We start from the raw sequence: 72089 nt of genomic DNA, 5'->3' as shown, positions 1-72089 counted from the left end.
ATAAACGAAATACAGTTAAATCGTAGTATTTTTCCTTAATGTAAAAAAATATCTTTAATTTGAGAAAAAAAAAACGCAAATCCATGTCACAAGTTTTGTTCCAATATATAATCAAATAATCAATTTAATCAAAATATTCTTTACTCTTAGGTTAAGAAGTTTCTTGTCCACCCTTAACTTCCCACGACTTTTCCCGATGATTTGAACAACGAAAAAAAAAGTTTGTACGAAAAGTGCTGTTTGGTTTGTTGTTGTTCCCCTCATAGGTTGTTATGCGTTGAAAAAAAGGGTGCTTATATCATATTTTTAGGAGACAGATAGACAAACATAATGAATATAATAAACAAAATAGCTAACACGATTATTGACTGCTTAATGGAAGATTTGCAAATTTGAGAAAACCGCGAAAATTGTATTTAACCTGTCTACCATGGGAAGGGCGAAGGTTGCATTTTATGTAAATAATCAACTGTTTGTGTAGAATGTCCCGAGCAAATTCGGTAGAAATGATATGAGCTATTACTTCCGATTTAGGGTCCAAAATTGACGTTCAGCCATCGATAGAACATAACCTAGTTACAGTTTCTGACAATTGGGAATTTCTTGCAATCATGCGGGAAAAAGTCGGGAAAAATGCGGGAACTCGAAAATGTAAAATGAGTGGCCACCCTGGACTATCCGGATTAATATATCGGGATATCCGACCTCGGTCCCAGCGCTAGTGCTGACCGATCAGTTGCGTGCAACACCACCATGCCTAAGTTCCGCCAACCTAGGTATGGAAAGCCACCGATTTACTGGTGGACGGACGCGATAGCGAACCTCCGCAGTCCGTGTCTTCGTGCAAGAAGGAGGATGCAACGCGCGAACCAGGGAATTCAGACTAAATTGTCGTGCAGTATTTGGGTCTGCAAGATCGGCACTATAGAGTGTCATTAAAAGGACCAAGAAGGCGAGTGCCAATACGAGTCCGTGGGGTAACGTCTATAGGATCATGATGACTAAGGCCAAAGGCGTGCTGGCGCCTGCAAAGCAACCACGATCAGTAATACTGGAGCGTGTCATTGAGGAACTTTTTCCACGCCCCGAGCCGAGTCCTTGGCCTCCGGCTGTCCAGTTTCACGTCCGACGTTCCCGTTTCTCAGACACAGATCAGGGATGGTCAGCCAACCTAACGGACATCTAATCCATGAGCTACGACAGTCATGTGGACGAGGCGGGGGTACGAATGAGGAACTCATTGTGATCGCCAACTTCTTAAAGGTGAGCAAGGCACTGAATTCTGAACCTGGCCATCGAAACGGCCATTCAGTTGTCCCCGGGCTGTTTCGGGTAGTCATGCAGAAGTGCCTGGATCACTGCCTCTTCCAGAAGAGGTAGACGAAACAGAAACTGGTACTATTCCCGCTAGGGGACTTATCTGTCTGCTGGACACTACCGGCAAGGTGCTTAATAGTATAAGCTTCGAAGTTCATTATGAGTTGCCTGTTTGAAAATAAAAAAACTCTCTAACAAACCTGGATTCGCGGTAGAACTCACCCCAAGAGGACGACACGTGAACCTACAAGACAGCGACCTCTGAAGAATCAAATGGAGTAGATTACGATGAATTATATCGCTCGATCGGTTTTGGAAAGCAACCCCGAAATGGGCATTCACATCTATAAAATAAATGACCCTTCGGAAGACGACTACCGTATAAAAAATATTTCAAATCTCTCTCCAACGGTGGGCTAGTTCGACCTTTTGCAGACTGGATGGAGACTGCTAATCAGATGTTTTCAACCACCGATTCTTGAGTAATTTAAACAGGGTACCAACAGGGGTTTAAACAACGTACAAATGTAAAGTCACGTACAATTAGGAAGCAGAAAGCCAAGTTTCCTCATGTTCCGGATGATGTGCCAGAATCCTATGCTTCACGAAGAATCAGTATAAGGAATGAAAAATCGAATCGAAGAACTGACAATTAAAAATAAGTATGACCTAACGAGAAAAAGAAAAATTAAGCCCAATGGTCAGATTTTCAATCAAAGCGAACAAAAAAAGTAGTGGTGAGAAAAAATAGAAAAAATTTCGGACATTTTAGAAATTAAAATTTTTTCTACATAAAGCCTCAAAAACAAAAATGAAAACTAGCTGTTGCGGCAGAACGCAGTTTGTCGCAGCTCCCCAGCCGGCGATCCAACTCGATTATTATTTACACGGTCACAAGCAATAGACAATAAAGTAACTCTAGTCAGTTCACTCGCAGCCACCGCCGCTGGCGGCTGGTCGTGCTACCACCAGCAGCTATTGTTTTATTCGATTTCACCGTTCCGTCTTTGTGTTCGTTTGCTGTTGTTGGTTTTGACAACAGGTCCTATCGTGAGCGATCACTAGCTTTATTCGTTTTTTGTTCCATTCCTAGATTTGAGAATTCCCAAAATTTTGAAACGGCTCTTATCTTCTACCCCTGATTTGTTCAGATATCTTTCATTAGAGTACATCTATTGATTGTGTCACAAACATAACCTGGCAAGAGGTTCAGAACATTGCAATATATGGGGGAGGCCAAAAAGAGAAAATCAGGAATAAGTGATCAAAATATTTTATGGAAACTTTGCCATATTTAAACTCTCCCACAAATAGAAACGCAATCTATGACAATACCTGGGAGACACATGTTGTTCCTGATATTACCATAGTACAACAATATACTGCATTCCATACGATTTCAAGCAAAATCCATACATTTTTCTATGCCAAACTGTGTTCAATTGGTTGTTGTGACGTCACGATTTCAGCACGCGAAAAATGTTCCTGCTAAAGCAGGCATTAGACGAAGCTAATATTTGCTATTTTTGATACGAATTTTGTTAGCACAAAATAAAATTCGTACCAGAAATAGCAAATATTTGCTTCGTCTAATACCTGCTTAGCACTTGCAACCACGCTCATCTGCCGCTCCCTCGTATATGCCTTATTGAGTCAAAAGTGCGTGCCGATCACCGCTGGAGTACCGCAAGGCTCCATTCTGGGCCCGGTGTTGTGGAATTTCTACGACGGAGTGTTAAAGCTAAAGTCCCCTGTAGAGGTTATGATCGTGCACTTTACGGACTACATAATGCTGGCGTTCTACGGCGAGTCGGTCGGGGAAGTCAAGCTAACTTAATACGCAAGGTCGAAGACCGGATGCACTCCAGAAAACTGGAGTTAGCGCACGATAAGACGGGGGTCACGGTTGTGAATAACTGCAAATCCGTGAAACAGGGCTTTGACCACCAGCCGGAGATTACACTTTGTCTGTAAGAGGGTCTCAACGGCTATTGCAGCACTATCTCGAATGATGTCGAATAGCTCAGCGGTTTACGGCAGCATGCGGAAACTTCTTGCTTGCGTGGTTCAAAGCGCTAGGTTCTAATAGTTATCTGGGCGAACATCTGCCAGACACAGATTTCAACATACCATAGCTGCTTCAGGCAGTATCTATACAAATTCGGGCACGCGGGGTCCATCACAGTCATAGAAGGAAGAGACCACTGTACATGTTTTCTTCATATGCCCTTGTTTTGTACGTGTGAGGAGCGACACGATGGACAACTTAGTTTGAACGATGAATCTCACAAAACTGAGATAATGATACTGCTACTTACAACAAGAGTAGAAATGGCGGGTGGCCTGACGTAGTTGGTAACGTCTCCGCCAACCTAGCCCATCGCCTGGGTTCGAATCCCAACGCCGACATAGGTGTCGATAGTTGTGGGGGGGCGAGATCCATTCTCAACCAACCCAAATGGTCTAGATTTAACCCTAGTCGACACCGGGAAATTTTCTGAGGCGAAAAATCTCTGGGATCACGCCTTACATCGCATGAGGAAGTAAAGCCGTCGGCGCCGGTCCGTTAATCAACGGGTCGCAAGTTAAGGTCCTGGGTGGAGTCACCTCCCCGGGCGTCGGTGATTAGCACAATTATTGTGGCGGAACTAGACCGACGGAAAATAAGCGAGAATTAAAACAAAACAAAAGTAGGAAATACATATTGCGAAGCGAAGCAATATTATTCATTTTTTATATATTTTAGCACAAAAAATGTATTTTCGACTTGCGAAACTGAGAGAATGATATAACTTTGAAAAAAAAGGCGGGGCCCCATTCATTATGAATACGAAATAAAAATTCGCGAAGCTAGGTGATTATTTTCATCAACTTACAAATGTGATTGAAATGAAATGCAGATGCACTGTGATGTGATGTTAATCACAACCCGATAATACTGCGCATAATATTTCCCCTGTCAATCAATATATTGTTAGTCAAAACCAGTTCACAGATAGCAAGATTATAAACATATGAAAATAATATTATAGCATCTGTTACCGCTGCAAGATGCGAACAAGAGGTAGTTAGTTAAACAAGGTTTTTTAATTGATTTCATGTTCATTTTTTAACAAGTATGCAATTGTAAAGATATACCAAATGTTATTCCAAAAAATTGGGGAAAACTTTACCTGTAAACACCGAAACGCTCAGGGTATGTAAATGCAGCAATACTTGCATTTAGAAACAGCCTGTGGCATGTACTTTTTTATCCTATACTATTCTGTTCTTAGCTGTGAAACTAAACTATAAATGATTGATTGCGTAACTAAGGTATCTGACGGTTTCGTCAGACCGCATACATTTACGGCCAGGTTTATTTTTATTCACTTTACTGCTCTTAATTAACTCAGGACCTTTAACCATCATGTATGCCAATGTGCATTTTACTCATCTACAGAAATGATATGATCAGCACTAATTCGCGTTAGGAACTTGTTATGTGACGTTATTATGAACTGCAGACACTCTTTTTAAAAGAGGAACGGAGAAATAATTGGAGAAATTTCTGTGTCGGTGATTCCGAAAATTTTTTGCGCGAGTAAGTGTTTTTAAAGTGGCGAAAAAAATAAATGAACTATTGAAATATATATACAAAACAATCAAAATTAGCTTTATTTCTCTACATATCGGTAGCAAAGTGACCTTTTACGTTGCAAAAATAAGTACTGGTATGTGCTCTAGAAAACGACTATGGGTATTGGTGAAATTTCTATCGTCTACTCCAGGAAATAAATTCGAGAATTCTATAAGGTACTATAAGATTAATCGGGGCGAACTTTCATCACCCCTGAAACCCATACATTCTATAAGAAATGTGCTTTTTTCGATATGTTCATGATAAATGATGAACTTCTGAACTGAAAAATACCAATCACAGCTAGTTTGGAAACGAAAATAACGATATTTCAGGGTGAAATATATTAATTTTGGTTCACAAGCTGCAGTTTGCTAAATTTGCTCTCATTTGATCATCGTTAAAACGATTTCAATTTGGTTTGTTGCTGAAGCTCAAGATCTAGCTCTATAATTAAAATGTTAGTGGTTTCCTGCGAATTCAACAGTATTACTTTTATGGTACGGAATAATCATTGTTGAAAATTATATTGTTTGAGCTTCTATCAAACTTTACTCACTTCTCCAAATTTAACGTAATTTAACCATTAATTAAGATTACTTTACGTAAATTCATAACTTTTTTTTGCTATCTGAAACATGTTTGATCAAATTTGATTGAGTTTTGACTGAGTTAGAAGAAATTTTCGAAAATATGTAAAATTGCACCGGGCATGCAAGGGTTAACTTTGACAGGTATGTAAATTTTTCAAAAGTTGCATTTTAGGACTCGTAAACATTGCTTAGTATCAGTGTTCGGGTAACCAAATCTTTAGCAAATCTTTATTCATAAATTGCTTTAAGCTGCAATTAATTTAATATTAAAACTAAAACGGATGCTATTCTATTTAGTTACTCACAATCTTGGTGTTCGATCACAATCGATAATGCCGATCTCCGACCTATGAGCTTATCTCCAATGTTCTCCGCACGTGTAACAACCGACAAATCAGTTTCAACTATATTGCATAATATTCCAAAGCTTAATTATTTTATATAAGTCCACATGAGAGTATTGCGAGAGAATTACCTTTATATTTAATATATAATATCAACTACGATCAAAGTTTGTCTTCTAAAGTTTTTCAATCGGGTGAACGCTTTTAATTGCCTAACCTGATGACTCCTCTCCAATCTGAAGACACTTCAGTGAGAGTAACAATAGGTGACGTCCGTCTATCTTCCCGCTTCGTTCTGCCATCTCACGTTACTATCAGTTGCTATCAGTAACGGTCGTTGGAGGGGACTTTGATTCCTCGTTGTAACAGTCAGTATCTTTTGATTAGTATTATTTATCACGAATTTTCAGGTGATCAATTTCACCCCATTCCACGATACTAGAAGGGAATTCAATAGATGTTAAAAAATTTAGATAAACAACTGAACTTCAAAGGAAATGTGGTGAGTTTGTAAAATTTATGTTTAGATTTACGCGATTGTTAAAATTATGTTAAGGTTTCCGTGATTGTGAAATTTGATACAAAAAAATCTCAAGGGTTGTATACAAAGCCACGACCGCAAGGTTGACGTGTAACTACATAAGATTGTTTGTTGCACATCTTGTATTGAATATGTTTAAAAATTTTTGCAAAAGAGAAACTGAAGTGCTACTGAATTTTAGTTTATACTTACAACACTGAACAGAAATGAAACAAACACAATACTGCCGTTCCACGCATAATTGCCCCATGTTACTTTTTGGTCGTTTTCACTTTTCATCGCCAAACGTTGTATTTTTTACGTATATTTCCAAAAACCTAAATTAATCCACCTAGCGGTCAGACTCAGCCTTTCTCATTCAAACTAATTATTAGTAAAATTGAATTTACGTAAATGCCTAAATTCATATATTCACTCTTTGGGTTCTAAAATATTGATGTTGTAATTGAAGTATAAAATATGAAATTTGACGTAATGTTAGTGCTTAGGAAATAGCGAAATAAAAGAAATGACTGTTAATTTCGAACAGTTTAATCACGAGCGATACCAGGAACGTTCAAATTGTACGATACCACATTTAAATCATATATATTGATCAAAGCAGGTATAGTTTTAAATAGTCTTTAAATTTCTTTTCTTTTCAAAACTTTTGAACCACATGTCAAATTGTTATGAAGTTTGATATTTGTAAATTTGAGAGATGACTCGTTCGTATGACACTAGTTATGTTCAAATAAGTCGTGTAATGCTTGAGATAATAAACTTTCGTTGTTTTAACAATTTAATAAATAACGGTTACATAACGGGCTAAAGTTCGATTATAATCAAATGAAACGGGAACGTATAGGGTAACCAAACTTTGAAACTACGTGTTCAATTTTAATTCATCAGTTAACCTTAAACTAGCCCATTCATCTGATCAATATTGTTCAAATCGGTTGTGTAGTTTTTAAGATAATGAAGTTTCGTGATTTTCACATTTCGATACAATACAGACGAAGTTGCAGTCCGATTACAGCAAAATTCAATAGGGCGTTATGAGGCAGCTAGACCTTTCATTTGACACTAATTTTGTGGAAATCGGTTCAACCATCTCTGAGAAAATTGAGTGAGTTTAGGTAGTCTTCGGAATATGTTTCTTTTCATAGCTGAATTTCACTTTTTTAAACATAACAGGCAAAGTAATAATCCGTTTGCAAAAAAAATCAATAGCGTCTTATGGGGCAACTAGACCTTCCATATGACACTAATTTTATGCAAATTGGTCCAGCCATCTCTGAGAAACATGAGTGAGATTAAATAGTCTCCAGAACACGTTTCTTCCCATAACTTCTGAACCACAAGTTCAATCTTCATAAAATTGGAAAGTTAAGGGTTTTCTGCGTAGCCCGTTCATTTGAAATTAACTATGTTCAAATCGGTTGCCTAGTTTCTGAGATATTGATGTTTCGTGATTTTTACATTTTGATACATAACCTCTAAACTAGAAATCCGATTACAATAAAATTTAATAAAGTCTTACGGGGCAAATAGACCTTTCATTAGCAATTAATTTAATTGAAATCGGTTCAGCCATCTCTGAGAAAATCGAGTGAGATTGGGAGAGCGTTACACGAACACACATACACACACACCCATACAGAAAATGCTCAGCTCGTCGAACTAAGTCGATTGATATATGAGATTCGACCCTTTGGGGCACTTTTATACCTTTGGTTTTTTAGTGAATGCTATACCTTTCTAGGAGAAAACTGAATGCTATACCTTTCTAGGCTAAAACATTAACAAAAAAATTTGTTTCAAAAATGTTTCAAAAAATATCAAGTCTGTTTGTTACATTGCTGAGCTTCCACGCATAACTGTACCACCAGAGTAATGTCCACAATTAGTTAACTATATATCATTATTACGAAGCATGGGGTTCATAAACACAAACTTTTTAAAATGACGGGAGGTGTTCTTTCAAAAAGGGAGGGCCATTATTTTGAAATACAATAGTTATCTTTCGAACAAACTACACATTTTATTAAGTTTCAATCAAAACAACGGAAAAAATGTTAAACAAAAACACGGTCTACGGATGCTATTTCGTATCGACCTTTGTTGAACTGGATGTTCCTGATATTATCAATATACGGTCGAGGGTAAGTATGGTTCACATCAACTGACTGTTAATTTTGTTTGAAAAAAATCAGACGTCTTTATATCAAGCATTTCGACTTCCTTCGTGGCGGGTTCGCCACAGAAGGCAGAATCACGAAAGGCAGAATCATGAAAGGCAGAACTCTATGACCGTACACACAAGGCAGAATATTTCAAAAGGCAGAATTTCGAAGGGCACGAAAGGCAGAATCACTGGTGGCAAAACTCTCACGATAGCCAAGTGCGTGATGGCAAATCGGTGCGAATCCTGGTCACGGTATCAAAGCTGCTACTCTAAATTTATTATTTCATATTATTTGGTAACCAGACATAATAACTGGTCACAAGCAAATCAAGCCTTATTATTAGATTCGAAACGCGCAAACTGGTTTGGCTCTGGTTCTAAAGACTCTCACAGCATCGCGGATAGTAATTTTCCGATGTTAGGTATAACTTACACTAGTCTCAACGGCTTGTTGATTATAATTAACATGAAACAACTCATGCGGCGAAGACGCATAATCGAGGGCAAGGAACCGAGGCGGCACCAAGCCGCCGTGGTTTCCGCGGTCCGAGCCGGCCGCCGACCCGCCGTCGGAAGCGGCGGCCTCTCGCATACAAACAACTGATCTACTGGTTTTCTAGAATTATTCAAACAGGTTTTCTTTCCCCTAGTTAAGTCCGAACGAGCGGTAGCGATTCTGATTTTCTGTCTTTCGTAGGAGACCCCTTCGTGGCTTTGGCAAATGCAGATGTTAAATCGTCGAAGGTAACCACTGACCACACGTTCATGCCGCATCGACTTTTCCACCGCAGCATGGAAGCTGTCGGGAGCCATGAACGTGTGCTCTAGCTCAAAAAACTTCATGACGATTTTATTATAGACATAAGAGTCCCCCTGAAAATTTTTTCTGTAAACGACCGTAAATTAAATCCTAAAATGAAGTATTTGATAATGTTCATTGGATATGTTTACCTTTAATGCAATGTCAATCACCGAATTGTTTTTTGATATGCCATTTTGCCTCATATGGCAAATAATTTTTAAATCTTTAATAGCATTTTCCCCAGTCGTCCATTTTGGAACATGGGACAGTTATGCGTGGAACGGCAGTATACAACATGAACAAGTTTCAACAATCAAAGTGCATGCAGATTAAAATAACATTTTACTTTTAATTGTTTGTTGTCCTGATAAGGACTGTTGTTGTTCAATTTCATATAGGATTTAATGTTGATCACATCTGTGTGCTACCCCAACAGAGGAGATTAAGGCATTTTTCTGATAACACAGTTTGAAGCAGTTTTCACACTGAAAATTTGACAGCCCATATACTTTGAAACCCAGCATTCCAAAACGCTTGTGTGTTGTCAAATTACGGCAACTTTCTAATGAAAAGTGCCGGCTAATGTACCTACTACTGAGGCTGCTCGCACAAAGGTACTGCACAAAGGTAGCACCAGCTGGCCCAAATATCGCTGCTGATACCACTACTGCTGCTGATGCTATCCGCTATTTAGAACTAATATGAGCAGTTTCGGCTGAAATAGGTTCTTATATAGAGCAAATAGTACATTCCGAATTACGAAGTCTATAATTCTGTCGATCGTGCTTGGGAAAGCAATCAGTTCAATCAAAATTTGCGTTTCAACGATAATTGACCATTTTCAATAATATAGTTTCTTGTCATATTAGGCTTTACAGTTATTAAGGTTTGATTATTCGATATTTTAATTTTTATAAAGATAAAACGAGCAGTTTGCGCGTTGTGCTTATTACTAAAGAAAAAGATGATTCAGTGAGTTCTGAGACATGTAGATGAAGTCAAATTTATAGCTGTTCCAAATTTGAAGATGTAAATTAATTTAAGAGTAAATATTAACTCAGGTATTTAATTCATCCTGAAAAGGACGATTTGCTGTTTAATTCAATATAGGATAAGATGTCGATCATTTCTTGATGCCGATTAACACTCAAAACTAGACGGCCCAAGTATTTTGAATGCCAGCTCTCCAGAACGTTAGTGTGTTGTCAAAATGAGGCAACTTTTCATTGGATGCATTTACTAGTTCTCGCTATCACACAGAGACAGCATTTCACTAAAGCAAGTACCCCACTGCATCAGCTGGCCCAGCTACTATCGATGCTGAGACCCGCTGCAACTTCTGCGCTATCCGTCGCCATGCCACAGCTGTGGCCGCTATTCGCTGATATTGGCATCCGCTGCACTTTTTCTGCTGCTAAGGAAGTACTGCTGTTGTCACTGTCTAGAACTAATATGAGCAGCTTTACTAAAACAGGCTCTTATATAGGCGCATTTCAAATTACTAGGTCTATAATTCTGTCGACCGTGCTTGAGAAACAATCATATAACGACCAATTAGAGGTCGAGTTTTTCGTTTTGTCAAGGCTTGACAATTTTCAATAGTACAATAGTTTGAATAATGTAATTACAATTTTCTGCATTTGGGATGAATCTTAGAAGATTTTGCAATCTTTTGCTGCAAGAACAAAGGAAATCCATCAAAAACTAACCGATTTATTAGCATTTGAAATTGGACACATTTTTCACTTTTTCCGGTTTTAGATTTTCATTTTACATCCCTATGTAGCCGAACTTTCTGAGACACGTAGTTCTACGTCAAAATATAAATTGTTTCACTTTATTTACTACAATTATAATCCACAATGAAAAGACAGTTTTTGAAAATGGCAGAATTAGATAAATTTGTACTATCTCAACATCTACCCTACTCTAAGTTCGAATTCAGTGGGTGATTTCGCACACAAATCATGGTAAAATATTTGTGTTCAGACAATTCCTGTATACCAGGAAGCTAACGATTTCGATTAGACTAATGGCGAACTTGACCTAACAAAAGCAAGAAGAGAAAACATTAGCAGGTTTCATTTTGCGCGCTTACGGTCCATCGGAGCGCAAAATGACCTATCGTCGTTGCTGCAATTATTTTTGCATCCAGTAATCAGCAACGGTGCAACTATCGTTCATTTCCAATTGTTTCACTGGTGGCGAATATAACTAGCAAACCTAGATAGTAGGTCATACTTTCTCTGTTAGCGTGATTTCATGCAAAAAGATTTATTATGGAAGGTGAACGAAAAATAACTTACAAGTATTGCTCAAACGTTCGAATGTGATGAATCACAACATTCAACTTCGAAATCTGGATAATTTTCTACAAACATTACAGAGTAATATTTTATTAAGCTAAAATAGAGAGTTATTATCAGACTGAAGTACTTGTAACCATAAGGGCATCCAATTAAATATTTTATTCAATAAACCTTCCGTAACATAAGCAGTATTAAAACTATCATCATTTAATTAACCTCGGCCCTCTTAATGCATGTGAGAGGGAATACGCAGAGTTAACTACTATTTCACATCCAAACCAGCACCGGTGAATTCTGAGTCTGAAAAAGGGTGGAAAACCGACCTTTCAGCTAATGCCCTTGATTTTTACGTGGCAAGTAGGTATCTTTTACAAAAGTACAAGAAGCTGAGTTGGCTTTCCCTTTTGCGTACCATCCTAAGCACGCCACTGGTTGCCGTGCCTCGGAGTAGAGATTGATAATAAAATTTGATACGTGCCCTTTATCCGGACAGTTTTATCTGATTCGCATCCTTAATGGGTGGCAGAGAAAATGAAACAATTTAATCTGAGCGTCCACCTTCGGCTGATTCGAGCTGAATAGTTAAACATGGCACTGAGCGGATGTAATTTGCTGATAAATTATCTTTATACTGCTTCGAAGAATGTTTGTATTATATTTATTGAAGATGTCTTGAGAGTAAACTTATTTCATTCGGTTTGCACTCCACATTAGCGCCAGCATTGTCTCTTCAATGAATTATACCAGAAATCTACTAACTTCGGTTAAAGGAAACAGTTCTACGCTACGACTACGATGACTGTAAAAAACGCATTTATTCCCTTAGTAACTCTGCTAAAACTCTTTTTATTACTAAATCCCCACTCATTGACAATGTAATTAATTCATACTATTCCAGCCAGATGGTGGCGCTTACAAGGCATCGAACGGTACAAATCTTCCCGCCGTCTGGCTGGCAATTCTTCCGACTGCCAACTCATTTGGACCGGGTATCCATTCAAAGTGTCATCAATTATCGTCGCCATGGATAGCCGCAGCCAGCCGGGGTGCTTTATGCACACACACATACAAGTACATGACAGCAAATTTAAGCTGCAAATCTCCCCTCTAAGCTTTCGGAAATTGGACGAAATAATGCCAACACGGGAAAACCCGTCGGGCTCCGTTTCGGCTTTGCGACACACGTGCAGAGAGACGGGCGCGCAGAAAAAAAAGCGCTGGGAAATAACGAGCGGAAATTGCAACTGAGTATTTCGCAAAAAAAGCCGGATTAAAATCGATTAAATAGTCATTCCTGCATTAAGACAGATTACTTTGCAAATTATTTCGTATTTTATGTCCTCTGTGGCGGGAGAGCGTTAATTTTAGTTGGCTCGTTCGCTGTCTGTTCCGTTTTGCGTTCCCTTCGGATTTTGCCGGTTGTACCACATGGTCTCTCAGGTTAGTTTGTCTTGTGTGTGGAATAAAACCATGTTTTACTTTGAATTAACGATTTTTTTTTTGCTGAGGTAAGTTTAGCAGTTGACTGTCCACCATTTTTTTATAGGTATTATTTCGTGAAATGAATGAAAGAGTTCCTTCCTGCGCACAGTGGGACGACTCCATACAAATGCTGGCCAAGCAAAAAATGTCTTCAAATCATGGAAAATGCATGGTTTTTATATAATTTTGGGACGCTGAGTCCGAATTTGGTGTTATTTTTGCATGAAAATGTGTATTTTTGACGCCAGGGGAATTTTCATGTTTTTTATATATATATTATATGCGGAAAATTTTACGTCGGTTTCAATTTTTTGGAGAACAAAATGCATTATACTTGAAAGACTTTCATATGCCACAAAAAACATAAAAATATTAATTAGTTATTAAGAAAATAAAAAAAATATCAATTGAAAAATATGCTTCGTGATGAAAATTACATTCGACTTGTTTTTTTCAAAGTGACTACATTAAATTTCGCCTTTTTATCGCATTCTTCTTTTTATTCATTTCCACCTTAATCTTCATTTTTGTGTTCATTTTCAATATAGTTTTAATATCTTCAAGGAGAATTTTCAAAATGCAGTTTCTAACGTCAAAATAATAATTCACTATTTGTTCTGTAGAAATTAGCAGGCGATTTATTATGTCATGGTTTGTGTTTACACGATTGTTTTTGTATGTGACTGGTATGATACAAACTTAAATTATGATTTTGGTACTCAGTGCTGATGATACGAAATATAAACAATGATTAGTTTTCATTACTGCGTTAAATATCGAAATATTGATGGGTTAAACTTGTTAATATGAAAACAGTGTGATTAATCATACTGAAACATGTTTGAAAACGCTGTTATCATCAAACTAATACGAGCCATTCGTTATTGTGTTGACTGTTTGCAGTGTGCAATTCAAATTTACATTTTTAAAATCCGATATGTGCCGAACACTTGTTGTTTCTCTTCGAAAGAAGGGTACTCTGCGCAGGATCGGACTAGATGCTCTTGAAAGCATTTTTTCCAAGCTATCGTTTAAGACTAGTGCCAAACCCTGCCGTCTAAACTTAAAACGCTGTTTTATGCTAAAAATACGTAATTTTTTGATTCCGCCTAATTTTTTTGAGTATTTCAATGAGATTATACATTATCCAATGATGAGGATTTACTCTCCACTGTTTTACAGACAACTTTTCCTTAGACGTCATCAAGATACAAGTTACCCTTGAGGCTCCAGAAAATTTGCAACATTGCATTTTTTTCAAGAAAAGCGCTAAAAAACGCTGACTCAGTAAACTTTGAAAAATCATAGAAAATCAAAATTTTGTCGTAATGCTCTAAAAATTTGAATTCTGACACTTCAATAGTATACAACTATAGGAAAAATACAATTGAAATGAAATTCGCATTTTCATTTTTGGGTCGATGGCTAGCGATTCCACACTGTGCTGCGCCTGCCTCCACAGCGTGAAATCCAAAAATCACAATGACAGTGAAAGAAGAATTTTTTGAAATTCTTAACCTTTTGGTAAATTAATTTTACCTGTAAGCGTTGTTTTTTTTTGTAATGCTATTTTAGTACCACATTTCATGATATTAATTTGGAGTTAAAATTATTTTTCTAGGCTTACTTTTTCCCAATTCTTTCTTCAAAAGCGTTTTTTTCCTCTTGGGAAGAATTGGTCCAATTTTTTTATCAGTTAAAACCCTCATCATGACCGTCGAAGGGATTCAAACTTTCCGCTAGAAACTCATCATGTTACACTTCATTATGCGAAACCCCGACTACGTACTCGGTAAATAGCAATTCACGTTACGCTCGACCGCCCGACTACCGTTTCGAATTAACGAGCAAGCTTGAGCTGGGTCCGCCTCTAAGCGCACAGGCCGGGGTTAAGTAAGAAGCATGCCAAGTAGTAAAAGAACATCTACGAAAACTTTCGTCATAAAACGGAATTGATTGCATCGATCTACGCTAGACGTTTGCTATTCTGTAACGCGGTGAGGGCGTTCCAACTGTTAAATTAACGGTACCGAGGTTTATGTGTTGCATTTCCAGTAATGGATTAATACATTTAGAAACCCATCATTGATGGGTTCTATGAGTAATGGATCCATTTATTCGTTCACCATTTGTTGGGCCTGAACACGGAAACGTGCCCACGATTAATTGAAGCTATCAATTAGGTATAATTTGTCCCCACAATAACAACAATGAAAATTATTATCATCAATCAAATAGCACAACCATTCCGAAAATTTTGATTTTCATGCCCTATTTCGCAAGGACAATTTGTTTGCAATTGTTAGGTTTCATTGTCGTCGGCCAAAACTCGTAAATGCAGGAAAATTGCACAATAAACAAAATTTACCCATCAAACCGGCTTCGGAACGGGGGGCCGAATGTCACAGAGTTTACATTTTAGTATCCATTGTCTTTATCTTCGCCCATTTTGTCATCAATTGCAGATGTAGATGAGCAGATGGGCGATAAATATAAACGCCAATAAAACAGTGCAATGAAAATAAAGGGGGTGAAAGAAATGTATTTTTAAATCGGTTCGTTTGCTTGTTACGTATTGCTGGGCACCCGGAAGCGAAATAAGGGTGGTGCGCCATTATCGTTTTCACACTAACATACTGCCTTGAATAGTAAGTTCGCGCGCTGGCTGAAGAAAACTGCCATGCACGAGGTGTGGACCTTCGGAGTTTTGCTGTTGCTGCGGGACATTAGACCAAAGCTTTGATCGGCCATTTGAGAATTTTGACACCATCTGATTTGGCTCGATTGAGTTTTTTTTTTGGTATAGTATTGTGACGTGTGGAAAACTATTCTATTCGAGTTTCGGTCGAAAGCGGTAACTTTTTACGATGTATTCGTATTAAAAACAGAAATAAAAATTTAATAACATTAATAAAAGTTTAATGATCTATGTGACGGCTGTTACTCTGGCCACCAGCACGGGTTCAACTCAATTTATTCACATAAAGTGACAATAAAATAGTGATACTAAAATATTTTAGTGTGAATTTACTTTCAGGATATGTACTCTCAATGCACACCATTACCATTGCTTTTTATTATATAGCACCATTTAACTTTCTTTTGTGCCGACTTTAACCTTTGAATGTAGAAAATATGTCGGCCAATAACACTTTTGAATTATTAAATCGGTAATTATTGAGCGAATCTAAAAAGTTTTTTTATGATTGTGATGTGCAATCAACGCATAAAATTTTGGAACAATAAAATTTTAGGATTTGAGAGATTTTTAAATCAAAGAACAAAATTAATCTCTTAGGAGTAAAATATTTCAGAACTTCACACTTTTCAGATTTAAGAATTTCTGAAATTGAGATCTTTGTCATTCCAGGCAAATCAAGAATTTGATAAGAAAATTTCAGGGTGGGCTTTCAAAGTTACTAGATTTAATGTTTTAGTACTTCAGTATCTCAGGGTTTTAGGTCTTTTACATCTATAATTGAAGGATTTCGTTCCAACTCGGCTAGGGCGCAGGCAGCACCCTCTTGAAAAGCAATGAAACTTTAAGATTGTAGGCCTTTCTACTCTTAACAACTTTGATTTTTTTTCTGAATTTATCTGTACAACCATTTGAAGAGGGCTGAAGTTTCCTCTTTAAACCGATGTATCTGAATAGAAAAAAAAAGAAAATGTGTAAAGAAATGACTTTTAGAAAAGTGTCTGTACTTCTATAAAAAGTATATTGAAATAATTCAGTTCGAGATCACATACTCGAGAAAAATCAGAGGCAATACCATCTTCAATGTGCAACAATTCAGTAACTCTCACACTGGAAATATTTTTCGTTATTCTCTGCACGCACGTTTCGTAAAAATGGAATTCGTAGATTGTACAGCACTTTTGTTGATTGTATAGAATATTCGCATTGCAAGTTATCGAATAGAATTGCAACATTACGCATAATTTGTACAATTCACGAATGTACTCTCGTACGAACGTGGATAACAACGATAAAAAAAAACGCCAAGAATAAATTTTAAACAAAAAAACCTAAATTAATCCACCTAGCCGTCAGACCCAGCCTTTCTCATTCAATTTTTTATTTGAAAAAATAGATTTCATGAACGCTTCAATCCAATAAATGTATATTCACTCTTTAGGTTCTCAAATATTGATGTTGTAATCTTTACATATAAAAATGCAGTCAAGTCTGTCTGTCTGTCTGATCCATATAGGCCCGAAAACTACCGAACCGATCGACGTGAAAATTTGTCTGTAGGGGTTTTTGGTGCCGATAAAGGTTCCTATAATAGTTTGAGACCCCTCCCTCTTCTGGGACGGAGGGGTCCCATACAAATGAAACATAAATTTCTGCATAACTCAAGAACAAACCAAGCAAATGAAACCGAATATGGCATGTGGATGTTTTAAGAGGTAACTAATATGTCCATAATAGTTGGATGAAACACAAATTTGTGCACATCTCGAGAACTAATCAACCAAATGGAACAAAATTTGGCAGGTAAATGTTTTTAGTGGTAAAAAATATGTACATAATGGTTTGAAACCCGACTCCCTCTTCTATAAGGGAGGGATCCCATGAAAATGAAACACAAATTTCGCACAGCTCAAGAACCAATCAAGAAAATACAACCAAATTTGGTAGTGAATGTTTTTAGAGGTAAGTTAAGAGAGGTTTAGAATTCAAGTCTAGACCCAGTGATGTGAACAAAATATGTCCATGATGGTTTGACGCCCCTCCCTTTTCTGGAAGTACATGTTTCTTCACAAATTTCAGCACATCTCGCGAAATAATCAACTAAATGGAACCATATTGGCAAGTGAATGTTTTCAGTGGTAACAAAAATGTTCCATAATCGACCTCAGCCAACATTTTGGATTGTAAGATGGCAACTTCCGGTTTCTGTAAAACAGCCGGAAATGGCCGATTTCCACCCAATATAATAATATCCGGATCTAGAATAAAACACAGGAGCTAAAATCGACCACAGATAGCATTTTAAATTCTAAGATGGCGACTTACGGTTTCTGGAAAACAGCCGAAAATGGCCAATTTCCACCCAATATAATTATATCCGGATCTAGAATAATACACAGGAGCTAAAATCGACCACAGATAGCATTTTAAATTCTAAGATGGTGACTTCCGGTTTCTGAAAACAGCAGAATATGACCAAATACCACCCAATATGAGTTTTTCTTTAACCAGTATGCCGTTCAAAATCCAGAAATTGTCTCCAAATGCCATTATGAAATCCAAAATGGCGACTTCCGGTGTCGGAAAAACAGCGGCAAATGACCAAATACCACCCAATATGGGTATTCTGGAACCGTAATGATGCACTGGAGCCACAAATCGACTTCAGGCAACATTTTGGATTGTAAGATGGCAACTTCCGGTTTCTGGAAATCAGCCTGAAATGGACGATTTCCATTAAATATGAGTATCTCCGGAATAAGAAAGATGCACAGAAGCTAAAAATTGATCACAGACACAATCTTGAATTTTAAGATGGTGACTTCCGGTGTCTGGCAAACAGCCGGAAATGACCAAATACCATTCAATATGAATGTTTTCGGAACCAGAATTACGCCTAGAAATTGATTTCACAGTCAATTTTCAAGTCCAAAATGACGACTTTCGGCTTCTGAAAAACAGTCCAAAGTGACCAAATATCACCCAATATGAGTTTTTCTCTAACCAGTATCCTGAATACCATTTTGAAATCCAAGATGGCGACTACCGGTTTGTGAAAAACAGCCTTAAATAAACAAATACTATCCAATATGAGTATCTCTGGAACCAGAATGATGCAAGGAGCTAACAATTGACCTCAGGCACCATTTTGAATCGCTAAATGGCAACTTATAGGCAACAGTCGGAAACGACCAAATAATACTCAATATGGATATTTCCGTAAACGTGATGTAGCATAGAAACCAAACATTGACCCTGGACACTATTTTGAATTTGAAGACGACCACTTTTAGTTTCTGGAAAACAACCAAAAATACCTCCCAATATGGGTATTTCCGGTGTCAGATTGATGTCAGAAAATCTGCTGAAAATGACCGAATACCACCCAATATGAATATATTCAGAATTGAGGCGATGTACAGAAGCCAAAAGACGAGGATGTTGTTATTTCGATAAAACCAATCATTTCAAACGATTTGTTATTTGTCTTTGATCATATCCTATGGCTGATTCGTCGTGCATTTGCAGACTTCAAACAAACCGCAAGGAATCAATGAACTTGGAACGTTCAAAAAGTACGACACCACATTTAAATTATGTTGAGGCCACATATATCGATCAAAGCAGGTATACTGCCGCTCATGGCAAGTCCGTCCCAATTGCATTTTTGTCAATTTTGAGTTTATTTATGGAATCAATTCCTTTTTATATCTAATTTCGATAAAACAAATATTTTTGAATACTTCGTTCTGAGGAACCATGAAAAAAATAGCAAGTCGGTTTGTCCCATAGCAAAAGTGATCGCAAGTCGGTCCCATTGCAAAAACCTCCGCAATTTAACCCCACAGCCAATAATGATTATGAAAAATGTGATATTTACCACAACTTATGGTCTTCAGGTTTAGAATTGGATGTACCAAGTGATATTAGATAGGAGGTTTGATTGAATTTTACGCGTTCTACATCGTGTGGCGCTAGCTGATAGTACAAGCTTTTTTTCAAGACAAATTTTCCACCAGTAGCTTCTTTCAGCTGTTGTTTGTTGACAGTGAACGCTTCAGGTGTGTCACTGTATTGTTAGTTCTTTAGTGAATACTACTTTTCGTATTTTATCCGTATTTTATGTAAAGACGTGGGCAAGAATTAGAATTGTTCAATTATTGTCGTGAATTTTGTTTTGAAGAATTTGTCAGTCATATCAAATACTTAGGTACGCTACTTAGCTGTTTTTTAACGGAGCAAACCTAAGCTATAGGTATTCTTCCATATTTGCTTCCATTGCTACGTGGAGGCTGTCCGCCGTCACGATCGTGTGACCTCTCACAGGAAAATTTATAACAAGTTCCTACACCTAAACTGATTTCAATTTTATCAGTGGTATCAAATGTGAAAACAAACTCTTGTTTTATTTGGAGCGGCGCAGTTGGTACATCGAGTTATGTTTCTCACAAAAAACTTGTTTAATGAAGCACGAGAGACGGTCATTTATGAATTGACCTGCGATGGATTCATTCCAAACGCAAGCTATAGCACCGCCATCGATTTGCAGTAGTTTGTTTTTCATCACCGGTCGTAGCTAGCTATGGGACTGACTTGCTATCATTCTGGCTACGTATCGTAAAAGTAATCGCATGTGAGTCCTAGCTTATGATTTTCAACAAATTTTAATCAAATTTCGGTGTGTATGCAAGTTTTATGATGCAAAAGTGTTAGATTGTCATTGCAGCATTAAATTCTGTTGATGGTCTAGATTGAAAAAGCATTAGAGTGCAAAATTTCACCTAAAGCGTTACGATTTTTAATTGCTGTTTTCTCACCATCACCAAAACGCAAATGGGACGGACTTGCTATGAGCGGCAGTATAGTTTTAAATAGTCTTTGAATTTCTCTTCTTTCCATAACTTTTGAGCCACATATCAAATTGTTATGAAGTTTGTTATTTGTAAGTTTGAGAGTTGACTCGTTCGCATGACACTAGTTATGTTCAAATAAGTCATGTAATCTTTGAGATTATAGACTTTCGTTGTTTTATTAACAATTTAATACATAACGGTTGCTTAAGTTCGATAATAATCAAATGAAATGGGAACATGTAGGGCAGCCAAACTTTGAAACCACGTGTTCAATCATAATTCATCAGTTAACCCTTAACTAGCCCGTTCATCTGATAATAATAATCAAATCGGTTGTGTAGTTTCTGAGATAATGAAGTTTCTTGATTTTCACAAGTCGGCACATTACAAATGAAGTTACAGTTCGATTACAGTGAAATTCAATAGGGTCTTCTGAGGCAGCTAGACCATTCATTTGACACTAATTTCGTGGAAATCGGGTCGGCCATCTCTGAGAAAAGTGAGTGAGTCCAAGTAGTCTTCGGAATATGTTCCTTTGCATAGCTGGATTTCACATTTTTAAACATAACAGGTAAAGTAATAGTCCGATTGCAAAACAAATCAATGGGGTCTTATGGGGCAATTAGACCTTCCATTTGACACTGATTTTATGAAAATCGGTACAGCCATCTCTGAGAAACATGAGTGAGATTAAACAGTCTTCAGAACACGTTTCTTTTCATAACTTTTGAACCACACGTTCAATCTTTATGAAATTCAAAACTTAAGGGTTTTCTATGTAGCCCGTTCTTTTGAAACCAATTTTGTTCAAATCGGTTGTGTAGTTTCTGAGATATTGATGTTTTATGATTTTCACATTTTTAAACAACCTCTAAACTAAAAATCCGATTACAATAAAATTCAATAGGGTCTTATGGGGCAACAAGAACTTTCATTTGCAATTAATTTCATGAAAATCGGTCCAGCCAACTCTGAGAAAAGTGAGTGAGAATAAAAATCTGCACATACACACACACACATATATATACACACACACACATACAGAAAATGCTCAGCTCGTCGAGCTGAGTGGAGTGATATATGCCATTCGGCCCTTTGGAGAATTTTTATACTTTCGGTTTTGGGAGTGATTGCTATACCTTTCTAGGAGAAAGGCAAAAATTCGGAATGTAGAATGTATTTGACCTTCTGTTCATTATACACAGACTTCGCTGCCTACTGTTAAGTGTACAGGACAATGGCGAGGCTAGCCCTATTGACAATAACAGTCTCTCCCGAGCCGAGACTCGAACCTACGACGACTGGTTTGTTAGGTCAGCATCGTACTTCGAGACCAACTGGGAGGGTCAAAAAATTTTAAACATAATCTATAAAAATTCGATGGATACAAAAGCTAAGTGGAATATTCAACTTATAGATTTCGGCTGATTCGCAAGCTTTAAATACCCCTTTTCTGAGAAATAGCGACTTAAGAGAGGGAAAAAACAATACACTTCACTTATAAGTTCCAATGAATTACACGATTGTACAAAAATCTACAGAAATTATCTCCCTTTGTTACCATATTTAGAGAATTACTACAATTATGAGCTCGAAGTGAACCGGAATAACACAACTATTAAATTTTTTTTATGTTCGAGTGATACATTTAATAATACCGGGCACTATTGAGATAGCGCGCAATATCGTTATTCTAACTGGCTACTAAACAACTGTTTTATTTTCATACCATACGGATGATTTACAAACGCGAATTTTAAAAAACAAAAAAAAAGCCAAAGAGGTTGTTTTTAAGACACCACCGCAAGGTTAACGTCGAATTACGACAGCCTGTCTTATTTCAAAGTATTTTCTGCAATAGATTTGGGAATACAATTCACTATACCCTAAGGTCTTTTTTGCCAGTTTTTTTACGCGGGTTGCTTTTCTTATTTTTTCGAACTGATTTCTATTTTTAACAACGGCTTTTACCCGTCAACATACAAGTTCATTAAGGCAGACAATTTGTGCAGCAGAGGAAGCGAAAAATAAGCGAACTGGAAATATGATACAGATTTGGAAAAATATACCGCATCCAAACTTGCTTTTCTTAATTACTCAAAAACGGTTCCATATATCAACCTTATTTTAATTACGTTTTCCCTTTTAGGCCAAAAGTAATCTTATATCCATTTTCAAAAAAATCACAATTTTTGGTGTAAATACTAGAAATTTAAAATTATTAATTTTGGTCTCTAGATTGACCACTATCATATTTAAACGAGGTTCGAACATTTTAAAACCATTTTTTTATATTTGCAAATCAAAAAGTCTTTTGTTACGAGGTCCCATTAGACGCGGGTATCATAGCAGCAGTAGCGACAACAGATAACAGCTGAAGCAGCAGCAGCGGGGGCTGAAGCGGGGGTATCAGCAGCTATATTGATAGCAGCGTCAGCAGTAAGTGCAGCAGCAATCCTTCTTTTTGTAAAAAGCTGCCTTTGTGCGGTACTGGCAACGGCAGTGCAGCTGCACTAATTTCTCTTGCAAAGGCTATCTTTTGATAGCACATTGATGTGATTAGCACAATATCCGATATAAAATTAAACAATAAATGTTATTTTGAGGACAACTTAAATACTTCATTGAAATCTCAATACTTTTTTGTTCGTTAACTACACTTCAAACAAAATGTTAGAACGCAATGACAAAGGCGGTTTTAAATTCGACTTCATCTCCTTGTCCCAGCACTAACTGTATTTTCTTTTCATACGCAACACCCAACAGCAGCGTAATAAAATGATGCGTGACTGAGTACGGCATCTTCTGTTATCAGCCCCATACGAAACCGAAATGCATAATCAAGCCTTTCAAATTGTTAAGCTTTAAATATGCAAACACTGTACTATTGTTGAAATGCAGATTTTTATTGATCTGATTGGTCGTTTAATGCTTGCTTTCCCTATTATGGTTTGCAGAAAATTATACCTAGTTAACTGGGAATGCACTCTTTGGACTATATAAAAACCCTGCTTCTGCTTGAAACAAACTTTTACTCAGTGGATGGCCACTAAGACAGTCTTAATTAAGTAGCAGCACTAACGACAGCGGCAGCGAATGGTAGAAGCGGTATATCCGATCAGTGTTGCAAGATGTTGATTTACTGCGAACTGGATCTACCAGCAGCAGGCAGGGCTGCAGCTGGCGTCGATTATGATATCTCGCTGCCTGCCATAACGGACGGACCAACAGCGTAAACAGCACCTTCCACAGTGCTAGATTTTGGATATACCTTTTGTGTGTGAATTACAGTCATGTCCCCAGTTTTGTGAACACTTAAACCAACCGTCCTTTTAAGGACAACCAAATATTTTTAATCGTAGTAGTAAAAATGTGCTTTTCATATCTGAGTACTACAGTAATCGTTAGTTTACTAACGAAACAAGGAGTGCTATCAACTGCTAAGAACTGCAAGCATCATTGTAATAAACTACAACATCCATGATTAGTTCGCAGTAACTTTACAAAACGAATAACGGTCAAACTGACACAAAATTGGTATATCATCGTTTGCGTTAAAAACTTGCACAACTCATAATTCATAGTTTCAAGAAAAACGGGTTTGAAAATATTTAACTTACCATTCTCATTGATCTTATTTGGGTCTATTAAGTAACAGGTGAACCATGAATCATGCAACAAGGGTGCCAACTTAAAATTTAGATTTTTTTACTGCTTTCGAAGAAAGGTGGATGAACTCAAACTGATTTATCTCTCATGAAAATACATTCATTCCGAATGAAAAAAAAATATTTGAGAAAGCTCTGTTACCGTAACGTTATACGGTGTTCACGTCGACTTTTCGAATGCATCTCTTGAATCTACCAAACAACTGTTTGCAGTTCGAAGATCTCCAGCTGTTTTTCCACCGAAGGAATTTAAAATCCCAAAGAAATAATCGATTGGACGACACTAGGGTAGATTTGTTGCGTTGCGTTTTTGAGGTACAAATGGTGTCAAATAATGTTTTTCGGAAACGTTTGAATTTTTTTTTTTTTTTTTGACGTAATGTGATGATATTTAACCTGACTAAAACATTGTACCTTTTATCGGTATGGTGTTCTGGGAGAAATGGAATTGAATTTCATTCAAACATACGTTCTGGTATACATCTTGATTGATAGCCAAAACACTAGGCTTGAACCATGATTTAGACTAGAAGGAATAACGTTTTTTCTGTTCACTACGGTGGCCGGTCTTCCACTACCTTCCCCGCGCATTATTGTTGAGGTTTGCAGGATATTATAAACAGTCGAAACCGAAAGATTGTCGCTTTAAAAATGCTCTACCGTGAACTTTTTGTTAATTTTGACAACATAGCTCATAGCGGACTCTACACTGCGCTTGCAGAACGCTCCTTGTTTCAACGCCGTTTTAAACAAAACTGGACATGCATAAATAAAACAAAAAATACTGCCCTAAAGAGAAGAGAGAGAGCTTACATGTACATACTCTCATTTCTCTCTAAGCGTGTTTGTTGTGGAGTAAGAGAGCCTCTAAAAATTTTTGGTTGTCACCTGTTACTGTGGATGTAATTGAGTTTTACCACTAAACGCAATGGTTTAGCGAGTGCCAGGAAAAAAATAAATACTGTGCGCACAATCAAATGGTTTTGGGGTGCTGAGAAACTAATTTCTCTTCATTGCAGATTGCCATTCGCGTGACGTGCTGCTGTTACTTCGGTAGTATTTTCATTCATTCTCAGAAATGTATCAGCCACTAAATTGTCCATAACAGCTTGCAGATAGACAACAAAATGTGACAATGGCGAGTGGCAGAAAAATCTTAACTACTTCACAATCGAATGACTTCGCAGTAGTTATTTAACACAATTTCTTTTCATCTTTCTTTCAACATAAACACATTTCGATCGTATTCCCAAACCAATTGCAAAATATACATTGATTTGCGACAAACTTTCGTAATTCTACGTTAACTTGCGGTCGTATGCCATAAACAACCTCTTCAACTATTTATTTATAAAAAAAACCGTTCAACATTTCCAACAATTTTTTTACATTAGGTTTTATATTTTAGGATTTTCAATTTTAGGCTTTTGGAATGTCGTGATTTTTTAAATTCTGAGGTTATAGAACTTTTGTATTTACATATTCTACGATTTTATAATTTTAGAAAGTTTATGATTTGGGATTTCAAGAGCTTAAAATTTTATAATTTTAAAACTTCAGGACCAGGGTAATTGTAAGATATTTATACCAGGAACTTCGTCACTTGACTTTAATAATAATCGCTTTTTATGATTTTTGTATGCTATGGTTCCAAGGTTTTAAAGTTTTAAGATTCTAGAGTCTAGGGATCCGAAAATGTTAGAGTTTGAGGATATTATAATCTTGAGATTCCATCACTGTTTCAATTTCTGCTTATTCTTGTTTCCGAGAAATTACAGTTATGAATCTACTCATTTTATCAGAATAACAAATAGGCGAATCAGGATGGAAATACATATATTGATCTATTTTGAAAAATAAATAATAAATAAATGTTTGACTACCATAAAAAACACACCTAAAGTCAAATAAAATCAAGATACAACAATTTTTCGCAAACTATAATGCTTTCCTAAGGCTCATTTCTCAAGGAAAGACCTTGAATTATGCCATCAAACTGGATAAAATCGATGCATCATGTGATTGATTGATACTCTTACCTATCTAAAGTTATTTTGATAACATTCTTTTGCTCATTTGATGTTCCAGTAAAAACAAGAGAAAATTTATTAATGTATAAGAAAGTATCGAAATACAGGTTTCCATTGCGTTACGTTTGCTTTCAATAAGTATTACGGTTAAAAACTATTCTCACTATCAAAGAACACATTTCAAAGCGCTCGCGATGAGCATAAAATTAAAAAAAAATCCTATTAGACAAAGATCCTAGAAAATGAACGTACGTAACTTACCCATTGATTTAGAGCACTGATGAAAAAACAGAATGAAAAAATCCTTTTTTTGTAGGAGCTTATGACCACTGCTACCATTAGTTAGATATATTGTGGTAAGCCTTGGAAAGCAATCGAATCTTTCAAATATATTTTGGGTGCTTAAGTGATGTTGTGTGAATAATAATATTTAAATGTTGAATTCGTGCTCCTTATGCAGGTTAGGTAAGAAACCATGCGTGTTGTTACCTGGTTCCAGACTCCAAAAAAAAACAAACACACCTTTCAATCTAGCAAGAAGACTTGCCTAGCCGACCGCTTTGAATAATATCCATAAAACATCGGCTACTAAATTCACCAACCGAGGGAGACAGGCAGCCTTTTAACGCATCTATACACACTCGTAAATATTCGGTATAATAAAATCCATAAACCGATCAGCAAAATGCGAAACACAGATGGGTCCCCCGGCAGAAATGCATGAACAAGAAACGGAACGAAACAGAAATACTATAAAACATGTGTAACACAACACGATCGACGGGAGGATTTAAATTTAATACCATTTCGACACATTTACAGCTTCACGACAAAAACAAGCTCTAGGATAAAAGTGAAGCTCCCCGATAGGGGCAGCATGCACGTGCTGGCTGTAAGGCGATTAGAAAACAATGTCACGGGAAGATTTTCGTTCGATTTTGGTTGCGTTAACGCCTACAGGAAGAAATCACTTCGAAAGAGAAGGCGATCAATGTGTTTTTGATTCCAATTTGTTTTTATTTGACAATAGTTCTATTGACGAACAAAGAAATATGTTGATCAGATAAAACGAGGAAAAAAAATTAAGCTCAAAATAATAATTAAAATGATCGATCCTTAATTGGATTCCTAACCATAAAGGAAATCAATATTCTAACGTTTCGTTATATTTAGATTTCGTCCAAGAACAACTTAACCACAGTCACACTAATTATAGCCGACACTGCGATTACTGGTACCCACTCTAGCAGCAAGAAACTCTCCTGCATAATGCAGTCAGGAGTTGTGGGAAATCGCATGTCCGAAATAGCTCTGCTAATTAGCGCGCATAATCAGGTAATAACCACTTCAGTGGAAAACGTGGGAGCATTAAATTGCTGTCAAATTCTATTATATATAATTTTACTTTTGCGGTTGCACAAGTTGAAATAGCGCAATGACTATTTTAATAAAAATTGTCAAATCCAAATACGTTTCCCACTGCTATTAAAATGGCCCCGTGTACCGGCAGCTACCCAAATAGCAATTAACAATCGGATGAAGTCAATTTGGATGCTGTGTTAATTGCATTATCATCGCTATCCAATACCACAAGCACTAAACCTATAAATCCTACTCGACTTACAAAATTAGTTCGCAGTTTAGGGGTTCCGCTGTCCGTATGAAAGGGTGATACCGACACCCATTTCAACAACATAAATGGTTATTAGCTCGAAATTGGAAGCTTTTTGTTTCCCGTTCCCGGAGGAAAATTGACGAGCCTCGGTGTTAGTTTTTGTGACACATTTACTGCCTGACGAAAAAAACCCTTTTTTGCTTTCCCCCAACTATATCCTAACAACGAACAAACAATTTTACGACTAGTGTCACAATTCCTCCCCGCCCGAGAGGGTAATCAATGCTCTAAATTAATCGTACAAAAGTAATTGCGAGCCAGGCAATTGCACACCGCAAACCACCCCATGAAACAAGTCAGTTTACAGCAAATAGAATTGTAATCAGGTGTTTGTCGAAATCAAAACTCGGTAACCGGGGGTTGCGCGCACTCGATTGTCTAGTTTGGTTTGCGTTCGAACTAAATCAATTCACACTCGCACTGCCTGGTAGGCATGTTCCGATTTACGTTACCAACAAACACAACTGTGGGTTCCGTTTTGTCAATTCCAGCATTTTAGATTAAATATGTTATGGTTTTTTGTTTCGAAGTGATTGACAGATGGGTGGCCACAACGAGAGTGACACATATTTACAGGGTGTCACCGTAAAAGTGATGCAGTGATTGTATATTACAGTTGAATTAATTCAAATCAAGTCTTTCGTCTTTGCATTTGATTACGCTTCCAAAATAATTTGACCATTTTATATATATATTTAATTGATTTCTATCATTTTTGATTTCGCATCCTTAGGAATATTTGCCATTTTATACTTTGTTTGAGGCGAGGGTACATTTCTAAAAATTAACTTTGTTGTTTCAATAGATGTAAAGTAAATAAGTTTTGCAATATTGTAGTATATAATTTTTTTTGCCGAAGACATCAGGTGGCAGTGACTTCAGATCATGATTTTTAAATTTAAACCGTTGCATTTGAACAAATTTCATCTGGAAGTCCAAAATTTGGTCTTTAATAATTGTGCAGATTCTTTGTCCTGAAACCTGCGGTGGTTGTACACTTTGATTGTTGATTCTTAAATAAGTTCCCCAGGTTTTCCTATATTTTATTCACGTTATATCACTTGGGCATGCTCAGCAAAGTTTTAGATAATAGTGAAATGAGCAATGTTTGCAAATTATGTTGATACATATTAAATATTTTGTTTATGAAATAATTTACATAACAACTTCGTATGTGTGTTTTGTGTTTCCAGGGGACAAGAAAATTTAAACAAATAAATAAACTATAAATGAACTGAAACAATTTTTTCCTCATAATTTGGGCTCTAAGAAACCTGCAAAAAATACCAAAAAAATTTGGTTTCATAGAGAGGTAAATAACTGGACATGTGTTTTGCATTCAACATAAGAAAAATTGATTTCTTTCAAAAAACTCATCGGAGCCAACTTCATTTTCTAGAGTTTTCGCCAAAGAAAAGTGTGTTCGGAACACTATTTCTTATCATTCGGAAGATGAGCCCCCAAGTTACCAGACTTGATGCAATTCCGGGACTCCCTGCGGTACACACTGAAAACTATATTCGATGATTGTGGTACTGCTGCGATCGTATGCGACTTCGATTCCTAGGCGTGCAGCGCCATCTATTGATTGGATTTAGGCTTGGATTTTAACTTGGACCTGGACCTGGACCTGGACCTGGATCTGGACCTGGACCTGGACCTGGACCTGGACCTGGACCTGGACCTGGACCTGGACCTGGACCTGGACCTGGACCTGGACCTGGACCTGGACTTGGACTTGGACTTGAACTTCGGCTTGGACTTGGATGCTTGGACTTGAAGGCTCGGACTTGGAGTCTTGGACTTGGACTTGGAGGCTTGAACTTGGAGGATTGGACTTGGAGCCTTGGACTTGGAGGCTTGAACTTGGATGATTGGACTTGGAGGCTTGGACTTGGACTTGGACTTGGACTTGGACTTGGACTTGGACTTGGACCTGGACTTGAACTTGGACTTTAACTTGGAGGATTGGACTTGGAGCCTTGGACTTAGAAGCTTGGACTTGGAGGCTTGGACTTGAAGCCTTGGACTTGGAGGCTTGGACTTAGAAGCTTGGACTTGGAGGCTTGAAATTGGATGATTGGACTTGGAGGCTTGGACTTGGACTTGGACCTGGACTTGAACTTGGACTTGGAGGCTTGGAATTGGAAGCTTAGACTTTGTGGCTTGGAATTGGAAGCTTAGACTTGAAGGCTTAGACTTGGATGCTTGGACTTGGAGGCTTGAATTTGGAGGCTTGTACATGGAGGTTTGGACTTAGAGGCTTGGAATTGAAAGCTTAGACTTGGAGGCTTGGACTTGGAGGCTTGAACTTGTAAACTTAGACTTGAAATTAAAAGCTTAGACTTTAAGGCTTGGAATTGAAGGCTTGGCATTGGAAGCTTGGATTTGGAGGCTTGGACTAGGAGGTTTGGACTTGGAGGCTTGGAATTGGAAGCTTAGACTTGGAGGCTAGGACTTGGAGGCTTGAACATGGACGTTTGGACTTGGAGGCTTGAACTTGGAGGCTTGGACTTGTAGGCTTGGAATTGGAAGCTTAGACTTTAAGGCTTGGAATTGAAGGCTTAGACTTGAAGGCTTAGACTTCAAGGCTTAGACTTGAAAGCTTAGACTTGAAGGCTTAGACTTGAAGGCTTAGACTTGAAGGCTTAGACTTGAAGGCTTGGAATTGGAAGCTTGGATTTGGAGGCTTGGACGAGGAGGTTTGGACGTGGAGGCTTGGACTTGGAAGCTTGGAATTGGAAGCTGAGACTTTAAAGCTGAGAATTAGAAGCTTAGACTTGGACTTAAAGGCTTGTACTTGGAGCGTTGGACTTGGAGGTTTGGCCTTGGAGGCTTGGACTTAGAGGCTTGAACATGGAGGCTTGGATTTGGAGGCTTGAACTTGGAGGCTTGGAATTGAAGGTTTGCACTTGGAGGCTTGAACTTGAAAGCTTGGACTTGTAGGCTTGAAATTGGAGGCTTGGACTTGGAGGCTTCAATTTGGAGGCTTAGACTTGATGGCTTGGACTTGGAGGCTTGAACTTGGAGCCTTGGACTTGGAGGCTTGAACATGGAGGATTGGAATTGGAAGCTTAGACTTTAAGGCTTGGAATTGGAAGATAGGACTTGAAGGATTGCACTTAGAGGCTTGGACTTGGAGACTTAGACTTGGAAGATTGGATTTGGAGGCTTGGCCATGGAGGCTTGAACTTAGAGGCTTGAACATGGATGCTTGGACTTGGAGGCTTGAACTTAGAGGCTTGGAATTGGAAGCTCTGACTTGAAGCTTGGATGGCTTGTATTTGAAGGTTTGGACTTGGGCTTGGACTTGAAAGCTTGGACTTGGAGGCTTGAACTTGGAGGCTCGGACTTGGAAGCTTGGACTTGGAGGCTTGGACTTGGAAGCTTGGACTTGGAGGCTCGAACTTGGAGCCTTGGTCTTGGAGGCTTGGACTTGGACCCTTGGACTTAGAGGCTTGAACATGGGGGCTTGGACTTGAAGGCTTGAACTTGGAGGCTTGAACTTGGAGGCTTGAACATGGAGGCTTAGACTTGAAGGCTTGTATTTGGAGGCTTGGACTTGGAAGCTTGGATTTGGAGGCTTTAACTTGGAGGCTTGGTCTTAGAGGCTTGGACTAGGTGGCTTGGACTAGGAGGCTTGGAGTAGGAGGCTTGGACTTAAAAACTTGGAGTTGGAGGCTCGGATTTGGAGGATGAATTAGAACTCGAGTTTGGTATTTGAATTTGAACTTGATTGTAAAGTTGGATTTGGACTGGAATTTGGTTTAAAACTTTATTTCGAACTTGAGTTCGAATTTGAGTTTTAAATTTAGAATTCAATTGCTGAGCCTAAATGTGAATTTTGACTTGAATTAACTTCCAAATTTTAACTCGAATTTGAATTTTAGTTTAACTTGAATTTAAACTTGAATTTGTTCTTGAGTTTGTATTAAAACACCAATTTTAACATGAGTTTGACCTTATGTTTGCACTTAAGTTTAAATCTAAGTTTGAACATAAAGGTGAATTGATTTTCTGAATCTGAATTTCGACTGGAATTCTAAATTTAAACTTGAATTTGAACGTAAATTCGAACTTGCATCCAAACTTCAGCATAAATTTGAATTGGAAACCAAATCTTACCTTGTGTATAATCTTGAATTTTAACTCATACGTGAACTTAATTTTTTAAATCTGAATTTGGATCTGAATGTACACCTAAATTTGAACTTGATTTTGAACTTGAACTTAACTTAAATTTGCACTTGAGTTTTAAATTAAATTTATACTTAAATTTGAAGTTGAGTTTAAATTTAATTTGAATTAACGTTTGCGATAAAAAAATTAGCTTTTTCCGGATGGTGGAAAACATAACTCAGACAGATAACTGAGTTTTATAAATTTCCCATGAAAGTTAATTATGTTCGATTACTTGCAAAAAAATTCTACGCCCTTGCGAGCGGCCTTCCGGTAGTTATCCGGGACATTCAAAATAGCAAACGAAAATAAGCATGTTGGCATGTTCTTAAGTTCCTTCGTTTCATTTATCAATTCTCAATCAAATTTCGCGACTATGTTGTTGGAGTAGATCATACGCTTCAGGTTTGTCCAGAAATCTTCGATAGGACGCAACTTGGGAACGTTGGGCGGATTTGCCAACTTGGGTAACACATCGATAGACAGCCACTCCATCTGCTCCAACGATCGCTTCGAGTCAGATCCGACCAAAACACTGCATCTTCGACCTTATGATATTTCTTGATGAACGACGCAACTTCTGGCAGGCACTTCGTACTATAATATTCCCAGTTCACGGGCAGTCCGAAGCGAAAGAACAGAGGTTTCGACATCCTCTTCTCGTTGTTTGTCACCCACAGCAGCACCTTCTTGGGGAACTAGGAGTGTGGAATAAATTCACCTCGGTGCTCTTTCCTTTGTGAGGGAAGTAATATACGAAGTGCCCTGCCAGTTGTTGCCATCCAGAGTGAGATTGGGCTCGTTGTTCATCACCACCGCCACGGCGCGATTTGCCGGAAAAATCGACTTGATTTGCCGGAAAGATCGACAACCGCTTCCTGACATGTATGTTCATTTTCGCCTGGTGCTTTTTCACCGTTTGTCCGGTTGCATCGACCTCCCTGCCAAGCGTACTCAGCGATGTAGCCACTTTACCCTCGGTGTTCCTCTTCAGCATCCTTTGGAGCTTCTTGTCGCTCAGTATCTTCGGCCGTCCGGAACCGGGCTTTTTTTAAGGCTCTGATTGTTGTCCAATAGTGCCAAGATGTTGTTGATGCCGGAACAGGCGTATCCGGTATTTACAAACTGCCGCACGAAGTTTGACTGATAGAGTTTTCAATTTTTTCTGTTGTCTTGAATAATACTGCATGGGTAGTTTCGTCAGTGCGTGTGAAAGTAAACCTAAAAATCGGCAAACTTCATTCATTTTTTTTCACCACAAAGAATAAAACTCTAATTTTAACTTGATTTAGAACTTAAGCGTCGTAAACAAATTAGAAATCGGATGAAGGGAAAGTATGCCTTACTTATTGTTACATATTGGGGTTTGTTGAGACAATTACGTAACTGTGATATTTTTTCAAATTCTAAAACTGTTTAGGGTTACGTAATTCTAGGTGTGGGAAAGTTTTATTCAACGTTACTTATCATAAAATAGGGTTTAAATAGATTTTTGGCGTTACGTAACTTGTGCACGGAGCCTTCAATGTGAACTTAAATTTAAAGTTGAGTTTGAACTTATTTCGAATTTAAACAACAGTTCAACCTTGAGTTTGAACTTGAAAGCGAACTTATTCATGATCTTCAATTTTTGAATCTGAACCTTGAATTTGGACGGAAATTTACACCTAAATGAACTTGAGCTTGAACTTGAAACTGAAGGTAAGCTTAAAATTAACTTGAATTAAACCCTGAGTCAACCGGACTTTGAACTTAAATGTGAACTTGAATTTTTAAATCTGAATTTGGACTATATTTTACTTGAACTTGAGTTTGAAGTCGAGCTTGAACTTAAATTTGAATTTAAACCGTAATTCGAACTGGAGTTTTGAGATTGAATTTTAGTTGAAACCCAAATTCGAACTTAAATATGATTTAAGTTTGCACGTGAATATGAACTTGGATTTAAATTTTAACTACACCTTGAAATTTGAATTTCGATCTGAATTTGGATTGGAATTTATATCTTTAATAAATCTGATTTTGAACTCGAATTTCAATTAAAACCGTAATTCGAACACGAGTATGAACGTAAATGTGAACTTTATTTTAGAATCTGAATCTGATTTATACGATTTTTTGGCACATGAGTTTTAACTTGGGTTTGAATTTGAGTTTGAACTCATATGTGAACTTGAATTTCTGAATTTCTTTGAACTTGAACATGAACATAAATTTGAAACTGAATTTGTACACGAATTGACACTTGAACTTTAAAAAAGCTTTTGAATAGAGTTCAAACTTAAATTTTAAATTAGAATTTAGGTATGAAATTGTATCGGTGTTCAAACTTGCACTCGCACTCAAATTTGAATTTAAACCTGCTTTTGTATTTAAATTTAAACCTGAATTTGGTCTTGAATTTGAACATACATTCGAGTTCAACTTTAAACTCCAACTTCAAATTGAACTTGAATTCACCCTTGACTTTTTAGTCGAATTTTATGAATAAACAATTAATAGCATCAATAAACTACTACAGATAAAAATCAAAACGGCAACAAAATTAAATGAAAAAAGCATATTATAAAAACACATTCAGCATGAGAACAACGCCCCTCGTTGGTTACAGTAGTTGAAAACCCTCCATCTGTCCTCGGAGCGCCCAGAGCCTATTTCCAAGGAGCTTATTTTTACAATATCTCTAAAAGCTTTTACTCCCATACAGATAATTACCACGTCTCGAACAATGCACGGTGCACCATTACCGTTACAGAACAATGCAGTTATCATATCCCACATTTATGCCATTTCTGGTCAGTCCGGGTTGGGCGATGCGATGCGATACCATCACGGTCAAGCGGCTAAAGTGCCAACTCGCAGGCGAACAAAATAACGTGAAGTGTACACCGGGACTCGCTGGGGGTAAAGAAAAACTTTTTCCACTGCTAGAATTTCCCCTTTTCGCGTTGGTAGAGGAAAAAAAATTGCTTGAATCCACCCAATGGTATGGTAATTTTCGCTACATACCTCTTTTAATTCGAGAAAGAAAAAAATCGTGTGAGTGGCACGAAAACGTTTCAACTTTTAACCTGAAAAATACCATTGCTAGCTTTTGTTTGAGCGTAGATGATAAATAAAGATTTCAATATGTGAGTTAAACAAGTTAATGTTTTTTTACATGTGAAACTAAAAAATGAACTCAAATATTAGCGAAAATAATTGAAAAAGTCAAATATTTTTCGGTAAATAATTTTATGGAATATTTTAAAAGAAGAAACACAACACAAATAACTGACTTGTTATCATTGATGGTGATATCATCGCTTTCTTCCTAGCATGAAAAGAAAATAACTATCTCGACGAAATTTTCACATGTACAAATACTGTCTCCTAGAGAAAGTTCGCACTTTGGGCGACATAACGCATATGACAGTGCAGCAACTAGCAGCTAGCATCAGTTTAATAGCATGTATATAATGTGATTATGGGTCTCACCAGAGGATTAGGTTTCTCCGTGGGCGATACGACAGTAAATGGAAAGTTTGTTTTCTAATTTTTTTCCAACATCAGGTAGAACCACAGTTTGCTAACCTGTAATGACTATAGAGTAAAATAAAAAAACCGTACACTTCAACGTGGAAACTTTTACCCCCTTCCATTTTGTTGGTCCATGTAGAATATCCTCCAAGGTGCGATCCTTTCTATTGGCTGGAAAGGAAATACACTCCATTGCAGTGAAATTGTTCTCGTCTCGTAAAACAATAGAGTCATTGTTGTAAGTTGGTAGTGAAGTTCCCACCACTCACAAGACAACTGCTATTATGTATTTGAGGAAATGTACACATCCAACGAACTAATTTGTTTCGAAACTAGAGATTCTACGATACTACTTCTGTTCCGTATTGTTCCCAAGGGCCGGAAACACGCTGCTGGACGCAACAACGGCCAGTGGCCATCGTAACTTTCACGAGATGCAAAACTGTGCTGGAAGTACTTTGCACTCAATTAATGTTTCGATTCATTCACTTCCACGTTAACGTACATTGATTCACGAGTTTTTTGCAGTAATAATTTATGAGTGAAACAGTTTTCCGCGGGAGAACTCGCTTTCCCACGATTAATTATGAAAGAAACATTCTTGCGCAGCAAGAATGTGAAAAATCGATTAGAAATTTTGTGATACAGTGTTAGAAAGCGTTTGGAGCAAAATTAATAAATAATAAAGAGATCTCAAAGCAAGTATAATTGGTGATCCAACATACCTAATCATCACAACACTAGAGTTTCAAATCCTCAAAATCACAAAAATAGCGAAGACAAAAATAGTCAAAATTTTGTTTTAAAAATGTGTCCGCCAATTCGGTACATGTCACAATTAATCAATACTTTCAGTTAGTAGTTTCATCTACTAATCAATACTTTCAGTTAGTACTCTTCACTCTTTACTCTTTACTCTTTACTCTTTACTCTTTACTCTTTACTCTTTACTCTTTACTCTTTACTCTTTACTCTTTACTCTTTACTCTTTACTCTTTACTCTTTACTCTTTACTCTTTACTCTTTACTCTTTACTCTTTACTCTTTACTCTTTACTCTTTACTCTTTACTCTTTACTCTTTACTCTTTACTCTTTACTCTTTACTCTTTACTCTTTACTCTTTACTCTTTACTCTTTACTCTTTACTCTTTACTCTTTACTCTTTACTCTTTACTCTTTACTCTTTACTCTTTACTCTTTACTTTTTACTCTTTACTCTTTACTCTTTACTCTTTACTCTTTACTCTTTACTCTTTACTCTTTACTCTTTACTCTTTACTCTTTACTCTTTTCTCTTTTCTCTTTTCTCTTTACTCTTTACTCTTTACTCTTTACTCTTTACTCTTTACTCTTTACTCTTTACTCTTTACTCTTTACTCTTTACTCTTTACTCTTTACTCTTTACTCTTTACTCTTTACTCTTTACTCTTTACTCTTTACTCTTTACTCTTTACTCTTTACTCTTTACTCTTTACTCTTTACTCTTTACTCTTTACTCTTTACTCTTTACTCTTTACTCTTTACTCTTTACTCTTTACTCTTTACTCTTTACTCTTTACTCTTTACTCTTTACATAAACAATAAAGTTTACTTAAATAGTAAAGAGTAAAGAATGGAAACTTTGCACCTTACTATTTATTCCTTTCTCCAGTGTTTCCTTCATATATCATATTTCTTATCCTCTTTAAAGTATCGATGAATGTCAATAATTAATGTAATTAACAAAATAGCACACCTTTAATAAAACTCTTAGATTATGAATTTTAGAGTTATCGATGTTATGCTCTATGATCACCCTGCTAGGTAACTGAGTTTACCCAGCTTCCAAAGTTTGACTGGTTTCGCAAACAGTTTATCTTCCCTTGTTTCGTTTTCTGCACACCGTCTTAGGAGATACCTCCGGAAATGACGTTATCTCGGAAGCACGGGTTTACTGATCCGTAGCGGATTTCCGAAAGCTATGTTCCCCTCTCTTTCTTTTTTTTTCTATCACTACCGCAATCACTACCGGCTTACACTGGTTGCTTTCAGCGGAATAGCTCCAACTATTGCAATTTAGACGGAAAGCAATCAAAATCAACTTGCGATCATGTATTGAATAAACTATAGGAAAAAAGATATAGGAAAGTTTCCCAGCAAAATCTCGACAAAGATGAGAATGAGTCGGGTTGTATTGTTATACTTCTTTTTTCCCGGTGTATAAAATGAGCTGCACTCCAGAGTGGTTGAATTTTTGATAGATGTGTTCGATGCGATGAAAAATGCAAAACATTTTGCAGTATGGTTGAAAATCAATGAAAAAAATCGCCTTAAAATTAATAACGTACGGGACAGCTATTGATGTTGTTAAAATAATTTTGGGGAAGCTTTTATGATTCCATTTTTTCTTTTGTGTCATTCTTTCCTGAACGCATAAAATTTTTCACAGTGTTGAACGGGAAGATTTTACAATGCCACAAGATTGTCCCTATTCATCCTTAGCGATGCAAACTCGCAATTTAGTCATGATTAGGAGAGATGCAAGCTACCAAGTACAATGGTTGGTACGTTTGTATCACGTTGTGTGCAATATGTTTCGCTAAGTTCAAATGACTTTGAATATTTTTGCGATAATTATATATCTTCTAGGCCAAAGACAAAGTTTTTCATAGACACGGGTACTAGATTGGTGTTATGTTAGGACCAGGATAGAACATTATCGACGAGCATCACGCTGAATGAAGCTTTCAATTTTGTATAAGCCGTCTATCTAGAAATATACACACATGACTCTATATATAGCGGTCGGACTGTGGTTGGATAGCTAGAATGCAAGCTTCAAGCACTCAGCGAAAGTAATCTGCACGAAATTGAAAACTAAACTATTTTTATTGCCACTGCAATGTACGGTTTTTAATATAATTTTATGCATTTCTCACTTTCACATTGGAGAAGAAGTGGCAGGAAAAGTGCTGTGCCGAAAATGCTATTCCTGATGACTGCATGTAACCAAATTGTTAGAATAAGTTCTGGAAATTCTATCCAATTTGATTGCTTTCAGCATGTTTCGGAATTGAAAGGATGGTGCTGTAAAGATTCGTTTCACTTTATTATGCTTGAAAAAGCGATTCAGCTGTCAAGGCTAATTCACGCTGCTTTTTCTTCTAACTAGGTTATGTCGGATGAGTCTACAATAATACAATAACGATTATTTTTTCTTTTACACCTTCATACATACATCCTCATAGTAATAAGTGTAGCTCAGCAGACTTTCTGGCTGCTGGAATAAATTTTACGTTCTTGCCTCATAACTACACTTGATCACACTTATAATAGTCTATCCAATGATCAACATATCATCGACATTGAAAGAGGTGTGTCATAAGGGGGAGCTGCAGTTTTACGACGCCCTGCAGAATTCAAAGAAAAATCGTCCTCATTTTTTTCTTTTCAGTAAACGAACTGTGGCAATAAAAATGATAGACGAATATTTGTAAAATTCTGCAGAAGCATTCCATCGCCCGGGTTACAGTGCAGTGGGTGGCGCCATCATAGCCGAATTCGCACTGCAGAATAAGATTTGCATTTGCTTCCAATAAAAAATTATAGGTTGATTTTCTTCTCGAAAATTAGGCTTACAAAGCCACACCCTACTATTTAATAAAAGCCCCAAATTCTTCATTACTTCTAGAATTAACTATTACTTAAAATTCGCATAAGATGCGTTTCGTGCCAACTCGATTGAAAGTCCAAAGGGTGCCGTCACTCTCAGAGTGCAATGACAGTGCAAAATTTCAACTCTATCGGACATCGGGAACACGTGCCTCAAAGCGGTCCTGTGCTTTTTTCATTGACATTTTTCGTGAAACTTTGACCGCTCCTATACTCATCTCAACACCAATATTCATTTCATCGAACTTATTTGTCGAATTTATCGTCAAATGTTACTTTTTGACGTTGGACTAACTTACTTGGAGTAAGTTAAGCGCCTGAATTTAAAAAGTAGTAATTTTGCAGTAATTCAATCAGGAAAAAGTGGTCAGGTTTTGAATGCATATATATCAGTCATTTCTCTTCAGAATATCGAGGTTTTGCCATCAACCGATCAGAAATTCTTTTACGGTTTAATTAATGTAACAAAGACAATCCATTGTTCGGGATATACTATTGAAAAATAGGAAAATAACATCGATTTTCTACATCATACCGAGCAACCAATCCCTACCTTTTTTCCGAAGCACAGTCAACACTAACGGATACAACCGATCTGACTTTGTAAACGATTTGTTGTTGTTGTTGTTGTTGTTGTTGTTGTTGTTATTGTTCTAGGTTATACCCTCCTTCCAAACAACTGACGAAACCTTGATATAAAAGGTACCATTCGAACATTTCACCACATCATTTTCATTCCTAAACTGTATCAGTTTCATACGCATGTCATCGAATTGAATTTCTCATTCGTTCATTGACAGGCAAAGCGGACGGTTCTTTCTGGAGCAGCAGCAAGCGGGTGGAGGCAAATATGATTCGCTTATAAAAGCACATGCCATTGAATTGAATTTCTATTTCGTTCATTGACCGTTGAAGCGGACGGTTCTTTCTGGAGCAGCAGAAATCAGGCAATGTTAAATATGAGTCGCTTATAAAAGCACACGCCATCGAATTAAATTTCTCTTTCCTTTATTGACCAGCAAAGCGGACAGTTCTTTCTGGAACAGCAGAAAGCGGGTGATGGCAAATATTGCAAAATTATTGTATGGATTGCTAGCGGGTGTTTATCGAAGATTCAGTATTTTCTCGTTTAATTATTATCACTTCGTTATAATATCAGCAAGCCTAAACAAACACGGTTGTAAATTCGACTTTACAGCAGCTTTCAGTGTATTTTATTATTTGTAACACTTTAACGTCTTATTTTAAATGCACCGTTCAATAAAATTGCGGAAACTACTAGAGTTACAATTCCGCCTGAAAGAGCAAAAGTTTGGTGCTACATTCTGATTCGGAACTCGACCTCCTGTTTTATTATACACAGACTTCGCAGTTCATTATTTTTTAACCAAAAGTACGTTTTAACTTCACCTCATTGAGATACTTTATACTGCCGATGAAAACTTCCACGGATTTTCTACTAAAATATACTTTAGAATTATCCTACTTTCGTCGCTCAGCAGGTAGCAAATAAAGTGGGCTTTTCACGCTTAGAATTAACGAAAACTACGGGATAAGTGCTAGAATACAATGCATCTCCGAACAAACGTTTAGTTTTCTTCGGCCCAGTATATCAATAGTGTTTTTGTTGCCATTGGAATGCTTGATCAAAAATATACTTTATTTGTCAGATGAATTACACCAAATACAAATACAAATACAAATATTTGTATGATGGAGTGGCGTAACCAACAATTATTTATTTGGCAAAAAACGGGAGAATCTTGAGAAGCAAAAAAAAAAAGGACATTATTTATTTTCACTTTTTTGAACATGTTCCAAACATGCCGGAAATGACATAAATGGTAACAAATATGCCAAAAGGGATGGTACATGTTAAATTTTGGAATGAAAATTGAAAACGAACACAAATAAAATAAAATTCCGGATAATCGAGTCTGACCTGTAATCATAATTCCGTATTCCGTACTCACTCGAAAAAATTTTTTAATTGCCTAATTCTTCTGGCTGTATTATAGGAGTATAATGATGGCCTTTCAATTTAGTCGTCGTGTGTTCGAATACCGACTCGGAAGAGACTGGGAGTTTAAAATTTTGGAGTATTTGTAGCAATTGACCATCATATGACTATCAGCCCTTACCTTTTATTGGCTAACATGGGCTTTATATATTATTTAACCCTATCCCCGGGGAGAGAAATCAGTTTTTACACCGAAAAATGACATTTATATTCTTATTACTCGGCAACCGCATGCATAATTGGCACAAACTATATTGCATGTTGAAGATCAATCTGTTCTCTAACTGCTTAGAATATTTCCATCGTTAATATTACCATCGTTAGAAATTTCAAGTATAGCGTAGCGTAAGCACGGTATATTTTGTAGATTGCAGACTGATGACTAACGCTTCCACTCGGATTGTACCGTGCTGGATCGAACCTTGACGTTTTTCTTCAATTTTAAGCATCATAAAAATAAAAATTCATATGATAGTTACATGTACATGTCCGTTGAGCTGTTGGCCTTCTGTCAAATTAAACTATGCGTCAGTAGGCCATGAAATAAAAATAATAAAAATAAAAAATCAATCGTGTATCGGTTTCAGTTGTCATTTCGTTGTATCATTAGAGAATTTACTAAGAAAACGTTCTTCAGATGAAAACGTTTTTCAAGTGGGATATACGTGTTTTACTCTGTGAATCCTTTGAAATTGATGGGAAAGGTAAGTCTTCGTAATTTTCGAGCTGTATATCGTCTGGTGAATAGTGTAAATTGTATTTATTCAACCAAAACTGTGCCGTACGGATTTTGATCCTTGTTAATTGCTTGAATCGAAATCCGTACAGCGTGTGTATCATGCATATATTGTTGAACTTTCTTCTTGTTTTCAGCATATAATGGAAGAAAACAAGTATAAATATACGGCAAACGATTTCGAAGGAGCTGTGACTGAGGTGCGCTAAGGAAAGTCGTACCGGGAAGCTTCGAAAGATTCCGGCGTTCCGGTTGCTACAATAAGGGGTGCCGCAACGAAACGCTACGAAAAATTGCACTCTTACAGCTGATATAAAAAGTTATAAAACCGTGTGAAACTTTAGGAACAAATTGATCCTCAAAATATATTTATTCGTAAATTTAAAGATAAATTATAAATAAAAGATGTTCATTTATGTACTTCTATATCTATACGGATTTTGATTTATTTCTGTATGGACTCTAATCCAGTCTATATCGCGTGTGTGCGGATTTCGATTCAAAAGTGTACGGTTTTTGATTCAGACAAAAAACTGTGTACGGATTTCGATTCAAAACATGTTCTATTAAAACATGATTTTTTCGAGTTTCAGAGTGATTTTAATAATTTTGCTTGAAAATAGTGATAAAATATAAGTAGACTTATAAGTAAACATGTCAGTTTAAAGCAGTATGTGATTTCTAGATTTCATTTTGACCGTCGAAGATTATCATGTGCTTAGGTGTACGGATTTCGGTCCAGCACGGTATGAGGTATAATGTTTGGGAGTAACATTTAAACCAAGCTGAGTTGAAGTAGGCCCGATAGTCATCATTGCTGGCCTTGCCCATCTTGACCGTTGCTTGGGAATATTACAAAGGATATTGATGATGTAATACTTACTTAATGAGAGGCCACCGACTCAGTGACACTCTCGTAAGTACTACGGAGTTGGATTAAGGGGTTTAGGTTGTTGGCGCAAAAACTATCTATCAAAATTGAAAAAACTGGCAAAATTTCATGTACCCAAAGCCCTTACATCGTTAGAAATTTAAAGTATAGTTATTAAACTATTATTATCGTTTATATGTCAGTTGATGCCATATGGCATCACCCGCGGGGAATGGGTTAATCAAAATAAATTGAAAAAAATTCGCGAATTACTCCTCTTTCTCACTACCCTCCTTGACTCCTTTAGTAACAAATTCGTCCGGTTTGCGAATAATCCGGAACTCGTCGATGGTGTTGACTACTTCCCTTTATAAAGAATTACACATTTCCAGTGGATAGCGTCAGATAGATTTCAATATTTCACCGCCAATGCTGCCACCGCTGAGTTACTGCTTGGCTGCAGGACCTGCTGATGATCATGATGAAGATGATAATGCCGTTGAGCTGAGCAGAGCAGCTCGGTCTCCCCCGGAGGGAGGGAGGAAATAAGCGCACTGCAGCCAAGCGAAGATGATAAATGGTACCGTAGCCAAGCAAATCGTCCCGGCAGCAAGGCAAGGAGCAAAATAGACGAAAGTGCCCTGCCAGTAAACAAATTCCTGAAGCCTGGGAGCTCGGCGGGTGCACTGTACGGGTGGGTTGAAATCTGGCTGCATCGGAACCATTTGTCACGAATTTGAAGAAATATGATGGAAATGGTAAATTGTTGTTTTATCATGTCCGTAATTTGACATTTCAACGAGAAGAGTGGCTTACTACTGCAACGTGTAGATGCAATGTTACTATGGAAATTGAAGCTGGGCGTCACTCGGTATGGAGCAGTTTTCCGAAATAGTTCGAAGAACGTGCTACTTGAAAAATGTTTTCTTGAATGTAAATCAAATATGCGATGAATTCAATTCGGATACAACTGTTTCAAAACGGATAGCGAAATATGTAAAATTTATTCCATTTCGTTCCACTTCGGTTCTAAGTGAGAAAATCTCGAGTAACACGTTTACCACAAAAACTTGAAGCAAATGTTTTTGTGAAAGATTCTCACCGAACGACAGACCAACCTATTATATATTCCTGTTCCTTAATCATGTTCATCATGATGCAGTTTGATTGCAGCTTTCTCGTTCGATGTGAAATAGCGGAGCGAAGCATCGTTGGAGGTAGATGCTGGTATGCAAAAGCAAAATTTGTTTTCCATTTTAAATTGAATGAATTGGCACTTCATTACCAGGGCAGACGGGTTCGGGCAAGAGCATACATTTCGACCGGTTCCGTCGTCATCATCATCATCATCATCATATGCATTTTTGAAATGTGCCACATAAGCACCGGCAGATCACACCGCAAGGATCAGGCAAAAAATAAAACTCCCAGCTAACCGATCCGTTCGATTGCGATGGCATTCTATATTTTTTCCGGCTCTACACTTGATGGAACATTGGAGCGGTTGCTCAAATTGCATCCTCATCATCCAACACGCACACTTCCGGGCATAGAGAACTTTTGAAGCATAAAATTGGCAAATGTGAAGCTGTAATCAGACTAGGGAATTTAAAGGGGGAGGGGGGAATGAATCCTTTGAACCAATTTCGATGCGCTCTCCGGAGAATCTGAATGGATTCTTAATTGAGCTTGATGGAAATGTAAATTGATTTTTTTTATTTCTTTCAAATAACTAGCATGAGAGGTTGCCATTCGAGAGTTCATATATAATTTCATATTTCTGATAAACATAAATGCTCTACGGTATAATTTGTTGGAATTCAGTAAAACGAAGTGAACGGTATTAAAAATGATCAGTACCACTGATAGAATTGCCAATGTTTTTCACAAAAAAAAGGATCACCTAAGATGTTTTCACGAAGTTGGAAAACTTGTCTGAATATGCATTTCTCAAACCTCAAACTTTTATTGAAATCATTGACAGGTTTTTAATATTATTTACAGTGAAAAGGTAAATGAATTCCAACTAAAACACAACCAAACATGAGAGAAAGGATATAATACTAAAATTATTACGAGCAATTGCGAGTCCTGAAGAAAAAAAGCAAAGTTTTTAAATTATGAATATTAACTTAAGCCCCGTACAACTCATGGATTTGAAAAAATAGCACATCAGTATATTGAATATTCTGTTGAAATGTAACGTCCAGCTTAGCTCCTCAAATAGAAGTAGTAATCAGTAGCATGGGTCTATTCCTAGATCATGATTCATTGAGTTGACCCGTTGCCAAAGGCAAAGAGCATGAAATTGCCTCACACTATTAGGCTTTCTGCGGGCCACACTCGCGTGCCATTCAACGGATTGCAATGTGATGGTGGATGATTTTGTGACCGTAGAGAAGTAATAAAAAAGTGATCTCATAAACACTGACAGCCAATTCCAAAAGCTTATCTCCCGCTGTTCTGCATTCAGGATTTCCCACAGTAAACGGTAGAGAATTGCACCGGATGAAACCCTGCCGCCGGTTTCCAATGAGACTTGCAATAACTGGTGGGGTACGCTCAACAACTTGGCGCCCAGCACGAAACCCGCATGCAGTGCCTGCACGTGCTAGTGCAGCATAAAAGTGCCCAACTGTGACGCGCTAAATATACGTGTAGCCATTAAAAAGTGATAGAGCAATTAACTAAAATGGCAGCGCTTTACTCTATTTTTTATGGCATACAATCAACTTGTGTTCTGAACTGCTGTTGGAGCTACCATTGCCGTAGTTCATAGACTAACTGGACGGGCAGTACAAAAGGAGGACTGGGGAATCAAGTTGAGTTAATTTAAATAAAATGCAGATAACCTATGTGAAGCGCGAGAAGAGACAGTGTCCCACCGGTGCACTTCGAAATAAATGCCACAGAGGACTAGGAGTGAGTCAACATGAGCAAATGAATGCCCAGCGCAATTCGAAGAATAAAAACGACTTTTGAAACCTCAAATTCATCTCACCGGTACCCAGTCAGGGCAATGCGGTATCGCTGACATGGCCACACAATGAGTGTTGGTTGGCGTGGTTTGTACTGCTGAATTACGAGTTCGAATGACGATCGGAGTTGTGGTGTACAGAAGTTTAAGCAAATATCATTTTCATTTTGTTTCCGGGAAACTCTACCAGGTTTGACATCTGTCCGTTCAAAGCGCCTTTATCTACTTACGTTGGTAAATGCAAATATTTAACAACGCAAAAGTTATACAAAGGTTGGTCTGTCTTTTGGCTTTCTCAGTCTTTATGGAGGAAAAACACGACAATTTAGCAAAATTGCCCGACGTTTCGGCCGTTTTGGTGGCCTTTTTCAAGGGAAACTGTATTTAACGTAAAAAGTTAATAATAGAGTTTAAAACATAAATAGTCACTCACTTTAGTTCTGTCGTATTAGTCTTAAACGTTGGTTTCCAACGGTCGGAAGTCTTGTATTGCGGTAGTTTGGTCTTTGCTTCGGTTGCGATGAACTTTTTCTAGTTTTATTCATCGGGAAACTGCGAACTTTGGTCACTTGAAAATTGGCTGTATAGTGCATTAACGTTTGATTTGAAATGGTGCTCAGATTGGGCGGGTATTGATCGTTACGGTGAGCTACTAGGGGTGGTTTGTTGGTGTTGAGTATTGCTTCTGCGGCGGGTGTAGTTTTTGATCGTGTGTAGGATTCCAGCGTAAGCAGTGTTGATGCCATCGATATCAGTTCGATGGTTAACTGTGTTGTCTGTATTGGCGATATGACACATTTCTAGCATTGGTAGTGCCCATGTGTGCCTGCTTCTGTCTATTATTTCTACCTTGGTGAGGTCGAACATGTGTTGGTGTTTGATGATGTGTTCCATCATGGCTGTTTTGCCCCCGAGGTTAACCATCGAATTATCACGACTGTTAGCACCATCCTCTATCAACCGTTTGTATTGGTTGATGTTGGATTTATGTCCGTACAGTCGGGTTTTCAGTTGGTTGCGTGTCATGCCTATATATCGCATATGGCAGTCATTGCAGGGCAAACTATAAACAACATTTGGTTGCAGCAGCGGTTCGATGGGATCTTTCATGGTTTTGACTATGTTAGATACTGTTTTAATAGGTTTTTGTGTAATTTTTAGGTGCGGAAAATCGGCTTGCAGGTGTTTCACTATGGCTGTGGTCAATTTCGGGATGAATGGCAGTGATCGATGGGTAGTTTCTGTGTTCACCGGAGTACAATGATTGGATGCGCTTGGAGTTGCAGTGTTGGATAGCGTTTTCGCTTTTATTGCGTTGGAGCAGCGGTTGATCAGTCTGTTGATTAGTGAAGGTGGGTAGTTATTCCGTCTCAGGTGTTCGAAGATCGTGTTGCGTTGCCATTGTGTGCTGTTATCCGTTGTTGTTAGTTTGATGACTCTTTCAATAAAGTTCTGCGCTACATTTATCTTCATCGTTAGTGGGTGAAAAGAGTGATAGTTGAGTATGCGGCCAGATGCCATCGGCTTAGCATACCACTGCGTTCGCAATGTTTGGTCGGGATATCGTATCACTGTCAGATCTAGGAACGGGAGTTGTGCATTTTGTTCTTCCTCTTTGGTGAATTTCAGGTGTTCATTGTATGCATTGAATGCATCTAGGGTGAACTGTATATGTTGTCTGGGGAGGGCTATGAAGAGGTCATCTACATATTTGCGTACAATGGGTATGGCGAATGGTAGCTTTTTAATAACTGTTTGCATCAAGGAGTCCATGACTATATCTGCCAGGATAGGCGATAAGGGATTCCCCATGGCCGTTCCAAATACTTGCCGGAAGTGTTGACCTCTGAAGTAAAAGAAGCTGTTCTTGACGCAAAACTCGATCAGTTCTAGGAACATGTCCAGGTTTATGTTGGTTTTCGATCCAATTTTGTCCCACTGCATGATTATGTTGTGGGTGATTAACTCTATTGGTATATTTGTGAACAGGGAAACGACGTCAAACGATACCAAAACGTAGTTCGGCGGTAGGACGGTTTCTCTTAAGTATGCTGAAAATTGGAAACTGTCTGTAATATTGTACTCACTGTGGAACGATTGTTGTAGTATTTGCGCTAAAAAAAAAAAAAAAAAAAAAAGTTATATTCACTAGAAAAGTGTTTCCATTTGACAAATAATATCCACTGTATTAAAAGAAGTTCAGCAGTGTAAGTTTTATCCAATCATAAGTACTTAACTACGAGATTTCCCAAATGAACAACTCAAGCGTGGTTTTTGGTGGGTAGAATGCGACTCGCTATGACAATCGCATACCGACTGTCGATTGTCACTCCGAGAATATGCTTGTAACACACACACACACACACCAAAATGGTCTTCCGGAACTGGAAAAAGCTAGAACGGTTTCTATTGCGAAGACCACCCGTTGCTGGCGGTTGGCCGGTAGCTTGCCACGAAGCCGGCCAGCAATCGACAAACAGAAAACTGCAAACCACATTTCGCTACTCAAACATGTTAAATATACATTTCTTCTATTGTGTGCCACATTTGCCGAAACCCGTCGCTTTTGCGACAGATAGGTGCTTGCGCGATTTTGTATGAGATAGGTGGAAAGTGGCTGCCTGCAGTGGACGCCCTCATGTGTTGAGGCTGGTATTGAGCAGCCCGTCTTCCGCTGGAAGGCGACTGTGGAGTGTGGATGTTCACTGCTGGAGATTTGCATTTCGGGATTCATCGCTAGCCAGTAGCGTTGACGTTTCGCGCAGTGGTGCCAGAGTGCCATAGAATAGACAAGATAATAGCAGATCATGTTACATTATTAGTTTTATTTGTCAGATAGATCTTAAATAATTTTCGAAAAATGGTTTGCGGATTAAAATTAAAATGCTTGGATTTTTTCGTTGCAATGAAATGAAAAACTAAAAAACTTCTAAAAACTCGTGGATGTATGTTGACCATACTAAGAGAATATGATTTGGAGTAATGACCATTCCCGCAGCAAGTCATCGAAAAGGTGGACGAATCGATTTTTTAAAATTTCTTATCAAATTACAAACAATCCAAAGAACTTTCCACTTTGTACGCACAGCCTTTACATCTTATGCTTAACCACAGTTCGCCATCTTGGATTAAATAGTGGAAGAGTTTGTTTAAAAGACACGACCGCAAGGTCGACGTAGAATTACGACAACCAGTCTTATGCCAATGTAATTCTTGCAATAGGTTTGGGAATACGAGCGATTTGTTCTGTTACGTGTCTTAAAATGCCTTGATAATTATAGGCCCAAATAGGTTCAATGAGGATGGGAAGTTTTAAATTATCAAATCCGTTTTTTTTTTCGAAACTATGAATTATGAGTTGTGCAACTCTCCAAAACGGCGATATGCTAATTTTGTGACAGTTTGTTCGTTATTCGTTTTGCAAAGTAACCAATGACGGGTGCTGTATTTTCTTACTATGACGCTTACTGTTCGGGACAACACCGTTGGACCACCCGTAGGGTTTACCACAGGGATGATAGCGTCACGGGTTGGTAGCGAAGCGTCACGGGATCAGGGAAACGGTAGCAAAGCGTCACGGGATCAGACAGAGACAAGTGAGATGGCAATCAAAAACGTCAATTAGATAAAATTACTTAATCACGAAGGAAGGTAATAGTTAGAGGTTAAAAGGTGAAAGTCAAATAAAGTTAAAAAAAGTTTTTCTACAAGTTCTTGAATTTCGGATCGGTGGTAGTTGCGAAAATTAAGTGGGACTTAATCAGGTATTAAAATCAAAACAAATTAAAATATAATACTGAAATAACGTTACATAAAACAGCACGACAGGACAAACCGAGTTAAAAACCTTGCGGGGGAGAATTTTTTGGTTAAGTTACTAAAATTATTAATAAAATTGTAGCTTTGATCTACTTAGAACTAAAAGTGGATTCACGGCTGGTTTCTTGTTCCGAACACTTACAGTTCTTAACAGTAAATTATACTCCGTTTCTTGATAGTAAACTCACGATTGCTGTAGTACTCAGATGTGGAAAACTCATTTTTCCTACTTCAATTGAAAACAGGTGGTTGTCCTTAAAAGGACGGTTGGTTTCAGTTTTCTCACAACTAGGGACATGCCTGTATGTCGACGGTACTTTCCGTACAGAAGGGAGACCTAAAATCTAGGGCTGTGTGCTATTCACTCCATTGATCCGTCTGCTATGAAAGACAGCGTGATATTTCAAATCAGCACCTGCTGCAGCTCTGCTTGCTACTTAGTCATGACCGTCCTAGTGGCCATCCATTAGTAAAATGATCTCTTTTTAACAAAAGCGGGCTCTCATATGATCCAAATAACGAGAAAGTATTGACTCTTTCATCTTCTAGACATATAAACATGCAACTTTGTCTGTATGTCTGTCTGTCTGATCCAAATAGGCTTGGAAACTACTGAACCGATCGGCGTGAAATTTTGGATATAGGGGTTTTAAGGGCCGAGAAAGGTGACTAAGACAGTTCGAACCCCCTCCCTCTTCTGGAAGAGAGAAATCTCATACAAATGAAACACAAATTTCTGCACATCTCGAAAACTAACGACGTTAATGAAACCAAATTTGGCATGTGGATGTTCTTAGAGGTAACAAACAAGTTCATATTGATTCGGCACCCCTCCCTCTCCTGAAAGGGAGAGGTTTCATACAAATGAAACACAAATTTCTGCACATCTCGAGAAATAATCAAGTAAATGGAACCAAGTTCGATAGGTTGAGGTTTTTAAGAGCAAATAAATGTTCATGGTGGTTCGATACCCCTCCCTTTTCTAGAAGAGAGGGCTCATACAAATGAAACTCAAATTTCTTCACAACTCAAGAACTAATTAAGTAGCAAAGCATTGGTGCTACATTCCGAATCGGTACTCGACCTTCTGTTTATGTTTATACACAGACTTCGCAGCCAACTATTAAGTGTACAGGACAATTGCGGGGCTAGCGCTACGATCCTACTGACACTAACAGTCTCTCCCGAGACGAGACTCGAACCTACGACGACTGGCTTGTTAGGCCAGCATCGTACCTCGAGACGAGCAGGGAGAATTAAATCGAAACTAATTAAGTAAATGGAACCAAATTTGGTATACGTGGAGGTTTTAGGAGCAAAAAATATTTTCATGGTAGTTAGACACCCCTCCCACTTCTGGATGGAAGGGCTCTTACACAAATCTAACACGAATTACTATGGTGGTTTAATACTCTCCCGTACTCTAGAAAGGGAGGGAGATCACCCATACAAACAGCCTATAATAGTAAGGTCAATGCACTGGAGCCGAAACTCGACTCCTTGAATTGTAAGATGGTATCTTCCGGTTTCTGGAAAACAGCTGAAAACGGCCGATTTCCACCCAATATGAATATACCCGGAACCAGAATGATACACAGGAGCTAAAATCGACTGCAGACACCATTTTGAATTTTAGGATGGCGACTTCCGGTGTCTGGAAAACAGCTGAAAATGAACAACGAACACCCAATACGGGTGTTTTTTTAACCAGAATGACGCCCAGAGGTCATAAATTGATTTCTCATGTCATTTTGAAATCCAAGATGACGACTTTAGGTTTCTATAAAACAGCCTTAGTGACCAAATACCACCCAATATGAGTTTCCCTGGAACCAGCATGGTGCAAGGAGCTAAAAATTGACCTCAGACACCATTATGAGTTGTAAGATGGCAAGCTCCGGTTTCTGGAAAACAACCAAAAATGGCCGATTTCCATTCAATATGAATATCTCCGGAATTAGAATGATACACAGGAGCTAAAATCGACTACAGATACCGTTTTGAATGCAAAGATGGCGACTTCCGATTACTAGAAAACAACCGAAAATGACCAAATAACCCAATATGGATGTTTCTCAAACCAGAATGACGCTCAAGGGCCAGAAATTGTTTCCCAATGCCATTTTGAAATTAAAGATGGCGACTTCCGGGTTTTGAAAAACAGCCTCAAGTGACCAAATACGACCCATGAGTATCCCTGGAACCAGAATGATGCAAGGAGTTAAAAATTGACCTCAAACACCATTTTGAATTGTAAGATGGTAACTTCTGGGAAGCAACCTGACCCTGGACACCATTTTGAAGTCAAAGGTGACCACTTTCAGTTTCTGGAAAACAACCAAAATGACTGAAAACCACCCAATAAAGGTATGTACAGATCCCAAAAGTCGGGGATGTTGTCATTACGATAAAACCAATCATTTCGAACGATTTGTTCTTTAACATTGATCAAATCTTTTGGTCGATTCGTTTATTACTACGACGGTAGTATTACATCGTCTCTACTTGGTCCAACCACCTAGCTCGTTGCGCGCCGCTACGTCTTGTAGGCTGGATTCGAGACGAACACCATTTTTGCAGGTATGCTGTCCGGCATTCAGTCAGTTCAGACAGTTCGAACCCCCTCCCTCTTCTGGAAGAGAGAAATCTCATACAAATGAAACACAAATTTCTGCACATCTCGAAAACTAACGACGTTAATGAAACCAAATTTGGCATGTGGATGTTCTTAGAGGTAACAAACAAGTTCATATTGATTCGGCACCCCTCCCTCTCCTGAAAGGGAGAGGTTTCATACAAATGAAACACAAATTTCTGCACATCTCGAGAAATAATCAAGTAAATGGAACCAAGTTCGATAGGTTGAGGTTTTTAAGAGCAAATAAATGTTCATGGTGGTTCGATACCCCTCCCTTTTCTAGAAGAGAGGGCTCATACAAATGAAACTCAAATTTCTTCACAACTCAAGAACTAATTAAGTAGCAAAGCATTGGTGCTACATTCCGAATCGGTACTCGACCTTCTGTTTATGTTTATACACAGACTTCGCAGCCAACTATTAAGTGTACAGGACAATTGCGGGGCTAGCGCTACGATCCTACTGACACTAACAGTCTCTCCCGAGACGAGACTCGAACCTACGACGACTGGCTTGTTAGGCCAGCATCGTACCTCGAGACGAGCAGGGAGAATTAAATCGAAACTAATTAAGTAAATGGAACCAAATTTGGTATACGTGGAGGTTTTAGGAGCAAAAAATATTTTCATGGTAGTTAGACACCCCTCCCACTTCTGGATGGAAGGGCTCTTACACAAATCTAACACGAATTACTATGGTGGTTTAATACTCTCCCGTACTCTAGAAAGGGAGGGAGATCACCCATACAAACAGCCTATAATAGTAAGGTCAATGCACTGGAGCCGAAACTCGACTCCTTGAATTGTAAGATGGTATCTTCCGGTTTCTGGAAAACAGCTGAAAACGGCCGATTTCCACCCAATATGAATATACCCGGAACCAGAATGATACACAGGAGCTAAAATCGACTGCAGACACCATTTTGAATTTTAGGATGGCGACTTCCGGTGTCTGGAAAACAGCTGAAAATGAACAACGAACACCCAATACGGGTGTTTTTTTAACCAGAATGACGCCCAGAGGTCATAAATTGATTTCTCATGTCATTTTGAAATCCAAGATGACGACTTTAGGTTTCTATAAAACAGCCTTAGTGACCAAATACCACCCAATATGAGTTTCCCTGGAACCAGCATGGTGCAAGGAGCTAAAAATTGACCTCAGACACCATTATGAGTTGTAAGATGGCAAGCTCCGGTTTCTGGAAAACAACCAAAAATGGCCGATTTCCATTCAATATGAATATCTCCGGAATTAGAATGATACACAGGAGCTAAAATCGACTACAGATACCGTTTTGAATGCAAAGATGGCGACTTCCGATTACTAGAAAACAACCGAAAATGACCAAATAACCCAATATGGATGTTTCTCAAACCAGAATGACGCTCAAGGGCCAGAAATTGTTTCCCAATGCCATTTTGAAATTAAAGATGGCGACTTCCGGGTTTTGAAAAACAGCCTCAAGTGACCAAATACGACCCATGAGTATCCCTGGAACCAGAATGATGCAAGGAGTTAAAAATTGACCTCAAACACCATTTTGAATTGTAAGATGGTAACTTCTGGGAAGCAACCTGACCCTGGACACCATTTTGAAGTCAAAGGTGACCACTTTCAGTTTCTGGAAAACAACCAAAATGACTGAAAACCACCCAATAAAGGTATGTACAGATCCCAAAAGTCGGGGATGTTGTCATTACGATAAAACCAATCATTTCGAACGATTTGTTCTTTAACATTGATCAAATCTTTTGGTCGATTCGTTTATTACTACGACGGTAGTATTACATCGTCTCTACTTGGTCCAACCACCTAGCTCGTTGCGCGCCGCTACGTCTTGTAGGCTGGATTCGAGACGAACACCATTTTTGCAGGTATGCTGTCCGGCATTCTCACAACATGTCCCTCCCATTGTACCCTTCCAGCTTTAGCAACTTTCTGGATACTGGGCTTGTCATAGAGTTGAGCCTGCTCGTGGTTTATTCTTCACCTTCATACGCCATCCCTTACATACTCCGCCGAAGATTGTCCTAATCACACGTCGTTCGGAAACGGCTAGTGCTTGCAAGTCCTCTTCGAGCATTGTCCAAATTTCGTGCTCGTAGAGGACTACCTGTTTTATGAGCGTCTTGTACCTGGTGCATTTGATACGGGGGCGAAATTTGTCCGACCTCAACGTCTCATGGAGTTCGTAGTAGGAACAATCCGAAACACACAAACTCGTCAACCACCTCGAACCCATTTCCGTCGATAACTGCACTACTGCCTATGCTAGCCTTATCGCACTCGGCTCCCCCTGCTAGCTGATACTTGGCCTATTGAAGGTCGTGCCCTGCATGGTAAAGGCCACACTTTTCTTAACCCTTTCGAGCGCAATGTGGCACAGAAGGCAGGGAAGATCGTCGCCTTGTTGAAGTCACTTGCGTGTTTCAAACGAGTTTGATACAACATCCGAAATCCTCACACAGACTGTACACATTACATTTTCGTCCATAGCTTTCCATAGCTCTACACGGTGTCGATAGTGACGTTAGTAGCCTTAAGATGAAACCTCATTGAATCCAAAAAGGGCCAACTTCGACACATCACTTCGAATTTTCAAAAGCACAAGACTCAGAAATACTCATTGCGTACCTTATGAAAATTCTATTTTATGCTTGCTTCACCACAGCAAATATAAAATAGCATTTTCACAGGGAACGCATTAACTATTTCCGAGTATTGTGCTTTCGAAAATTCGAAGTGGTGACTCGAAGTCGGCCATTCTTGGATTCAATAAGGTTTTACCTTAAATGGATGAATACGTGGTGTGTGGGAATTTGGTATTCGTTACACTTTTGTAGGATCTGCCGCAGCGTAAATATGTGCTTTGTTGTCGATCGCCCGTCCACAAAACCGGCGTGATAACTTCCTACAAACCTTCGTGCTAGCGGCGAGAGACGGCGAAAGATAATCTGGGAGAGCACTTTGTAGGCTGCGTTGAGAACCGTGATTGCTCGGTAGTTCCAATTCCAACTTGTCGCTCGTTTTGTATATTGGGTATATTACTTTCTGCACTCCTCCGGTAGTTGTTCTGTAACCCAAATCCTAACTATCGGCTGATGCAGACAGGAAGTCAACCTATCTTCTGCGCCATTCAGGTGCTCATTGTAGTACTGCTTCCACCTGTCGATCACCTCACGTCCATCCGTCAAGGTTCCTTCATGTTTACCCCGCCACATTTCAACTCGCGGTAGAAAGCCTGCACGTGATTCTTAAGAACGATACAGCTGCTCCATTTCCTCACAATCCAGCTCTTCCAAGCGATGCTTTTTGTCTCGAAAAAGATGGGTCTGCTGTCTTCGTTTCTATTTGTATCGACTCACGTTATGGCGGGTCCTTTGTAGCAGTCGAAAGTCATTAGCGCATTTTGACCATCAGAAGACAGTGGTCAGAAACGACGTTTGCACATGGTTTTCATAAGTTCGGACGTCGATAATATCCGGGAAGTACCTTCCGTAAATCTAAACGTGATTGATTTGTGTTTCAGTCTGTCGTCGTGATCTTGAGGTGTACCGATATGGAAGGCCATGCAAGAAGTAGGTACTACGTATGACCATGTTCTTGGGGGCAGCGAAGTCAATGAGTCGAAGGCCCTTTCCGCTCTTCAGCCGGTGTGCGCTGAACTTTCCAATAACCGGTCTTAGTTCCTCCTCCTGGCCAAGCTGAGTGTTGAGATCTCCGATAACAATTTTGACGTCATGTTTTAGGCAACTATCGAATGCACGCTCCAGCTGCGCATGAAAGGCGTCCTCATCGTCATAGTTACTACCTAGATGAGGGCTGCGCACTCCTTTTCCTTTCCTTTCCTACTCCTTTCCAGCCTACCTCCTGCAGCGCTACAATGTCGAGCTTGTGAGCCCTCAATAAGTCGGAAAGAATGCGGGTTCTCCCAAGAAATTAAGAGACTTGCAGCTCCATGATCCGAGTCTAGAATCGCTAGTCCGTTTTCGTTGCCTAGGTCTGTACCGATTATCGCGGCCCGTATTAATATTATTTGCTTCCTGTACTGATTGTTTTTTTTTTGGCTTGTAAAACCTGCAACTACCGCTGTTCTGAGCCACACCATCCTGGTGAACAGACGCTTGGGTTGGCTAAACATTTCCTTTACCGCCGAGATATGGTTAACAATATTGTCTGATGACAACCTTTCCCAGGATACACCCCATATGTCCATGTTTCAGCTGGCAGTCTATTGTGATCGTATGACTCGTGGAGGTGTGAGACAGGAACTTATGAGAACATCCCGGGCAGGAGAGCATAACAAAATCATAACTCACCAATAACATATTTAACTATGACAATTATCGTGTTATTCGAAAGCTATTCACGTTTCATACATGGATATGAAAATATTATAAAATTTTGATATTATATCTCGCTATGCCTTTCATAAGATATTTGAGTTGCTTTTAAAATATCTCATTAAAAGTAAGTTTTTGAGTAAAAATTGTTCGTTATTGATTATTTATAATACATTCAGTTATGCATTTAGTGTTCAGTAGCTCGAAAATATCTGAATCGGGCATTTTTATGATTTTTAATGCAAATTATTGGTTTGTTATTGAAACATTAAGCTGCTTTTTGTTTGTTATTTTACCAACTATGTAAACCAGTAGTTCCCAACCGGGGGTCTGCGGCCGTCCTTACCTAGGGGGGCCGCGAAGCTCTTGGCAAATTTGACAGGTAATTAGAATTTCCCTCTGATACCTCTGTGAGAACGGATTTTCAACTCTTTTGCGTACTAGAACTAAAACGTGAAACAAATTAGATTTGCAGAACGATATGAGACTGAAAAACGCAGCCTCGTATAGCAAAACTTGTATCTGAAATTCTTCTGCTCTCTTAGCTTTGCATAGGAAGCCGCGAAGCTCTTGTGTTTAGCAAAAGGGGCCGCGGAGTCCAAAGGTTGGGACCACTGATGTAAACCATATTAAGATCAAAATGAGGTGTATTTCCAATATCTGGTTGTAAAATTATAATGATATTTTCTCCTGCTCGGGCTGCGCTACGTTTGACGCTCCTACAAGGTTGTCAATAGGGTTTGCAATCCCGGGAACGATTTCCCGGGAAATAGCTTTTCCCGGGATTCCCGGATCCCAGAAACAGAAACATTGATTCCCGGGACTCGCGAGTTCCGCGAAAAATTTAACAAACTATAAACTCCAATAGGATTTAAAATGTTGTTATGTCAATGAGAACTAGATCCGAGAAGCAGTTTATTTAAAAAAAATCGTGTAATGGCATAGCACATATACTTAATAAAAAAATAGCGAATAAGTTTGCTCCCGCTCAAGTAAACAGTAAATGTTTACTGTAGTGTGAAAAATATTTTGCCCAAAAAAGTCCGTACCTAATACAGCAAATATTTTCCTAGTTCATTGCCTGGCTAACACATAGTTTTCTCTTCAACAAACTGAAAGCATGGGACACCATTTTTCAATTAAATGTAGCAGGAGCTGTAATCGGTGATTTGAGAAATAGATTTACTTTCAAAAATTTGTATAAATTTGACGGTAAATTGGACAAATGAGAGAAATAAGATGAATATAGGTACACCGAGCTGTTGAGATGAATAATTGAGCGGTTACCCTAGTTTTAATTTTATGCTCAAAGCACACGTTTGTTGTATCAGGTCCGGAAATTCGAAAAAAATTGTATTAAAATCAACAAAAAACATTCTAGCAATTTTCCTCAAATGCCATGACATATAATCTATGAAGTGAGGTTCAAATTTTTGACTAAATCCCAAATATATCCGTAACACATTCCGGATAACCCTTTCAAACAACAGCACTGCCCCCCGCTGACGTTCAATTAAGTTCGAAGTCTGGTACACGAAATTGATTTACAGAAGACAAACGAAAACAATATCCGCCACCGGTCGAGTCGAGTAACCGTTAATGAAAACCATATCCGCACGAGTTGACCTCACTGTATGCACCGAACAGGCAGTACGCCGGACGGACACATGCTCCCTTCGGGAGCCGACTGACCATCTATCTTTTTCAGCCGTCGTCCTTGTCCTTATCATTTATTCAGCGTACATCCATCTCTCATTTTATTCACACTTTATTTCTCGCAGATCCATTCGATCTTGTCCATTCAACCTGCTGTGCTTCGGAGCTGCATTGCATTGCGCGCCGGGTGGCACTCTAGTTAGATGGCATTTGCAATCTTGTCACATACTTCCTTCCACTTTTCCCGGACATTGATTTCTCGAGTAGAGGGACGGAGCTGACAACAACCGTGCACAATGCGAACTGTAGGTTTGTATTTCCGCATGGTGCTTCGCAGAGGGCAGCAACGATAGTTCATCAGCAAATTCGCGAACGCTGCATCGTCGGTATTGTTCATCAGCAGTGGGCGACTGTTGGCGATGCCAACCGATCTGATTGGCCATGGTTGATAGCAACCCGACCCCGACCGGGCAGCAGAGCAGGCCTCTGCGGACGTCTGCCGGTGGATGCAGGATCTTAAACGCTGCGTTGCATTCGTAAATTAAACATTGCATCTGTCAGCACCAAACAGCGAGCAGAAGCGACAATAGTGGAGGACAGGCGCGCCATTGGGGGCTGAAAGACCTTTCTATTTCTTCTTGGCGTTCAATGACGTTTCTTTTATCATAATGGTCAAGTAGTGGAAAATGGCAGCAAGTGATGATTTCCGCGGGGAAATCATGGTCCTAGATTTGGGCTATCCGTTGACGTATAGCCAGTTGTTCGGAGTTCCAGGTGGAAAGCACTTCGAACAGCACGTGGGAGATAATAGATGAGGTGCTTTGGAATAAAATTGGGATGGGCGATTGGTGCGAAATGTGCTATGAATATTTCATGGCTTATTAGCGTAACGATGGGTAACAAGATTTGATTGAACCTGGGCTTGTAGCCTTCTAAAATCGTAAATCGGAAAAAAAATTAATGATTTATTACGAACGGATATCCGTTTTGTTTTTCAACAGAAATTTTTTTGAGGAATTCGTCAAATTTAACTATTTCCGCAAATCTTTGCTCGTTTTTTAATCATTTTTAAGAATTGGTTACACTCAGGCAAATTTTGCAGTTCAGCATTAATTTGAAAAAAATTAGATCAGTGGCGAATGAAATGATGAACGATGGCAATTGACTTGCTGTAGAGCAAAATCATTTCAAATCGCCTGGAAATACGCGAAAATTTAATCGACCATTTTTTATTTGAATGAAACTTTGCACACGTATTTGGCTTAGCAAACTGAGCATTTTTCACAGGTGGAGAGATTTTTTACACCAATGAGTTACATTCTAAAAGGGCGTACGCCTTTTGGCATAGGTTTTGTTCGAAGCATTGTAGCCCAGAAACCGTTGGTCGTATAGAAAAACTGTCTGAGAATGAGTTGTAGGGAATTTAAAAAGCATCATAAAAAAATATCCACTGCACAAAAAAAATTTTTTTAGACCAAAAAAAGTTTAAAATAAACGTTAAATTTCAATTTAAAAAAAAAAGAGTTGAATTTTTTTTTAAATTTTTTTTTGAAGAAACTTGACGTTAATGCGCAACTTTAAAAAAAAGGTCCAGGATGGAAAAATGAAAAATATTTTTTTTATTGTATATTATTTTTTTTATGTAAATTCTAATTCAAACATTTTTCAAAATATTTGTATTCTGATGATTTTAAAAGATGCAAATAGTCATTTTGAATCAAAAAGCTCTTGGTAGTAAACATTCTAAAGGCATTGGTTTTCGAGTTATTTCTAATTTAAGCTCGAAAAATTATCAATATTTAGGAAAATACACGTTTTTCTTAATTTGTCCATGGTTCTCAAGCAAAAACCATACGTTCATTGGAATGCTTGATCAAAAATATACAATTTATTCTTTGACAACAAATCGATTGGGCGAACGGTTCTCAAGAAAAGAGTTCAATGTTCTGAGTGATATAAATATGTGTAAGAATCAAATATTTATTTTCGAGTTTTATTATCTTAGGAACATATTTTTTATGACATAGATACTTTACAGAACTAGTTTCACCTTATATTTTATATACATCATAAGTAAATGATTCGTCATCTTTTGAAAACAGCTTCGTTTGTATCTTATTTGCTGAAATCGGAACAAAAGAGTAATACTTTTGTGTGGCAGCAATTATTATAGAGTTTTTGAAGATATTGCTCCATTCTGTTACTCCTTGTTCATATTCTTCATATGATACCCAACTAACTGACATTTTTGATGAATTTTTATTACTTTTCTGATTAGACCAATCATATATTACTTTTGCGCTTGTAATGGGATGTTCATGTTCTTTAGCTATACTTGCATTTCCTGCCATTCGTTTTAATATGCCACCAATTGCATCGCTTGCCGTGCCAAAGGGACGAATGATTGTCTTGCGTTGCTTTCAACAGATATTCAGCTGGCGTATGCTCGTAAAGAACAAATGGCGTCTGCGTTCTTGGACATTAAGGGGGCTTTTGATTCCGTTTCTATTGACATTCTTTCGGGTAAACTTCACCGACAAGGATTTTCTCCAATTTTGAACAATTTTTTGCACAACTTGTTGTCCGAAAAGCACATGCATTTTACGCATGGCGATTTGGCAACTTTTCGCATTAGCTACATGGGTCTTCCCCAGGGCTCATGTTTAAGCCCCCTTCTTTACAACTTTTATGTAAATGACATCGACGAATGTCTGGCAAATTCATGCACGATAAGACAACTTGCAGACGACAGTGTAATCTCTGTTACAGGAGCCAAAGCTGCCGATTTGCAAGGACCATTGCAAGATACCTTGGACAATTTGTCTGCTTGGGCTTTACAGCTAGGTATCGAATTCTCTCCGGAGAAGACTGAGATAGTAGTTTTTTCTAGGAAGCATGAACCTGCTCAGCTTCAAACACAATTAATGGGTAAAACGATTTCTCAGGTTTTGGTACACAAATATCTTGGTGTCTGGTTCGACTCTAAAGGCACCTGGGGTTGTCACGTGAGGTATCTGATGAAAAAATGTCAACAAAGAGTGAATTTTCTTCGTACAATAACCGGACAATGGTGGGGAGCCCATCCAGGAGACCTTATAAGGCTTTACCAAACAACGATATTGTCTGTTATTGAATACGGGTGTTTCTGCTTCCGCTCCGCAGCAAACACACATTTGATCAAACTGGAGCGAATACAATATCGTTGTTTGCGTATCGCCTTAGGTTGCATGCAGTCGACCCATACGATGAGTTTGGAGGTTTTAGCTGGAGTACTACCATTGAAAAACCGCTTCTGGAGCCTGTCTTCTCGTATTCTAATCAAATGTGAGGTCTTGAACCGTCCCGTGATTGAAAATTTTGAAAGGTTAATCGAACTTAATTCTCAAACCCGTTTTATGACATTGTATTTCAATCACATGTCCCAAAATATTAACCCTTCTTCGAATATTCCAAATCGTGTCGACTTATCAAATACTTCTGATTCTACTGTGTTTTTCGATACATCCATGATAGAAGAAACTCGTGGAATCCCGGATCATTTACGCGTGCAGCAGATCCCTAAAATTTTTTCCAATAAATATCGAAACATCAACTGCGACAATATGTACTACACTGACGGATCACTTCTTGATGGGTCCACTGGCTTCGGTATCTTCAATAACAATTTAACCGTCTCCCATAAGCTCGATAATCCTGCTTCTGTTTACGTCGCAGAATTAGCTGCAATTCAGTACACCCTAGGGATTATCGAAAAAATGCCCACGGACCATTATTTCATCTTTACGGACAGTCTCAGTTCCTTTGAGGCTCTCCGATCGATGAAAGATGTTAAGCACTCTCCGTATTTCCTGGGGAAAATACGGGAACATCTGAGTGCTTTATCCGAAAAATCTACTCAGATTACCTTAGCGTGGGTCCCTTCTCACTGCTCGATACCGGGTAATGAGAAAGCGGACTCTTTGGCTAAGGTGGGCGCAACAAACGGTGATATTTATGAAAGACCAATTGCCTTTAATGAATTTTTCGCACTTGTACGTCAGAATACGATCATCAGTTGGCAAAATGCTTGGACCAGAGGGGAATTGGGAAGGTGGTTACATTCCATAATCCCCAAAGTATCGACGAACCCGTGGTTCAAGGGGTTGGATGTAGGTCGGGATTTCATTTGCGTGATGTCCCGGCTTATGTCCAATCACTATAGATTTGACGCGCTCTTCCGTCGTGTTGGGCTCGGGGAAAGTGGTATCTGTGCCTGTGGTGAAGGTTATCACGACATAGAGCATGTGGTTTGGTCATGCCCTGTACACCGTGACGCCAGGTCTAAATTAATAGCTTCCCTGCAGGCCGAGGGTAGACAGCCGGCTGTTCCTGTTCGTGATGTCTTGGCGAGCCGTGACCTATCCTACATGTCCCTTATATACGTTTTCCTGAAATCCATCCACGCCCCAGTCTAGTCCCGTTCCCCTCCGTCTACACCCAACAAAACGACAAGAACACGTTTGAACCTTAAGCACAAAACCAGCAACCAGACCCCGCACAACAGAACCAGGACCCAAGGACTACGAGCCTCTGTCCCAACTCACGACATCGTGGCTCAGCAGAACGAATCCATACATGCCATTCGACGATTATCAGACGACCATTGAACAACAAAACACTGATTGGAAATCCCATGCTAGTTTTAAGTTAGACTTAATTTCAGCTCGTAGTCGGCAGCGAGGATAAAAAATTTGCTTTAGTTTTTAAGTCATCAGATATAATTGGCGCCGTTAAACATTAAATTGTATTTGTGCCGTGTCAAATAAATGTTATGTGAAGAAAAAAAAAAAAATTGCATCGCATGGGCCTTTACCATGAGAAGTCGCAAAAAAATGCCACTCTGCATCGACGTTATATTTTGTTTTGAACTTGCAAAGACTTACAATGTTTTTTCAATTTTCATATTGTGAGGCAGCTCCATCAAACATTAATCAACTCTATTGTTGTTTTCGAAAACTCATTAATTTGGCAATGAACACCTGAACCGCAACAGTATCATGATGGAGTACTTCCGGTATTATGATGAAGCTGACATTCTTAAGTGTTCCAGATTCTGAATAGTAAACAACGAAGGGATGAATGGTGGCTTGACTATCATTCCAATAACTACACGAATCACAAATTGATAAAGACGTATTAAAATGAGCTTGACTGTTCAATATTTTTAATTTTGCAATAACGTTTTTTTTTTAATTTGCGTAAGCTTGATGAGCACAGATGATCAGGAAAGGGTTTACAGCATTTGGGCTTGGTGTATTCCATTTTCACTTTATTCATCTTCACAAAATGCAAACTGTTACTAACACATCTGGAGTAGTGCAATCGTATTTATATACGAAAACAAATATTATAGGTAACCCAGTAGTTATTGGTTGCGTGCTTTACAAACAGTTATTATTAGTAAACAAGTCGATAGTGTTGCACGACAAACATATTTTTTTATAAAACATTCGGCAAGGGGGAACGTGTAGGTAGGCTAAGGTTTAGCGCTTGAGTTATTTATCCAATCGTTTTGTTGTCAAAGAATGAATTGTATATTTTTGATCAAGCATTCCAATGAACGTGTGGTTTTTGCTGGAGAACCATGGACAAATTAAGAAAAACGTGTATTTTCCGAAATATTAATAATTTTTCGAGCTCAAATTCAAAATAACTCGAAAATCGATGCCTTTAGAATGTTTACTACCAAGAGCTTTTTGATTCAAAATGACTCTCTGCATCTTTCAAAATCATCAGAATACAAATATTTTGGAAAATGTTTGAATTAGAATGTTTATAAAAAAATTAATCTACCATAAAAAAAATATTTTTCATTTCTCCATCCTGGACTTTTTTTTAAAAGTTGCGTATTAACGTCAAGTTTCTTTAAAAAAAAATAAAAATAAAATTCTACTCTTTTTTTTAAATTGAAATTCAATGCTCATTTTAAATTTTTTTTGGTCGAAAACATTTTTTTTGGTCCAGTGTATATTTTTTTATGATGCATTTTTAATTCCCTGCAACTCATTCTCAGACAGTTTTTCTATACAACCAACGGTTTCTGGGCTACAATGCTTCGAGCAAAACCTATGCCAAAAGGCATACGCCCTTTTAGAATGTAACTCATGGATGTGAAAAATCGCTCCATCGGTGGAAAAGGCTCAGTTTGCTAAGCCAAATACGTGTGCAAAGTTTCATTCAAATCAAAAATGGTCGATATTCGACCATCGGTGATTTGACGCGATCTTGCTCTGTATTGTTTACCTCAGCATTTATTCTCAAGTATGCCAGTAAGCTATCACTGGTGTGGTACATTTTCAATCGTTCTTTTAATTACATTCGGATGTACTAGTAATGGTAAACCAGTACCATCCAGAGTGGAAAGCAAAAAAACGGTAAAGAACCTTCAACTCACCGCAGCCAATTGGCGAGCACACATTTTCCACTCGGTCAACTCACTTGATGCATTTATTCAATAAGGCTTCCTGTTCATTAGTTCCAATTTGAAACTTTTACACCGCACTGAACCGTTTTCTGCAAGTGCGGTTCGGTTGCCGGACAGGGACGTGAACAGGACGTTCCATTTGCAGGTAATGCTGTGCTTAATTTTCTAAGTGACTTTCTCAACTCGATCCTATCGAATGGAAAGCCCCACATGCACGCCATTGCGTCACACGACCGATTCTTTACTTCGACGTTCCTGGATTTCTCCTATATGGAATCGCACGTAAACGGTTCTGCACCTGAGTGCATGTGAATCGAAGAATAAAACCGGGATAATAGGCAGACTCCGCATTTCCGCAAGGTGCCGTTGATTATTTCTCATCCAACCACAGAAAGACCTGTATCTGCACCGATAAATTTCTTTAATTATGCACGGAGCCATTTTCTGCTGCTTCTGTCCGCACCGGTCTTGCAGCACGGTGGTAAACTTGAAGGACGATAAAGTTCCTGGAGACACGCCACTGCTGCTGCCTAGACGTAGGGAAGAAGCCAAGAGCGGTAGCTGCTGATTGCTTTTGGATTTTCTCGAAGAATAATTACCTATGGATGATATGGCAGACTGAAGAGTAGCAAATCATTGCTACTAAATGCGGTTCGAAAAAGGGTACGTGCCTGCTAAGTGGTGGTTGATGAATTTTCAAGTCTTTTTGTAATGAAGCGGTAATTGAGTTCGAGTAATCGACAAGCTTTCCCGAAGCGGAAGGGATGCTGTTGGTGTGGAAATCGTGCCACTTTATGTGACAAGTACCGGCGAATCAGAGGATTTGATATAAAGAAAATGATTTCAATAGCAAATGAAATATGTACTGAATGAAGGTAAACTGGTTGAAATGTTGCCAACATATAACGGATATCGATACTCTACTATTAGTTTCAAACTTTACCAATGTAAATAGAATGCAATGAGAGACCGACAGTTGTAATTTAAGAGAGAAAAAAACTCACTTTAACTTTCACTTTAAAAAGATCAATAATCCCCCGGCCACGTCCTTACAGTCGTTGGGGAAAAATAGGAAGAAGATGGTTAGTTCGACAAACGTTGTTATGAGACCGAGTTCACCTCTGCATTTCTACAGATGTCACAGGAAGGGTATTTGTGTTAGTATGATGGGGTAGGAAAGATCAGGATTCGCCGTGGTAGGCAATACGATCAGATATTTTCAAATCCCGCGTGCGTAGAATAATTTTTAAAACCAAATAATGAATCGTCAGATACAAAAGCTAATCGCGAATCAACGAGCTGATTCGCAGACACCGATTTTATGTCCTGGGAGAGTAAGCTACGCGATACGAGTCTCCAGATCACCAGTCCCAGCAAACCGAACTTAAGCGATTAATCACTGTACTAAAAACAAAACCTATTGTTTTTTTTTTGTTATTTTAGAATCAATAAAGTTTATAAAAGACAAAAAATAAATTTAGAAAAAGGGAGACACACACACAGTCTATGAATATATAGCAAAAATTTAGCTTGGAGCTCAAAATGATCATTCAAAAGCCAGAGAAGTCATTAACAGCAAAGAAAAAACAATGAATATCGAAGCAAAGTAATCGGAAAAATTTAAAGTTCAAAATTTTAAAACATTTTAACAATTCAAAAATATCGCGAAACAGACAAACAAGTTGTGCGGTACGCGTCTTATCTCATGTTAGAAATATGAATATCAACAATGAGAAAATATATAAATACGCTGCACTTTGCGCCGTCTAGCCTCAGCACACAATCAGCCCAAAAAATCGTGGGATAAAACACACACGCGGATGCTGAAAAATAAATAGGGTAATGTATCATGATCCGACCAATTTAGACTATTTTCAGAGTTCATCGCTTTTCATGTCACATTTTCACCAATAATATTACATGTAATCATAAATAATATATGTAATCTGGAAATCGACCGTAATATTGATGTCGGGATACCGCTTACCCGAAATATCCCAACATAAAAAATATATATTTATCGGAAGAGTCTATCTGTCTAGTTTACAAAAATAACAATTTATAGCAAATCTGACGTAAATTCTTTTAAATATATCGTTTTTCTTGACCATAGAGTTTGTATCATGATTGGATTTCCGCTTCGCGTGCTGGGCTTTACATGCACGGTGTTTGGTTTGGGCTTGATAAATTAGATATTTTTTTGTGATTCTAAAATTATTGTCAAACATTTTTCAAATTATTGCGAAAACGTTATGAAATATATTCGAGCTTCCAATACGGCAAATTTGCTTATTCAATTTAGGGTGTTTTTTCGGTTGCAGTTTCGTTTTACCGATAGCTCACTCCACCAGCACCAGCATTTTGAGAAACGATGTATGACCAACTTGTAGTCCCCAAGTAGTACTACAAATTTCCGAATATTGCAATGCTCTAACTTTTATGCCTGAAGTGCGATATTCAGCCAATGGTACTTGTTACGGGAGTTACTTCACGGTGAAATATATTTCACTCTCACGCACACTTTTATAAAAAAAATAAGCTCCATAATTTTTATTCTGTTCCAATGAATTGAACGTGAAAGCCTTCATTGGGTATATCAAGCATACGCAAAGTGAAACGGTGATGTCTCAGAAGTAGGCTGGTCCGATCATGATACAAAACAGGCCTTCGCGTTTCACCAAAAGTTCCAACTTTAAAAAAAAATATTTCATATAAAAAGTATTCCTACATTGAATTGAAATGTTGCAGAAGCATATTACTGGAAAATATACTGCAATCTTTAAATGTTCGATTCTAAAATCACTGCTTGAAAACAAGACTTGCTAACAATTGTAAGGGCCGAGTGGCATATATCACTCGACTCAGCTCGACGAGCTGAGCATTTTCTGTATGTGTGTGTGTGTGTGTGTGTGTGTGTGTGTGTGTGTGTGTAAGTGTGTATGTGCAGATTTTTATTCTCACTCACTTTTCTCAGAGATGGCTGGACCGATTTCCATGAAATTAATTGCAAATAAAAGGTCTTGCTGCCCCATAAGACCCTATTGAATTTTATTGTAATCGGATTTTTAGTTCAGAGGTTATGTTTAAAGATGTGAAAACCATGAAACATCAATATCTCAGAAACTACACAACCGATTTGAACAAAATTGGTCTCAAAAGAACGGGCTACCTAGAAAACCCTTAAGTTTTGAATTCCATAAACATTGAACGTTTACCTACTACAAATAAAAAAACAGGATTTACGCTTTGCTCTTTACCAGTCCACATAAGCACTAAGGAAGACTGTACGTCACAGTCGAAATATATATTTGCGGACTGAATTTCAATATTTATTCCCAAAAAAATTAGTAGAGTATAACGGAAACCGATAACTATTTCTTTGATTGATTGAACGTGTGGTTCAAAAGTTATGAAGAGAAACGTGATCTAAAGACTGTTTAATCTCACTCATGTTTCTCAGAGATGGCTGTACCGATTTTCATAAAATCACTTGTGAAAATCACGAAACTTCATTATCTCAGAAACTACACAACCGATTTGATCAATAGTATTATGAGATTAACGGGCTAGTTAAAGGTTAACTGATGTATTATGATTAAACACGTGGTTTCAAAGTTTGGCTGCCCTACACGTTCCCATTTCATTTGATTATAATCGAACTTAAGCAACCGTTATGTATTAAATTGTAAATAAAACAACGAAAGTCTATTATCTCAAAGATTACATGACTTATTTGAACATAACTAGTGTCATACGAACGAGTCATCTCTCAAACTTACAAATAACAAACTTCATAACAATTTGATATGTGGCTCAAAAGTTATGGAAAGAAAAGAAATTCAAAGACTATTTGAAACTACACCTGCTTTGATCGATATATGTGGCCTCAACATAATTTAAATGTGGTGTAGTACGCTTTGAACGTTCCAAATTCATTGATTCCTTGCGATGTGTTCAAAGTCTGCAAATGTCTGCAAATGCCCGACGAATCGGCCGTAGGATATGATCAAAGTAAAATAACAAATCGTTTGAAATGATTGGTTTTATCGAAATGACAACATCCTCGACTTTTGGCTTCTGTACATCGCCCTAATTCTGTATATATTCATATTGGGTGGTATTCGGTCATTTTCAGCAAGTTTTCTGGCATCAATCTGACACCGGAAATACTCATATTGGGAGGTATTTAGTTATTTTGGTTGTTTTCCAGAAACAAACAGTGGTCGTCTTTAAATTCAAAATGGTGTCAAGGGTCAATGTTTGGTTTCTATGCATCATCTCGATTACGGAAATATCCATGTTGAGTATTATTTGGTCATTTTCGGCTGTTTCCTATAAGTTGCCATTTAGCGATTCAAAATGGTGCTTGAGGTCAATTGTTAGCTCATTGCATCATTCTGGTTCCAGAGACTCATATTGGATGGTATTTGGTTATTTTGGGCTGTTTTTCACAAACCGGGAGTCGCCATCTTGGATTTCGAAATGGTATTTAAGATAATTTCTGGCCTTTGAGCGTCATTCTGGTTGAAGAAACACTCACATTGGGTGTAATTCGATCATTTTCCGCTGTTTCCCAGGAACAATAGGGTCTTTGAACGATTTCAGCTGCTGTGTATCATTCTAGATCCGGAGATACTCATGTTAGACGGAATTCGGCCATTTCTGGCTGTTTTCCAGAAACCACAAGTTGCCATCCAACAATTCATAATGGTGTCTGAAGTCGATTTGTGGCTCCAGTGCATCATTGTGATTGCGAAAATACCCCCCTTTTTGGGTGGTATTTGGTCGTTTGCCGCTGTTTTTCCGAAACCGGAAGTCACCATCTTAGAATTAAAAATGGTATCTGTGGTTGAATTTAGCTCCTGTGTATCTTTCTTTATCCGGATTTTATTATATTGGGTGGAAATCTTCCATTTTTGGCTGTTTTCCAGAAACCGGAAGTTGCTATCTTACAATCCAAAATGTTGCCTGAGGTCGATTATGGAACATATTTATTACCACTAAAAACATTTACCCGCCAAATATGGTTCCATTTAGTTGATCAGTTCGCGAGATGAGCAGAAATTTGTGCAGAGACATGTGCTTCCATAAGAGGGAGGGGCGTCGAACCATTATGGACATATTTATTACCCTTTAAAACATCCACATGCCAAATTCGGTTTCATTTGCTTGGTTTGTTCTTGAGTTGTGCAGAAATGTATGTTTCATTTGTATTGGACCCCTCCTTTCCAGAAGAGGGAGGGGTCTCAAACTATCATAGGAACCTTTATCGGGACCGAAAACCCCTACATAGAAATTTTCACGTCGATCGGTTCGGTAGTTTTCGAGCCTATATGGATCAAACAGACAGACAGACCGGACTGCATTTTTATATGTATAGATTACAACATCAATATTTTGGAACCTTAAGAGTGAATATACATTTATTGGATTGAAGCGTTCATGTAAATCTATTTTTACAAATAAAAGTTTGAATGAGAAAGGCTGGGTCTGACCGCTAGGTGGATTAATTTGGGTTTTTAATAATAGTAATACTTAACTAATCTAATTGAAACTTTTTGAACATCATCAGGAAAAGTTTTTTGATGATGCAGGTACATATTTCATACAGTTTTTTATTCAATAGTTGAGAAATCTCGCATAGAAAAAAATGGTCCGATCATGGTACATTTTCTGACTGGTCCGATCATGATACAACACCCTATTTGATTCATGTCGGTGGAAGCCACCAGCAGTTTAAATGAACATGTCTGTAAATGTTTGCACTTATCTTAGCACCATCGGCGAAAAGCATATGTACAGCGTAACATTGGAGAAGAGGTTTCACTGCGATGAACTTCAGACACAATACACTCTCCGCATGAACACGAACGCGTTTAAGAAATGTCACCAACACAACACTGCGCTATTAAGACAGCCATTTGCAGAGCGATGAACTGTTCCAGTAAACTGTATTAAAATTCTAATTCCTGAACTCCTTTCACTCGTAATTCACTTCAAACATAGTGTAACCAACAAGGGATACCATCAACTACAACTATCACTCGAATTTCACAATTTTTCGCACTATGCACCACAATTAAACGAGATTATTAAAGACGCGATAAACAAAGCGTCTACACACGACGGGCTTCGTTCACTCTCCTTCATTAATCCAGAAATGATTTAGTATGACTTCATTAACACCCCCCTAATGATAATAAGGTAATCCTGACGTTACCCAGCTAACAATTTGGTCCGTATATTTCAGTTGTTGTTGAGATATAAGCACCTTTGTACAATCTGATAAAGTTGCATATAACGTTCTATATGAGCTTATTAGTACCAAAGTGGAGGCAATATACGTACCAAAACAGTGAGCGCAGTTAAAGATATACAACTCTTTTTCACCCGTATTATGATTCTACTACGAACTAAAACGCGGCAATGTAACATGTACTGCGAATAAATTATGCATTATATACAACCTTAAGTTGCCAAATAACAAAAACATTAAAATTGAGTAGAAACAATATCATTTATATTTTTTTCAATGAGAAGTACGTGAACCATTTACTTAGTACAGTCCGCCTGTTACGATTCTCTTGGTTCAGTTTAGCCTTTACGAATAGACTTGAATTATTGAGAACTGTAGCAGAGGGTCCAAAGCCCCTGTAAAGGAGGATGGTTGCAACAGCTCTTAACCATGGCTGTTGCGTAAAATCCAAAGGTTAAAACCCCTAAGCTAAGGTGTTATGCGACCCGTGCCGATGGATGACGTGGTGGGGGGGGGTTTAAGAAATACCCAGCCTCTAACGGAGCCTGTGGAGTACCAGGGCACCCTTCACAGTAATTAGCCCTTACTGCATCACGCGGGTCACTGATGCAGCGGACTCTTCTTTACCCAGCGACTCGTGGGAATTTTATGAACGACAAAACTTCACAAAATTCGGCCACCGGCAGCCTTTCTTTGCCGGAACCCATGGACTCATCGGAGCGTAGTCCAACAAAAACAAACGCACCGGGCAGAACGGAGGAGATGGAGCATGAGGATGATTTCAACCTCGACAGCGAATCGCTGGACGGAGGACCCTCGGCTTCATCCTTAATCCTACTTTCTCCACAAGGGAATGACG

At 38.2% G+C, this 72089-nt stretch overlaps 2 protein-coding genes across 2 annotated transcripts; both read right to left on the bottom strand.

Annotated features, from left to right (window-relative positions):
• Positions 1–31220: 31220 nt before the first annotated feature.
• On the bottom strand, positions 31221–33274 carry LOC129729043 (zinc finger protein 768-like). The gene is made up of 2 exons (XM_055687522.1): positions 32999–33274; positions 31221–31667 (listed from the first exon to the last, which is right to left on the bottom strand). Exons 1-2 carry the CDS (start codon positions 33272–33274, stop codon positions 31221–31223), a joined length of 723 nt encoding a protein of 240 aa, XP_055543497.1.
• A 13417-nt stretch (positions 33275–46691) lies between these two features.
• LOC129729042 (uncharacterized) lies at positions 46692–47996 on the bottom strand. The gene has a single exon (XM_055687521.1). The coding sequence runs from the start codon at positions 47994–47996 to the stop codon at positions 46692–46694; it is 1305 nt and encodes a 434-aa protein (XP_055543496.1).
• Between the last annotated feature and the right edge of the window lie 24093 nt (positions 47997–72089).

Source organism: Wyeomyia smithii, chromosome 3 (genome assembly GCF_029784165.1).
Source record: "Wyeomyia smithii strain HCP4-BCI-WySm-NY-G18 chromosome 3, ASM2978416v1, whole genome shotgun sequence".
NCBI classification, from domain to species: domain Eukaryota; kingdom Metazoa; phylum Arthropoda; class Insecta; order Diptera; family Culicidae; genus Wyeomyia; species Wyeomyia smithii.
The sequence above is the reverse complement of the archived record's forward strand: the minus strand, read 5'-3'. Positions and strand labels throughout refer to the sequence as shown.

Coding starts and splice junctions, on each gene's coding strand:
- LOC129729043 (XM_055687522.1), bottom strand. CDS start 33,274: ATGCTGAAGAGGAACACCGAGGGTAAAGTGGCTACATCGCTGAGTACG. Junction 31,668..32,998: donor ACAAAGGAAAGAGCACCGAG/GTGAATTTATTC, acceptor TCCAAATCCAAG/CTTCCAAGTCCAAGCCTCCA.
- LOC129729042 (XM_055687521.1), bottom strand. CDS start 47,996: ATGCAGTGGGACAAAATTGGATCGAAAACCAACATAAACCTGGACATG.